Source organism: Oncorhynchus mykiss, chromosome 26 (genome assembly GCF_057628025.1).
Source record: "Oncorhynchus mykiss isolate SJ-2025 chromosome 26, ASM5762802v1, whole genome shotgun sequence".
NCBI lineage: Eukaryota > Metazoa > Chordata > Actinopteri > Salmoniformes > Salmonidae > Oncorhynchus > Oncorhynchus mykiss.
Window position 1 is genome coordinate 34,242,347 of NC_143047.1, and position 54,829 is coordinate 34,297,175.

General features: G+C 44.2%; 1 protein-coding gene and 1 pseudogene across 3 annotated transcripts; one reads left to right on the forward strand and one right to left on the reverse strand.

The window, feature by feature from the left end:
• The first annotated feature begins 3,129 nt into the window (after positions 1–3,129).
• On the forward strand, positions 3,130–45,930 carry LOC110515300 (endophilin-A3). Of its 2 annotated transcripts, XM_090222834.1 has the most exons (11): positions 3,130–3,384; positions 27,037–27,105; positions 31,174–31,246; positions 32,266–32,409; positions 33,598–33,731; positions 34,033–34,191; positions 38,063–38,166; positions 39,458–39,579; positions 39,748–39,786; positions 40,894–40,953; positions 42,511–45,930. In XM_090222834.1, exons 1-11 carry the CDS (start codon positions 3,340–3,342, stop codon positions 42,711–42,713), a joined length of 1,152 nt encoding a protein of 383 aa, XP_090078960.1. In that variant the 5' UTR covers positions 3,130–3,339; the 3' UTR covers positions 42,714–45,930. The 2 variants fall into 2 exon arrangements, with proteins under 2 accessions (XP_090078960.1, XP_090078961.1); XM_090222835.1 differs by lacking the exons at positions 39,748–39,786; positions 40,894–40,953.
• Positions 45,931–45,972: 42 nt separating this feature from the next.
• LOC118944425 (gap junction delta-2 protein pseudogene) lies at positions 45,973–49,151 on the reverse strand (annotated as a pseudogene). The gene has a single exon (XR_016492330.1). The product of XR_016492330.1 is annotated as a gap junction delta-2 protein pseudogene (transcript).
• Positions 49,152–54,829: the final 5,678 nt, after the last annotated feature.

Here is a 54,829-nt window from a genome sequence, read left to right on the forward strand (position 1 = left end):
GTGTCTCCAAACTTTTGACTGGTACTGTAGTTCGCAACCAGCATTACTTCTACGTTTGCAGGTATACTGTAACCTTAAACATCAGGGGAGCTCGGCTTTAGAGAGACAGAGAAGTCTTCGTGTGTGCGAAAATCCTTTTCTCAGCCTCATCTATCGACCACCTCTGCTCTTCTGGGTATACCTGCAGACCAATTTCTATTCCAATTCCTAATCCAAAACATGATGAACAACTTAATGTGTATGCTCGCTTCATGTGAAATGAATGGGAGTGTAAAAACTGCTCTTAGTCTGTCCCCCTTGTGGTGAATAGGAGCTGTGTCTGTGAGGTTTGAGATCTCTTGTTCTAAGACTATGGCGCCTCCTTGTGGTACACATTGTGTACAATGAACACAGTTTATAACAGTTTATAATTTAGAACTCAACAGAAGCAAATCAATCAATCACAATTGAATTATACCAAGTATCAGGTTTGTTTTTCTAGAGACAACTGTTGCCCTAGAGGACCAATGTTGGAGGAAACAACATCAAACACTTGTAAAAGTGACTTCCTAATCACATATTTTATATTGTATATTTTATATAAGTATAATTAAAGCTTGATTCCTTAGTTGCTACATACATTTTGTAGCATAAATTTTGTACATAAATTTTGTACATACATTTTGTACATAAATTTTGACTTGTAAATGAATTATATAAATCCATTGATTCTTGAAGAATATAATTTCTAAATGCCTCATGAGCTTAGTTCATCTGTTGTGCCACATCAGGACCCAAAATATAAGTTATACGTTTTATTCCAATGTTTGTAAACAATATAAATGTAAACAAACACTGTACAGCCTCAAAACATGGTACAAATATAATTTTGATATACTGGATGGTCAGTCCTTGTATACACAGCTCAGTCTATGAAATTGAGAGTGGTTACATTTCTCCAGGCCCATGCCTCAGCTTTTTACCAAAACAGAGGTGGGACAGCACTAAGTTATTGTTTCAACTGCGGATTCTAGCTGTAGCACTTTCCTGCATTCAAATGACCTAGTGGTCTCATGGGTGGAATGGCATCAATATTTCTCATAATGTCATCATTAACAAATTTTTTTTTTTTTAAACACAGAAAATCTGGTGTTTCTATGTCAAACGGTTTTGTTATATTTCAGTATTCTGTGATTTATTTAAAGTGTAATATTGGGATGCAAACTCCAAATTCAATAAATTTCAAATCTATATCTGACATGGTACAGGTGTCTTCTTTTTTTGATCCCATAACCATGTGTGTGAGGTGTATACTTTTGTTTCAAAGTAGATTTAGATTTTTTAAGACTACCAATAAACACTCTCTGTGACCCTGATTTAGCCCACTGCAGTAAAAGGTTAAGTAATTATGCCAGAGAGGCTATAGAACAAATCTGGGCATAACACATACATTGAGATTTTTCCCCAGTATAGTATATTATAGTATAGTAGTATAATAAACTATTGTATAGACAGTATAGTATAGTAGAATAGTAAAGTACAGTATAGACTGTATAGTTTAGTAGTATAGTCAAGTATAGCATAGACTGTATATTATAGTACTATAGTTTAATTTAGTATAGTATAGTATAGACCCCTCAAACTCAACTCTGCACCTGGAAGCCAGTCCCACTGCGGTTTTATTTCATTGTTCCCCTCTAATCAGGGACTGATTTAGACCTGGGACACCAGGTGGGTGATTCCCCTCTAATCAGGGACTGATTTAGACCTGGGACACCAGGTGGGTGATTCCCCTCTAATCAGGGACTGATTTAGAGGTGCAATTAATTATCAGGTAGAACAGAACCAGCAGGCTCTAGACCTCGTAGGGTCAGAGTTGAGTACCTCTGGTATGGACGGTATAGTATAGTATAGACAGTATAGTTTAGTATAAGTATAGACTGTATAGTATAGTAGTATAGTATAGTAGTATAATATAGACAATATAGTATAGTATAGTATAGTAGTAAAGTATAGGCAGTATAGTAGTATATTATAGTAGTGTAGTAGTATAGTAAAGTGTAGTACAATCATTAGGGTTGTTGTACTGGCAGTTATGTTGCTAGCCACACATTCTGGCTTGAGTTTTTTTCTGAAAGTTAATATTAAGTACAGTGTAGATCCACTGTCATCCCCATTCAAATACATTATTTGTACTTTCTGCATGCTCTGGTTTGGTGAACACACTCTTGACAGTCCTTGGATGTATGTGTCAGGACCCATGTGAATCAGCAAACAGCATGTAGACATTAGGCACCAAACAGAAGAAAACAGACTAAAACAGGGAGGGACTACCTAAACTTGTCCAATAACAAACACTTGTTTTTGTTTACTGTTGCAAAATGTTTTGCTATGGTACACCCTAATGAATACAGCCCAGGGTATGCCGCTAGGAGAGCTAATAGAAGACAATGCATTTTTTAATGAGTGTAAATACTCTGAGGGCTTCCAGGAAGCACTGCTGGGTAACTCATAACCTAACTGCCTACAATCTGCTATGTCATTATTCTGTACAGATATAGGCCTTGTAGAAGGTTCCTGAGTAAAGTGTTGCCAATGTAGCATAGTTAGAATGAATGTAGAACATGTATAATGAAAGGCTTTATACCCTGAAGCAGAACCATGTATTTATCTAAATTCACGGCTCTGGCCTGATGTAGCTATAGAATGGACACAACAAACCAGCTGACCAGTGACCGTAACTTGCTGCACATTCTGTTCCATTACAGCAGGGGGCAGCAAAGTCTTTCAGAACATATTTCATAATTAGGCCTAGACATTGTAATGGGGCCCGAATAAAACAACATAAATAACAAACATAAGTATGGCCAAAATACAATGTTTTTGTTGCACCTGCAGTTTGAGTTGGTGATATAGGCCTTTCCCTTCTGTAGCCCTACCAATAGCATGGAATTCCTTGGCAGAAAGTATGTAATAAATCATGAAACTATACAATACCAGATAAATGATTTGTCAATCAATACTTATGAAAATCAACGACATCACGACTCACAAATAGGGTACTCTCGCTTTCTCTTTCCGTCGTATGTTGTTTTTAAGCGTGGGCTTCCACCGCTCGATCAAATTTACATAAACTTAGCGCTTTCCACCAATCAGGATTGAGAACGCACGACATGTCTGCGATACAGAAACCCGCTCCTCCAACGCAAGCAGCGGCAACATTGTAGCGGAGAAACGCCAGCGGACGGGAAGCAACGAAGGGAGCGCCACGGAATAGACCCCGTTACATTGTTGTGATTGCCCCATCTAGATCGTATTCTGTCAGATCTCTCTGAAAAGTGAATCGGTACACCATTGAGGATGTCGGTGGCAGGGCTGAAGAAGCAATTTCACAAAGCCAGTCAGGTGAGCAGGAGACGCCCCGTTATATCACAATAAGTGGTAATGTTTCATCATAACGTTATGATTTTAATTAACCTATCTAAACATTACATTGATCTATCTGTTATACAAACAACGACAATATAATAAAGCAATATTTCTGGCTTGACGTCATGGTCTATTAGTTCCAATCCACTCTCGCTTTCATAATCAAGCTTACAAGTAGCGAGTCGACATCATTGTTGTGTTGTGTATTTTCTGGCCCCGTGCCTCCAGTGTTGTCAGGAATGTGCACGTATGGTCGGGAGCGAGCGATCTACTTGAGCCTAGAGAGAGAAAAACATGTAGGCGACCTGCAACTAGTAGCAAGTGCAGCAGGTCCTTTTTCCAAATTTGGGATTGTTTTGCTTGCCAGCGCGATTTTATCATTCATTTGCCAGATGGTGCTTTTCTCTGAATAGGGTTCCTGACTGATATGCATTTGCTCGCAGGCTTAACAAAGACTCCAACATACAATGGAGAACATAGCAGTACCACAAGCTGTCCACCTGCTTTTGGTCAAGTTCTCAACGGTCTCCCAGCTAGCTTGTCAGCCACCTGCTTTGCTGTCCTTTAGCCTAGTTTCAGGCAATGATCTTTCATGGTAGCACCCAATGTGCATGTAGCCTCAGTTGTGAGTTGATGAAGATATCTTGCTATCTTGTTTCAGAAGTGTTGCTCCCTTCCCTATTTATATTATACAATTGGTCTGTCCATTGGTCTGTCCGCCTGTAAAGTCTGTCTGCCTGCCTGTAAAGTGTGTCTGCCTGCCTGTAAAGTACAGTTGAAGTCAGAAGTTTACATACACTTAGGTTGGAGTCATTAAATCTCGTTTTTCAACCACTCCATAAATTTCTTGTTAACAAACTATAGTTTTAGCAAGTCGTTTAGGACATCTACTTTGTGCATGACACAAGTAATTTTTACAACAATTGTTTACAGACAGATTATTTCACTTACAATTCACTGTATCACAATTCCAGTGGGTCAGAAATTTACATACACTAAGTTGACTGTGCCTTTAAACAGCTTGGAAAATACCACAAAATTATGTCATGGCTTTAGAAGCTTCTGATAGGCTAACTGACATAATTTGAGTCAATTGGAGGTGTACCTGTGGATGTATTTCAAGGCCTACCTTCAAACTCAGTGCATCTTTGCTTGACATCTTCGGAAAATCAAAAGAAATCAGCCAAGACCTCAGAAAAAACATTGTAGACCTTCACAAGTCTGGTTCATCCTTGGGAGCAATTTCCAAATGCCTGAAGGTACCACGTTCATCTGTACAAACAATAGCACGCAAGTATAAACACCATGGGACCAGGCAGCCGCCATACCGCTCAGGAAGGAGACGCGTTCTGTCTCCTAGAGATGAACGTACTTTGTTGCGAGAAGTGCAACTCAATCCCAGAACAACAGCAAAGGACCTTGTGAAGATGCTGGAGGGAACAGGTACAAAAGTATCTATATCCACAGCAAAATGAGTCCTATATCGACATAACCTGAAAGGCCGCTCAGGAAGGAAGGAGCCACTGCTCCAAAACCGCAATAAGAAATCCAGACTATGGTTTGCAACTGCACATGGGGACGAAGATCGTACTTTTTGGAGAAATGTCCTCTGGTCTGATGAAACAAAAATAGAACTGTTTGGCCATGATGACCATTGTTATGTTTGGTGGAAAAAGGGGGACGCTTGCAAGCCGAAGAACATCATCCCAACCGTAAAGCACGGGGGTGGCAGCATCATGTTGTTGGGGTGCTTTGCTGCAGGAGGGACTGGTGCACTTCACAAACTAGATGGCATCTTGAGGAAGGAAAGTTATGTGGATATATTGAAGCAACATCTCAAGATATCAGTCAGGAAGTTAAAGCTTGGGTCATCCAACTGGACAATGACCCCAAGCATACTTTCAAAGTTGTGGCAAAATGGCTTAAGGACAACAAGGTATTGGCCATCACAAAGCCCTGACCTCAATCCTATAGAACATTTGTGAGCAGAACTGAAAAAGTGTGTGTGAGCAAGGAGGCCTACAAACCTGACTCAGTTACACCAGCTCTGTCAGGAGGAATGAGCTAAAATTCACCCAACTTATTGTGGGAAGCTTGTGGAAGGTTACCCGAAACGTTTTAACTATTTAAAGGCAATGCTACCAAATACTAATTGAGTGTATGTAAACTTCTGACCCACTGGAAATGTGATGAAAGAAATAAAAGCTGAAATAAATAATTCTCTACTATTATTCTGACATTTCACATTCTTAAAATAAAGTGGTGATCCTAACTGACCTAAAACAGGGCATTTTTACTCTGATTAAATGTCAGGAATTGTGAAAAACTGAGTTTAAATGTATTTGGCTAAGGCCTATGTAAACTTCCGGCTTCAACTGTATGTCTGCCTGTCTGTCTGTCAGAATCTTTTCCCACTTGTTTTCAGGAAACCCCTTGTTGTGTTCGAAGTCACATTCTGATGCCATGCTGTGTAGGCTAAAATATATATTTTCACATGTGGAGATAGTTAACTTGTTACCAGACAACCTAGATAACGTGCACACTGAATAGACAGCACACATCGCAAAGAAAATGGGTCAGTCTCTAGGCACACAACCTATTTATTCCCATATAGTAGACCAACTAGTGTAGTTTTGGTCCAAGCAAGTACAAACATGTCACACTGGTTGTATAATCAGTCTATTAACATTCTCATTAAGAATTCAATTACCTTTTCTAATACGTACATTGTTGCCCGTCTTCCACCACAATTACTCAGCACGAAAAGACAGCATGACGCTGGAATGTGACATATCAGAACAATGGCTCATGAATAGACCGTGTGTGTGTGTACGTGTGTGTGGATTCACATTACCATGCTCTGAGAATGGATCGTGTTCATCACGGAAGAACATTGTCATTCAGTTGTTGCTTGGGACCATGAAGTTGAATATATGCATTATTATCTGATTATGCAGCTGGGTAAAAGTTATTAATAATGATTCATTCAGTGGTAAATGTCAACATATTTCCAATAATCTGAACATTGTAACTGTATTTTCTGTCTGTCTGTCCGTCCGTCTGTCTGGTTGTCTGGTTTTACTGCCTCAGCAGATCATGTTCTTATCTGGTTCCTGTCTGGTAATGTACCACCAAAGATATTAAACTAATTCCTGTTATTCGGTTCAATCGGCGTGATTTTCCACTGTTATTCACCTAAAGGGAAGCGGAATGGAATATTGGCCTTAGATGAACAAACAGGCGTGTGTGTGTGTGTGTGTGTGTTCACAGTCACACCCAGTAGTGTTTATGAAGCTACCTCTACTTGATCACATCAAAGTGTGATCCATTCTGACACTGTGACAACAGTGTGGCTGTGTCCCAAGTGGCACCATATTCCCTATATAGTGCAATACTTTTGACAAGGGCCCATAGGGGTCAATATCAGTATACTATATAGGGAGTAGGGTGCCTTTTGGGATGCAACCTGTGACTGACAGCAAACACAATACTGTAGCTTTCTCTCCCCTTCCCTCCCTATATCTCCCCAGTGATAATTGGATCTGTTATGTGCGGTCGTGGTCACTTAACCTTCCACTACTCTGTTTACGGTGTGAAGTCCTCTCATTACCCTGGTTACACTCCTTCAGAGTGAAAGATGAAGCCATTGTCTGAGAGAAGGTTTATGGGTATCTGTCGCCCCGTTCTTTATCTTGTACATTTTTTATGTATCTGGGTGGAGTAAACTCACTGACCTGAGTCAGGCTCTAACAGGCTGTAAAATAAGGTAGTCAATACTTAGGGACACGTCATTTAAAAATCAATACATTTATTCTTATCCCAAACAATTAGAGTTAAGTACATTGCTCAAGGGCAAAGCTCAGGATTTGAACCAGCAACCTTTCAGTTACTGGGCCAACCCTCTTAACCGCTAGGCTACCTTCCACCCAACATCACACACCAACCATTATATATAGTATGTAACACAGTAGCGTGTCCCCTCCAATGGTGGATGCCAAGGCCTCTTGGCCAGGTCAGTTTACCTAGGTAGGAAGAAACCTTGAGAGGAACCAGAGTCATAAGTAGAAGGCCTTCCTCCTCTAGTTAGACACAATGGTCTGCATGGGTAGAAGTTCAAAGTACATATGCAGTATTAAACCATCAACGCCAGACGGTTCTCTTTCAAGGTGAAAGACAATACCTGTTCCACTCTGTACATACAGTAGTCCCTGTCAGTCAGAAATACTGTGTGTTATCAGGGGACCGTGTTTAGCCTGTCTGCGTGTGTGTTTATCAATGGAGGTCAAGGTGCATGCTGCTTCATCTTGGTGTGTGTGTGAGTGCAGTTGTGTGTGGTGTATACAAGGTGTGTGTGTGTGTGAGTGCGATGTTATCACTGGGTTTAAATGTGTTTTTTTAATGGTGTGTTTCAGCACGTTAGCTGGTGAACATGAAATCCATTACAGTAGCTAAAGGAAGCTATTGTGTAATGACGGTATTGGATTCGGCTAACACCCCCGTAAAAAACATATGAATCATTCATGTTAAAAAGGACTCAGCCAAACTGTGTGGCAGGTTTTCAGCTCATTAACATGTTGGCAGTTTATCAGCTGTCTATTGTGAGTTCCATTGGGAAATCCAGCAGCCATTATTTTTGTGTAAATAGGGCTCTGGGGTTAAGTTTCCTCTAGGTACAGATCTAGGATCAGTTTACCCTCCCCAATCCTAACCTTAACCATTAGTGGGGAAAATGATAAACTGACCCACGATCGTCACTACGTGTGGCTGTTATAACTGTTATAAGGAGCCATGAGCTGAATTTAGCAAGTCATGTAATCCACTGTGGTGTGACAGGTGACATTCTAAAGTCTAAGGTCACAATGTTTCATATCCTGTGTTGTGTAGCTGAAATTGGCTTGTGTGTGTGTGTGCGTGTGTGTGTGTGTGTGTGTGTGTGTGTAAGGGTCTTTTGGAAACCAGACTGCTTCCTTCTTCCATTGAGTGTCTCTATCAAACAATGTTCCATTTCCACTGTTTTTGACAACATTATCTAGCCCAACATTCTACACACAATAGTGTCATTGTGTGTCATCCTGCCTGTACACCAAATTCCCTTATGGGACAATAAAGATTGACTGAAGAAATATGAACACACAAAAAAAAATCATTTTTGTTGTTGTATTCTGTATTCTGAGTTCCGACACACAGGCCGTAAAAGCTTCTGTTCAATGCCAAGCCCAGCACAGTGACAGGGCTGTCCTGTCTTCTGTCAGAAATCTCATTAAGGCCTAAGGAATGGAATTCATTTCCCCACTGACATGTAGGAGTGCTTGTGTAATCTAGCTGTCCCAGGAGATGTCTCTGAATGTCCTAACGAAGCTCCTACCACTCTCTCTCTCCAGTCTCCACTATCACTTATTATGCTGCGCTCCCTCTTCACGGTCATCGTCAGAGACAGACAGGCAGGCAGGACAGATTGAAAGAGAGACAGACAGACAGGCAGGCAGGACAGATTGAAAGAGAGACAGACAGACAGGCAGGACATATTGAAAGAGAGACAGATAGACAGGCAGGCAGGACAGATTGAGAGACAGACAGACAGGCAGAAGCAGGACAGATTGAAAGAGAGACAGACAGACAGGCAGAAGCAGGATGTCCATTGAGCTTTGACCAGCCATCTCCAGTGGACCCTGACCAGATGTTCCGTCACTTTATCTTGTTGTGTTGTGAGGCCTTGTACAGAGGAGCCAGCAAAGTGCACAGCACACACACACTTCCTGCAAACCAGTGGATTGGATTTAGGAATTGATTAAATATCTGCCTAAGAACATTTGCTAATCAGCTGTAGCTTAATAAAATAATAATAATACAAGTAATAATGTTTGGTCTCCACACCTTGTTCCTGGATTTTCAACCTGCAGAATCCATTTTATTTGAGTAAACTAAACACGTCGATCCAGAGCATCACAAACCTGCTCAGTGGGTGACATGTCTGGTGTGTATGCAGGCCATGGAAGAACTGGGAAAAAGGGAAGGGGTCTGAATACTTTCCGAATGCACTATATACAGTGCCTTAGGAAAATATTCAGACCCCTTGACGTTTTCCTCATTTTGTTACGTTACAGCCTTATTCTGAAATAGATTAAATAAAACAAATGTCCTCAGCAATCTTCACACAATATCCCAAAATGACAAAACAAAAACACGTTTTTAGAAATGTTTGCATCTCTGCAGCACTCCACCAATCAGGCATTTATGGTAGAGTGGCAAGACAGAAGGCTGTAACGGCTGTTGGAAGGAGTGGAGGATCAAGGTGCAGCGTGGTACGTGTTCATCTTTATTATTGGAACTGAACACTGATTAACAAAAAAAACAACGAAGAGAACGAACGAAACCGAAACAGTTCTGTCTGGTGCAGAAAGACACAAAACAGAAAACAACTACCCACAAAACACAGGTAGGAAAAGGCTACCTAAGTATGGTTCTCAATCAGAGACAACAATAGACAGCTGCCTCTGATTGAGAACCACACCCGGCCAAACACACAGAAATAGAAAACATAGAACACAAAACATAGAATGCCCACCCCAACTCACTCCCTGACCAAACCATAATAGAGACCTAAAAAGGATCTCTAAGGTCAGGGCGTAACAAAGGCACATGACAGCCCGCTTGAAGTTTGCCAAAAGGCACCTAAAGGACTCTCAGACCATGAGAAACAAGATTCTCTGGCCTGATGAAACCAAGATTGAACACTTTGGTCTGAATGCCAAGTGTCACGTCTGGAGGAAACCTGGCACCATCCCTAAGGTGAATCATGGTGGTGGCATCATCATGCTGTGGGGATGTTTTTCAGCGGCAGGGACTGGGAGACTAGTCAGGATCGAGGGAAAGATTAATGGAGCAAAGTGCAGAGAGATCCTTGATGAAAATCTGCTCCAGAGCGCTCAGGACCTCAAACTGGGACGAAGGTTCACCTTCCAACAGGGCAATGACCCTAAGCACATTCTGACAAGTCTCTGAATGTCCTTGAGTGGCTCAGCAAGAGCCCGGACATGAACTTGATCGAACATCTTTGGAGAGACCTGAAAATAGCTGTGCAGCTACGCACCCCCTCCAACATGACAGAGCTTGAGAGGATCTGCTGAGGAGAACGGGAGAAAATTCAGTTGTGCAAAGCTTGTAGCTTCGTAACCAAGAAGTCTCTGATGTAATCGCTGCCTAAGGTGCTTCAACAAAGTACTGAGTGAAGGGTCTGAATACTTATGTAAATGTGATATTTCAGTTTTGAATTAGTTTTTATAAATTAGCAAACATATCTAAACTTGTTTTTGCTCTGTCGTTATGGGGTATTGTGTGTAATCAATTTCAGAATAAGGCTGTAACGTAACAAAATGTGGAAAACGTCAAGGGGTCTGAATACTTTCTGAAGGCACTGTATATAATATATATTATGATTCTAATTCTATTTTTAATTCACACCTGCACTGTTGGAGCTCAGAACTGAAGTGTTTTACAGTAACTACATCTGAGACCCTGTGCATGTGACTAGATAAACATCTGATCTGATGAATGTGTGTCAGTGTGTCAGCTACATAATGTACTCAGACCTACTGGGTCTGCAATGTAATTCATGATTATTGATAAGCTTGGTGTTGGTGCTTATCATCGGTCAAGAGGGGCTTTAGATTTTCAACCAGGTCATCAGTAAGGGTGTGTGTGTGTGTGTGTGTGTGTGTGTGTGTGTGTGTGTGTGTGTGTGTGTGTGTGCGTGTGCGTGTGCGTGTGTGTGTGTGTGCGTGCGTGCGTGCGTGTGTGTTCCCAGGGCAGTGGTTGACCTTTTCAGGACCTTGTGGCACGACACCAATTCTATTTTTTAAGATAGAATTGTAAGATTTTTCCATATATGCTGCGTTTTCCTTCCTGATTTTGTAACCCTGAATCTGATTCACTCGTAGTTTAAACCCATCACACTTCACCCTGGTCCTAGTCAACTCACTTTCAAAGCACTAACAAGTTGGTTACAGCCAGCTGCTGTAGTATTCATTTTTCAATGTTCGTATTCATACCTTATTTCTCTCTCTCTCCCCCTACAGAACGGTAGCTCTCTCTCTCTCTCTCTACAGAACGGTAGCTCTCTCTCTCTCTCTCCCCCTACAGAACGGTAGCTCTCTCTCTCTCCCTCCAACAATAATATTAGCTATTTCTGTCAAAATAACATTCTCTCTCTCTCTCTCTCTCTCTCTCTACAGAACGGTAGCGCTCTCTCTCTCTCTCTCTCTCTCTCTCTCTCTCTCTAGAACGGTAGCTCTCTCTCCCTCCAACAATAATATTAGCTATTTCTGTCAAAATAACATTCTCTCTCTCTCTCTCTCTCTCTACAGAACGGTAGCTCTCTCTCTCTCTCTCTCTCTAGAACGGTAGCTCTCTCTCTCTCCCTCCAACAATAATATTAGCTATTTCTCTCAAAAGAACATTCTCTCTCTGCAAAATAATTCTCTCTGTTAAATAAGCACCATCATTCCTCTTGACAGGCCCTTAAAATATTCATGCCTGAGATGTTTTGTTTATAATGGGTTCTGACCTTTCGCTGGTGTGGAGTGTGTCTATGGTGATCTATGATGTTCACCATGTCCTGGCCTTAGTGATACAGTGGCAAATGAAAGTCTATACACTCCTTACACAATCTTCACATTTTCCTGCCTTAAAATGAAATAAAACATGTATTACATTTGATTTATTTCCTACAGATGTACACAACTTACTCCACATATTCAGAGATAAGGCTTGAATATTGCAGTCCAGCGATGGTTTCCCCAAAAATGTACTGAGCTTGTGTAATTTTGACAAAAACAATGGATAACTGTTGCCCTAAGAGTTGTGCAAAGTTGATAGAATCTTATTTAAAATGATGACAGGCTGTAATAGCTGCCAAAGTTGATAGAATCTTATTTAAAATGATCAAAGGCTGTAATGGCTGCCAAAGTTGCTTCCATCAAGTATTAACTCTGGGGTGTGAAGACATCTTAGTTTATTTTATTCATTTGGAACATTTTCCATAATTTGTCTTTCACTATGACAATGTGGAGGAGGATGTGTAGATAGGTAGGGGAAAAAAATCCCTGAAATGTATTCCCTTCTCATTTTAAGGCAGCAAAATGTGAAGACTGTGCAAGGGGTGTGTAAACTTTCAATAGCAGCCGTATATCATAGTGTTCTGGCCAGTTGTTGCTGTTCCATCTCTCCCCTTCCAAAGTCCTGCTGAATTCCCACTATAATCTCTCCTGGGGGAGATTCAGGAAACAGGGGAAATACTGAAAGCAGCTGTTTTTTTCAAAGGAAATGTAGTAGCTTATCAGTGTTCAGTTGTCTCAGTAAGTATCAGTAGCAGTATCAATGGGAAATGACAGGGTGAACTCTCGGAACTGATGAGTGTGATTGTTTTGAAAACAGTGCTGTAGGCCTATACTGTTACTGCACTGTACTGTTGGGTATCAATTCTTACATTGGTATCGATGTAGACTTAGTACTAGATGCCCTACTGTATCTAATGTGAGCGGACCAAGTAATTGGGCGTCACTCTAAAGCGGGAAGGTGGAATAAATGAGTCAGGAGTAGGTTTTCTTGATTGAACACAGTTCTCTATTGAGGGCATTGGGTCAACACAAACACTCCAACATAATCAATGAACATCTTCCAAGGAAAAACATACATCTTCTCCAGATGAAACAGGAACACAATAGGATTATCTTTAAACTATAACAAAAGTCACGGGATTGTCACCGTCTTAGTGGTTCTTCCTGGATAGCTCCTCTCTCTCGGTGGCCATCTTCCAGAGATAGGTTTCCCCTTCCCCCTCTGCTGGTTCCATTCTCTCTCTTATAGGGGAAGGAGAGTATGTCATTAGTACCGTCAGCTGTGCTTAAATGCCTCTGGTTACCTTGTCTCCCATGCCTTGTTGGGCTACTATCCGTGAGCCCAGCCTGCCCTCTGGTGGTCCTTCCACACTAACTAATCCAATAACAACATGTTAGAAACTTTAGCAAGGCTTATTTCGGCCTGTATTCCTCATGCTATTGAAGATTGTTACCTACAATAAGCTACGGACGGAATTCGATCCAACACAGATTAAAGGCCTGCGCACAACGATACGCAAAGGGCCTTTCCCTGACGTCTGAGGAGATCACATTCGCTGTAAAGGCCACGATTGCTGACTCAGGGAGAAATGGCCTTTATAAAGGGAACAGCATAGCACAGGTTGTTAATGTGTGATTGTTTGAATCCCGACCTAAATATCTCTCTTTAGTTTCTCAACTGTTGTCATGATAGCAGGGAGCAGTTTCAGTATGGTTTCCTGCACACTTGTTTAACTGTTGTTGATTCATTGTCGGTTAGTTGTTTGTTTACACAAATCAATGTAAAGGTGTGTTGGCTGTGTGTTATCACAGCCCAGGGAATTGTCCTGTTATATCCCTGTGGAAGGGATATTGTTGCCACAGCATTCTTTTCAAAGAACAGGAAACTGCAGAGTAACACTCGCAGAGTAACACTCGGTCTCCTATTGTCAAGATATTAAAGAAAAGCACAATAGGAAAAAAGACGTTATTGGCCGTACCTTCTAAAACATTTGACAAACGTTTTTCCTCTGTTTCCCTTCACGAGCAATATTGGGTCCATATTCATGATTCTTCTCAGAGTAAGAGTGCTGATCTAGGATCAGGTCCCCCCTGTCCATATACATCTTATTCATTATGATTTAAAAGGCACATCAGTTCCTAGACCAGCACTCTTTCTTGAGAAGCTGCATTAATACGTGCCCAGAACTTTCCCAAATGCTCAAAGAAGAGCCAACTGTGTCTAACTGAATTCACTTTTGAGTAGAATGGAATAGAACAAAATAGAAGTGGTTGCACCGTCCAAAACCTTTGAAGAACTTTGTCATCAGTTTCACTTCACGCAGTTCAGAATGTTCCCAAATGTTCAACGTAGAGCCCAACAGCAACTAACTAACTTCACTCCCGAAGTCTCCGAAGTCACTCTTCCTTGATTAGATTTGGAAGTCCAAGGCTCTGGCCCCCAGTGGTAATTTTAGCTAATTGCTGGGGGATAATTACACCTCCAATGTACATCAGGTTACGTCAATCTGGATTAAGAGCTGCCATGGTTTTGACCTGTAATCTGGTGCGGTCACTCAATGGTGAATTAGGAGCAGCTGTGGCCAGCTGGAGACAATCATTGTCACGCCACAGCTGCTCTTTATCTCAACATTTTTCTCTCTCTCTCTGTCTCTCTCTCTCTTTCTCTCTCTCTCTCTTTCTCTCTCTGTCTCTCTCTCAATTCAATTCAATTCAAGGGCTTTATTGGCATGGGAAACGTGTTAACATTGCCAAAGCAAGTGAGGTAGATAATATATAAAGTGAATATATAAAGTGAAATAAACAATAAAAATTAACAGTAAACATTACACATACAGAAGTTTCAAAACAATAAAGACATTACAAATGTCATATTATATATATACAGTGTTTTAACAATGTACAAATGGTAAAGGACACAAGATAAAATAAATAAGCATAAATATGGGTTGTATTTACAATGGTGTGTGTTCTTCACTGGTTGCCCTTTTCTCGTGGCAACAGGTCACAAATCTTGCTGCTGTGATGGCACACTGTGGAATTTCACCCAGTAGATATGGGAGTTTATCAAAATTGGATTTGTTTTCGAATTCTTTGTGGGTCTGTGTAATCTGAGGGAAATATGTCTCTCTAATATGGTCATACATTGGGCAGGAGGTTAGGAAGTGCAGCTCAGTTTCCACCTCATTTTGTGGGTTCTCTCTCTCTCTCTCTCTCTCTCTGTCTCGCTCTCTCTCTCTCTGTCTCCCCCCCCCCCACACACACACAAAGCTAATCTCTTTATCTCAGCATTTTTTTTCTCTTTCCCTCTTATAGCAGCAGGCCAATGGCCCCCAACACTGCACATTGGCTATGCTAAGATATCTTAATTTAGTTTGATTCTATGTTGTTTCAAAAGGTCCATCCAATTGGGAATGGACATCAATTCAACATCTATTCCATGTTGGTTTAAAGTAATTTTGTTGAAATGACGTGGGAACAATGTTGAATCAACCAGTGTGTGCCCAGTGGGATATCAATATTCATGCAGGTGAAACTCTAGTCATTGAAGTGGTTGCAATTTCCTATTTGACACATTGCTCTGTGGCCTAGCTGTGTTACATTTCTCCACAGTACATTTCATTCACATCTCTCTGTGATTCACCTCCTCCGTTGTCCTAGAAATGTTTGGCAACCGTATTGGGCTAATATCCTCCGTCAGAGATGGCTAATTTTACCCGGTGGCCTAGATGGGGTGTTGAGCGTTCAGTGGCAGACTGGTTGTAGTAGAGGCACAGTGTTGAAGGGAAAGAAAAGGGACAGATTTGAGACAGCCAGCCCAGGGGACAGACCAACTAATGGGGGAAAGCCATGTGGGCTCCCCCCTGGAGTGATATGACTGGCTGGTATTAGGTAAGTAGGTGGGTAGGTGGTGTGCTGGTGTAATGGAAATGGTTTGGAACCATGCTTGCATGATATGTATCCTTGTCTGAGACCTGTAGATTTGCGTTGGACCGAATGTCCAATTTTGTGGAGTGTTTCATTCCTCTGCACCTGTGATGCTTTGTCAGGTGTGTCGATGGCTGTCCTACTCTCATTTGACTATCACTATTTATTTATTTGTATTTATTTTTTATTTAACCTTTATTTAACTAGGCAAGTCAGTTAAGAACAAATTCTTATTTACAATGACGGCCTACCAAAAGGCAAAAGGCCTCCTGCGGGGACAGGGGCTGGGAATAAAAATATAAATATAGAACAAAACACACATCACGACAAGAGAAACACCACAACACTCATAAAGAGACCTAAGACAACAACATAGCATGGCAGTAACACCTGACAACACAGCATGGCAGCAACACCACATGACAACAACATAGTAGCAGCACAACAGGCAGCAGCACAGCATGGTAGCAGCACAAAACATGGTACAGACATTGGGCACAGACAACAGCACAAAGGCAAGAAGGTAGAGACAATAATACATCACACGAAGCAGCCACAACTGTCGGTAAGTGTCCATGATGGAGTCTTTGAATGAAGAGATGGAGATAACTGTCCGGTTTGAGTGTTTTTTGCAGATCGTTCCAGTCACTGGCTGCAGCGAACTGAAAAGAGGAGCGACAAAGGGATGTGTGTGCTTTGGGGACCTTGAACAGAATGTGACGGGGGAGAATAGGTGTTGTATGTGGAGGATGAGGGCTGCAGTAGTTATCTCAGATAAGGGGGAGTCAGGCGTAAGGTTTTTTTTATAAATAAGCATCAACCAGTGGGTCTTGCAACGGGTACATAGAGATGACCAGTTTACAGAGGAGTATAGAGTGCAGTGATGTGTCCTATAAGGAGCATTGATGTCAAATCTGATTGCCGAATGGTAAAGAACATCTAGCCGCTCGAGAGCACCCTTACCTGCCGATCTCCGTAGTCTAGCATGGGTAGGATGGTCATCTGAATCAGGGTTAGTTTGGCATCTGGGGAGAAAGAGGAGTGATTACGATAGAGGAAACCAAGTCTAGATTTAACTTTAGCCTGCAGCTTTGAAATGTGCTGACAGAAAGACAATGTGCCGTCTAGCCATACTCCCAAGTACTTGTATGAGGTGACTACCTCAAGCTCTAAACCCTCAGAGGTAGTAATCACACCTGTGGGGAGAGGGGCATTCTTCTTAACAAATCACATGACCTTTGTTTTGGAGGTGTTCAGAACAAGGTTAAGGGCAGAGAAAGCTTGTTGGATACTAAGAAAGCTTTGTTGTAGAGCGTTTAACACAAAATCCAGGGAGGGGCCAGCTGAGTAAAAGACTGTATAATCTACATATAAATGGATGAGAGCTTCCTACTACCTGAGCTATATTGTTGATGTAAACTGAGAAGACTGTGGGACCTAGGATCGAGCCTTGGTGTACTCCCTTGGTGACAGGCAGTGGCTGAGACAGCAGATGTTCTGACTTTATACACTGCGCTCTTTGAGAGAGGTAGTTAGTAAACCAGGCCAAAGACCCCTCAGAGACACCAATACCCCTTAGCTGGTCCACAAGAATGGAATGATCTACCGTATCAAAGCTTTGGACAAGTCAATAAAAATAGCAGCACAACATTACTTAGTGTCACGATCGTCGTATGGAGTAGACCAAAGCGCAGCGTGGTTAGAATACATTCTTCTTTATTGCAGGAAGAACACTTAAACAAAACGATAAGACGAACGTGACTGCTAACGTGCAACATAACATAGACAATAACCCATGAAATACCCAAAGAAGATGGCTGCCTAAATATGGTTCCCAATCAGAGACAACGATAAACACCTGCCTCTAATTGAGAACCAATCTAGGCAACCATAGACCTACATAAACACCTAGATGGTAAACAACCCCATAAATCTACAAAACCCCTAGACAGTACAAAAAAAACCTAGATGAGACAAAAACACACATACCACCCTCGTCACACCCTGACCTAACCAAAATATATAAAGAAAACAAAGAATAGTCAGGTCAGGGCGTGACACTTAGAATAATTTAACACCTTTAAGGTTGCAGTGACACATCCATAATCTGAGCAGAAACCAGATTGCATACCAGAGAGAATACTATAGACATCAAGAAAGCCAGTCAGTTGATTATTGACACGTTTTTCCAACACTTTTTATAAACAGGATAAAATAGAAATTGGCCTATAACAGTTAGGATCAGCTTGATCTCCCCCTTTAAATAAAGGACGCACCGTGGCTGCCCTCCAAGCAATGGGAACCTCCCCCGAGAGGAGAGACAGGTTAAAAGGTCAGAGATAGGCTTGGCGAAGATAGGGGCTGCAACCTTAAAGAAGAAAGGATCTAAACCATCTGACCCAGATGTTTTTTTGGGGTCAAGTTTAAGGAGCTCCTTTAGCACCTCAGACTCAGCGACCGACTGCAGGGAGAAACTTTGTAGTGCGGGAACGAGCTTCTAAACTAATAATGGATCACAGTCATAGAGCTTTTATTTACACATTGTACTATATGTCAAAGGATGTGAGATACTCTATGGCAAGGTAACATTCTGTACCCTGTCCACCACCAATACTGTAGCGGGCCTAACTGAAAGCATGTTTGAAAAGTAGGCTAGCTAACCCTACTTCGACAGCACTGTTGATCTAGCAGTTTTGCTGACTGCAGCGCTGTGTGTTTTGTGTCCCAAATATCTACACAGTGCACTATATAGGGAATAGGGTGCCATTTGGTTCGAACTATGGTGTCTCCACTAAGCACACAGAGTCACTTCTGTTTCCTGTCTACCCCCCTGCTACTGTACATTGTTGTGTTGATTTGCTGGCCCATTGGTTTCATAAGGTTAGTGGGTGGTACTGTGTGAATACTGGCCCATTGGTTGCATAAGGTTAGTGGGTGGTACTGTGTGAATACAGACTACGGCACTGTCATTGACGGTGTTGTCATAATGGTTAGTGATGACAAATACACACTGCCAGTGTATTGTGACTAATATGTGTGGAAATTGGAACAGTATTCAAAATGTCAGGGTTGATGTGAAGTCCATTCGTTTGATGACGGGAATCTTCCTCCTCAAAATGTCAGGGTTGATGTGAAGTCCATTCGTTTGATGACGGGAATCTTCCTCCTCAAAATGTCAGGGTTGATGTGAAGTCCATTCGTTTGATGACGGGAATCTTCCTCCTCAAAATGTCAGGGTTGATGTGAAGTCCATTCGTTTGATGACGGGAATCTTCCTCCTCAAAATGTCAGGGTTGATGTGAAGTCCATTCGTTTGATGACGGGAATCTTCCTCCTCAAAATGTCAGGGTTGATGTGAAGTCCATTCGTTTGATGACGGGAATCTTCCTCCTCAAAATGTCAGGGTTGATGTGAAGTCCATTCGTTTGATGACGGGAATCTTCCTCCTCAAAATGTCAGGGTTGATGTGAAGTCCATTCGTTTGATGACGGGAATCTTCCTCCTCAAAATGTCAGGGTTGATGTGAAGTCCATTCGTTTGATGACGGGAATCTTCCTCCTCAAATTGAATCATCAGTAGAGAACTAACTTTAATAGCCAGCTAGTAAATGCGATTGTTCTGCACTACATCACTAGATGTGTTCAGTGAGATTTAAGAGGAATGATATCAGTGATGATTGACCTCTGTATAACCTGCTTCCACAGAGACCTGATCCAGGATGACTGGAACTAACAAACCAACAAAGGCACACACAACTTGGGTCAGCATGATAACCTAACATGGTGGTGATATAATGAAAGTTTCTTGGTGTTACAGACTAATTGTGGAGGGATTCTCTGTCTGAAAGGAGTCTAGAACTGAATCTCCAGATTCCTAAAGAAGAAGCCTATCTCAGATTTCTAACATTGTATAGGTGAGGAGCTCTGTTGACCGATGCCTAAAAGAGTTTGGCTTCTATCAGTTTCAGTGGATAGTTTTTGTGCCAAAGGGCTTGGATGTTGCTTTGGGGGCCTATTCACCCTGTTCTATGCTGCTGCTGTGGTTGGCCCTACTGTACAGTAGCTTCTGCTATTCTGGGAGCTTAGCAGCAGCTGGTGTGTCTATGGCCATGCTTCCTCTGTCTCCGTCTCCGCTGATGTTACGCTGTCATCAACCCCCAGTGCTCGAGGGTGAAGTTTCCCCTAGCTACTGATCTAGGATCAGCTTCCCCTCCCCCAATCCTCACATTAACCATTAGTGGGGGAAATGCAAAACTGACCCAAGCTCAGCGTCTAGGGGTAACTTCTCCCTACACCCATCGACCCCCAGCTGACACAGCTATGACACAGTATTCATTTTGCCTAGGGGATAACACACTACCCAAGCCTGAGCGTGAACTGTGAGACAAATAGATTTTTTGCAGTTGATTGCTGAGTGGGCTGATTGCACAATGTTTCGGTTGGTTTCACTTAACAAGGAAACTGTGACTAAGTTTGCACTACAGCCATGATAGGCGTACGGTGTTTCATCATCAACCAATCTGGGTGAGTTTCCTGAAAACCTTGTTTGGTGGGCAATGTATATGTGTGAACGAACAAAATGTGTGAAATGAAGCACTTTGTTGTTCTACAGAAGATGTGGGTAGTCTGGCTCGTCAAAGTAAATTGAGAACCATATTAGCTACAAGGCTTTCAGGAAACTGTCAACTGAATGATAAACACACAGCTGTCTGTTGACCTTTAGGCCAAGACTCCACTTTGACAACTTTGACTTAGCTTGTGAGCTGTTCTTGAAAGAAAAGCCTTTCTCCCACAGATTTCTTCTGCAGTGTGGTAGATAAACTCATTCAGATGACTCGGTCAAGGCTTGCATGCAAACAAACACTTGTACACACACGAACACTTGTACACACTTGTACACACAAACACATATACACACACATTCGCTTTCAAGAACTGAACCAGTCAGTGGTTGTTATTGTTCCTGTAATGAATGGCCGTAGTCATTTCAGCTGACAACCCCCAGGCTTGTAGAACACAGAGTGTTTCCTGAGTGGAAACCTGGTAAAATCACAGTTCAGCCCTGTACTGCATAAATACTACAGCCACAGTGTCACAGTTCAGCCCTGTACTGCATAAATACTACAGCCACAGTGTCACAGTTTAGCCCTGTACTGTATAAATACTACAGCCACAGTGTCACAGTCCAGCCCTGTACTGCATAAATACTACAGCCACAGTATCACAGTTCAGCCCTGTACTGCATAAATACTACAGCCAGTATCACAGTCCAGCCCTGTACTGCATAAATACTACAGCCACAGTGTCACAGTTCAGCCCTGTACTGCATAAATACTACAGCCACAGTGTCACAGTTCAGCCCTGTACTGCATAAATACTACAGCCACAGTGTCACAGTTTAGCCATGTACTGCATAAATACTACAGCCACAGTGTCACAGTTCAGCCCTGTACTGCATAAATACTACAGCCACAGTGTCACAGGTCAGCCCTGTACTGCATAAATACTACAGCCACAGTGTCACAGTTCAGCCCTGTACTGCATAAATACTACAGCCACAGTGTCACAGTTCAGCCCTGTACTGCATAAATACTACAGCCACAGTGTCACAGTTCAGCCCTGTACTGCATAAATACTACAGCCACAGTGTCACAGTTCAGCCCTGTACTGCATAAATACTACAGCCACAGTGTCACAGTTCAGCCCTGTACTGCATAAATACTACAGCCACAGTGTCACAGTTTAGCCCTGTACTGCATAAATACTACAGCCACAGTGTCACAGGTCAGCCCTGTACTGCATAAATACTACAGCCACAGTGTCACAGGTCAGCCCTGTACTGCATAAATACTACAGCCAGTATCACAGTCCAGCCCTGTACTGCATAAATACTACAGCCAGTATCACAGTTCAGCCCTGTACTGCATAAATACTACAGCCACAGTGTCACAGTTCAGCCCTGTACTGCATAAATACTACAGCCACAGTGTCACAGTTCAGCCCTGTACTGTATAAATACTACAGCCACAGTGTCACAGTTCAGCACTGAATACTGACTCACAGCCACCAACTTCTGCACCCAAGAAAAGGACACAAGCTGGTGTGAATCAGTGGTTACCTTCCAAATGTCACCCTATTCCCTATTTAGTGCTCTACATTTGACCAGGGCCCAATAGGGTCTGGTTAAAAGCAGTGCGTCCTATATAGGGAATAGGTTGCCATTCGGGATACACACAGTCTCTGATGTCCAGAGCCTGACAAATTCAACTGGGATATTGTCAGGTGTTATCGATGGCAGATAGTTTTGTGAACTCTGAGGATCAGTTCAGTAACTCTGGCCATGAAGAGCTACGATTGTGCTGGCTTTTGTTCCAGCCATGCATTAACACACCTGATTCAACAAATCAAGACATTGATTTGGAGGCCAGTTCTGCCATATGTCTCTGTTTAGTGTCAAATCACTGAATCAGGAGGAGCCTGTCTGTCTGTCTGTCCATCTGTCTTATCTGTTATTAGCCAGTGCTGTGGCGTCGTGCCTGTGCCTTGTAGGACACATTAGCACCATTATATTTAGCCACCTGATAACAGAGTGGCATGCTGCTTTTTGTCCTCGCTAATTTGTGTGACATCACTCGTCATTCGCAGTGTTAGTGTGAAACCAGTCTACTTTTAGGAAAAAGAAACACCAAGTTCAAGGTTTATTTCCCTGTATTTGTTTCAGATAATGTTAGTGCTCTGAAGTGAAACTCAAAAAATGGTATGTGAGGATGAGGAGAGTGCACTTCTCTGGTAAAAGAGCATTTCACTGCTGGTTGATGTTCACACTTTTAGCTAGCGTACAGTCCTACACTGTAGCAGTTAGCTAGTGGAGGTTATTCTGTAGCACTTGTTATAGTGAGACCTGGGTTCAAATAATATTTGAAATCATTCCAAATACTTTAGCTGTTCTTTATTGAGCTTGCCTGGTGCGATGGAACCAATTGAAAAGTCCCAAAAGTGCAAACCTCTCCCACCTGGCTTCACTAAAAGTTTTACTATTTCAAATAGCATTTGAACCCAGGTCTGCAGTAGACTACTCCTTCCATAAATAGGATGTCTGAGAAGCAAGGCTACACGCCAGACAGTACCTCTTAGCACCTTTTTTTCTATCTAGAATATTATAGGGTTCTTCGGCTGTTCTATAGGAGAACCCATTGAAGAACCCTTTTTGTTCCAGGTAGAACCCTTTTGGGTTCCATGTAGAACCCATTCTACAGAGGGAACCAAAAAGGGAGAAAGACATAAAGAGAATAGTAGGGGTTCTCCTATGGGGACAGCCGAAGAACCCTTTTTTCTAAGAGTGTGACGATGTAGTAATTTCCTTCCCATTGTGTGGTGAGGAGTAAAGGCTATCACAATTTCCTCAGTCATGTAGATGTACAGAGAAAGGCATCTTGTGGTCTGTGTCGTCCAGCAGCTAGAGCCTCTGATCCCGGTACACATACTGTATGTCAGAGTCGGCATGGGTTAGAATCTTAAGACAAAATACATTCTACACTTCTAGGTTCCCCAGCATCACCCCACATGTTATGACATGCTGGTTTTGGAATTGAAACAGGGTCCCCCATCAGTGTGGCGTACATAGTATTTGTTTATATTTTACTGTGTAAGGTACAGAGCAGTGGAGGCTGCTGAGTGGAGGACGGCTCAAAATAATGTCTGGGATGGAGTGAATGGAATGGTATCCAAAAAGTGTGTTTGATACCATTCCATTAACTCAATTCCAACCATTATTTTGAGCCGTCCTCCCCTCAGAAACCTCCACTTTTACTGAGTGCTTTATGTGTATGGTGTTATCTTCAGTACATAAATTTGTAGGCTGCTTAACTTACTCTGTCCCATGGCTTAATTTACCCTGTCCCATGCTTAACTTACCCTGTCCCATGGCTTAACTTACCCTGTCCCATGGCTTAACTTACCCTGCCCCATGGCTTAACTTACCCTGTCCCATGGCTTAACCTACCCTGTCCCGTGGCTTAACTTACCCTGTCCCATGGCTTAACTTACCCTTTCCCATGGCTTAACTTACCCTGTCCCATGGCTTAACCTACCCTGTCCCGTGGCTTAACTTACCCTGTCCCATGGCTTAACTTACCCTGTCCCATGGCTTAACTTACCCCATACCCGGGGTCATTTTTGTGAAGTGACCCGTTTTTTTGGACAAGCTATGTTTTCAAAACTAATGTTTACATGAATTCTGATTATATCCAGAAATACAGTATGTGTATATATCTTAGTTATATCTTAGTTATATATCTTGACGGAGTGATGCTGAATGTAATTTTTTTTTACTTACCCCACTCTCCCCTAAATGTCTGTGTCTTTTCCATAAAACCTCCATTACACAGTTCTTCTCCATAAAACCCATGTTACATCGAAGTTCCATTATCTGCTGTTCTAGGTGCTGTGTTCCACCTCCAGAGGTCAGGGGTCAGGTATATAGTGTCCTGGGTGGAAGTTGTCCTCAGGCTACAGTACTTACCCTCCTCACATCTATATCAGAGTCTGGTCTTCCCAAAAAGGAGAGATGTAGAGAGAGTGTGGGAAGGTTTTTCCAGCTCTGTTGCCTCTCAACCTAAAATAATTTGGCATGGTAGTACATTCACATGCTCCAACACATATCACCTCTATTGGATAGTGGCAAACGTAGAATTATTGGTTAGTGGCAAACGTAGAATTATTGGTTAGTGGCAAACGTAGAATTATTGGTTAGTGGCAAACGTAGAATTATTGGTTAGTGGCAAACATAGAATTATTGTTTAGTGATAAAAGTAGAATTATTGGTTAGTGGCAAACGTAGAATTATTGGTCAGTGATAAACGTAGAATTATTGGTTAGTGGCAAACGTAGAATTATTGGTTAGTGGCAAACGTAGAATTATTGTTTAGTGATAAAAGTAGAATTATTGGTTAGTGGCAAAAGTATAATTATTGGTTAGTGGCAAACGTAGACGTTGTCCTTTCCTCAGCCTACTAACCCTCCCTCCCTGCATGGCTAAGTTACAGTTACACCTAAGTGTTAGGATTCACCCCTTAGTGTCTTAGCAGAACAGAGTCAGGGGGATATTTCTGCAGGGATGCATACTGGTGTGTCTTGTCCTTTAGCAGCGCCTGGGTTTTTAGCTCTCTGACTGGTCTTCAAGGAGCTCAAAGTTCTGGACTTCTCTCTGACTGGTCTTCAAGGAGCTCAATGTTCTGGACTTCTCTTTGACCGGTCTTCAAGGAGCTCAAAGTTCTGGACTTCTCTCTGACTGGTCTTCAAGGAGCTCAAAGTTCTGGACTTCTCTTTGACCGGTCTTCAAGGAGCTCAAAGTTCTGGACTTCTCTCTGACTGGTCTTCAAGGAGCTCAAAGTTCTGGACTTCTCTCTGACTGGTCTTCAAGGAGCTCAAAGTTCTGGACTTCTCTCTGACTGGTCTTCAAGGAGCTCAAAGTTCTGGACTTCTCTCTGACTGGTCTTCAAGGAGCTCAAAGTTCTGGACTTCTCTCTGACTGGTCTTCAATGAGCTCAAAGTTCTGGACTTCTCTCTGACTGGTCTTCAAGGAGCTCAACGTTCTGGACTTCTCTCTGACTGGTCTTCAAGGAGCTCAATGTTCTGGACTTCTCTCTGACCGGTCTTCAAGGAGCTCAAAGTTCTGGACTTCTCTCTGACCTTCGTGGCTCAGCTGTTAGCCTACTTTTTAAGGAATTAGCCTACTGTACTGTACTAAATTTTAATATTCTTATCACTGCCAAAAGAATGGTCTCTCTCTGCTTCAGAACTTAACTCCTTAGATTGACACCCAAGCTAACACATTTTGATTCCCACAACGTTACAGGGAAGTTGTTTTTCAAATAACCAAAGGAGAACCTTTAGGCAATGCTATGGGAACGTTTAGTGTTAGCTGGGACAGTCTTTGAAAACAAATGAGCCTGCCTGGTAGTGTCCCTGTCTGTTTGTGCTTTATTCCTCTCAGTGTGTTGTCATTCCCTGATTGATGACGTTTAATATGGGACCTATTTAGTAGGTTGTCATGCCAAAGGTGTGCTGTATGACTGGACGATGATTAAAGAGTTGGCTAAATTATGTACAGTAGGAGACCACGCTAAAACCAAATGGTGAAACAGTTTCCTCTGGGGTTTGTAATCGGCTATCTCATTACAGTATTATTGTGTTGTTTGTGCTTCCATAGCATGTATCTGCTACCAACCAACACTGTTTATAGAGTCATATATGGCACCACTTGAGCATGTTTTATGTAAATGGTTTCAGTAAAACACAGCCCATTAAGAATGACCATCTCCCGATTCAATTTGTGAGCCATCAGACAAGGTAGATGTAGATAACAGGAGGTTGGTGGCACCTTAATTTGGGAGGACGGGACACACACACACACACACACACACACACACACACACACACACACACACACACACACACACACACACACACACACACACACACACACACACACACTGCCATTACTCCCCCAGCATCCCTGATCTGATTTCTTTCTCACACACTAATCAATCTAATGAGTGTTACTGCATGATAAATGTGTCTGTCTGTGTCAGTGAGAGCACATCAACAACAAGAAAAGTGATGACACTAATACTATCTCTCTGTCTTTCCTCTTGCTTCCCCTCCCTACCCCTCCATCCCCTCCCTACCCCTACCTCCATCCTCTCTCTCTCTCTCTCTCTCTCTCTCTCTCTCTTTCTATTCCCTCTCTCTCTTTATCCCCACCCCTCTCTCTCTCTCTCTCTCTCTCTCTTTCTCTCCCCACCTCTTTCTCTCCATCCCCTCTCCCTCTCTTTCCCTCTCTCTCTCTCCCCACCTATCTTTCTCTCTCTCATCCCCTTTCCCTCTTTTATCTCTCTTTCTCTCCCACTCTCTCTCTCTCCCTCCATCCTCCCCCCACTCTCTCTCTCTCCCTCCATCCTCTCTCTCTCTCTCTCTCTCTCCCCCCTCTCTCTCTCTCTTTCCCTACCACTCTCTCTCTCCCCCCCCCTCTCTCTCTCTCTCTGTCTTTCCCCACCACTCTCTCTCCCTCCCCTCCATCTCTATAGTTGCTGAGTGAGAAGATAAGTGGTGCTGAAGGGACAAAGCTGGATGAAGACTTCATGGAGATGGAGAGGGTAAGGATGACAGAGACGGCGCTATTAGGTCCTCAAGGTCCTAAATGATATCTTAACCGCCATCGATAAGAAACATTACTGTGCAGCCGTATTCATTGATCTGGCCAAGGCTTTTGACTCTGTCAATCACCACATCCTCATCGGCAGACTCGACAGCCTTGGTTTCTCAAATGATTGCCTCGCCTGGTTCACCAACTACTTCTCTGATAGAGTTCAGTGTGTCAAATCGGAGGGTCTGCTGTCCGGACCTCTGGCAGTCTCTATGGGGGTGCCACAGGGTTCAATTCTTGGACCGACTCTCTTCTCTGTATACATCAATGAGGTCGCTCTTGCTGCTGGTGAGTCTCTGATCCACCTCTACGCAGACGACACCATTCTGTATACTTCTGGCCCTTCTTTGGACACTGTGTTAACAACCCTCCAGGGAAGCTTCAATGCCATACAACTCTCCTTCCGTGGCCTCCAATTGCTCTTAAATACAAGTAAAACTAAATGCATGCTCTTCAACCGATCGCTACCTGTACCTACCCGCCTGTCCAACATTACTACTCTGGACGGCTCCGACTTAGAATACGTGGACAACTACAAATACTTAGGTGTCTGGTTAGACTGTAAACTCTCCTTCCAGACCCAAACATCTCCAATCCAAAGTTAAATCTAGAATTGGCTTCCTATTTCGCAACAAAGCATCCTTCACTCATGCTGCCAAACATACCCTTGTAAAACTGACCATCCTACCAATCCTCGACTTTGGCGATGTCATTTACAAAATAGCCTCCAATACCCTACTCAACAAATTGGATGCAGTCTATCACAGTGCAATCCATTTTGTCACCAAAGCCCCATATACTACCCACCATTGCGACCTGTACGCTCTCGTTGGCTGGCCCTCGCTTCATACTCGTCGCCAAACCCACTGGCTCCATGTCATCTACAAGACCCTGCTAGGTAAAGTCCCCCCTTATCTCAGCTCGCTGGTCACCATTGCATCTCCCACCTGTAGCACACGCTCCAGCAGGTATATCTCTCTAGTCACCCCCAAAACCAATTATTTCTTTGGCCGCCTCTCCTTCCAGTTCTCTGCTGCCAATGACTGGAACGAACTACAAAAATCTCTGAAACTGGAAACACTTATCTCCCTCACTAGCTTTAAGCACCAACTGTCAGAGCAGCTCACAGATTACTGCACCTGTACATAGCCCACCTATAATTTAGCCCAAACAACTACCTCTTTCCCTACTGTATTTAATTTATTTATTTATTTTGCTCCTTTGCACCCCCATTATTTTTATTTCTACTTTGCACATTCTCCCATTGCAAATCTACCATTCCAGTGTTTTACTTGCTATATTGTATCTACTTTGCCACCATGGCCTTTTTGCCTTTACCTCCCTTATCTCACCTCATTTGCTCACATTGTATATAGACTTGTTTATACTGTATTATTGACTGTATGTTTGTTTTACTCCATGTGTAACTCTGTGTCGTTGTATGTGTCGAACTGCTTTGCTTTATCTTGGCCAGGTCGCAATTGTAAATGAGAACTTGTTCTCAACTTGCCTACCTGGTTAAATAAAGGTGAAATAAAAAAAAATACAAAAAAATTAGCAACGCAAAACATCCTTGTAGTATACACAATGGCTGGCTCTGGGCTGTAGTGTCCCCTAGGTATCTAGGATCAGATTCCCCTCCACCTAATCCTGAACTTAACCATTAGTAGGGAAAATGCTAAACTGAACTAAGATCAGTGTCTAAGAGAAACTTCACTCTACTCCCAATGGTTGCGTCCCAAATAGCAACCTATTCCCTATGTAGTTCACTTTTGTTGACCTGAGCCCTATTGGCCTTTTTTCAAAGGTAATGCACTTTATAGGAAATAGGGTGCCATTTATGACAGAGACAATAACTCCCAGACCTCAGGATGAATGCACTACTGCTCTTTTACTGTCCACAATGGTGTTCTTCTGTGGTCCCGGGTATTCACAGGGGTTCAGGCTTTTGTTCAAGCCCAGCACTGGGGACAGACTTCAGTTCAACGTCTAGTGTTGATTTACATTTGGTTAAGTTGTCAGCTGACGTGAAATCAACATATATATTTTTTTATATATACAGTGGATGTCGGAAGTTTACATACACTTACGTTGGAGTCATTAAAACTCGTTTTTCAACCACTCCATAAATGTCTTGTTAACAAACTATAGTTTTGGCAAGTCAGTTAAGACATCTACTTTGTGCATGACAGAAGTCATTTTTCCAACAATTGTTTACAGACAGATTATTTCACTTATAATTCACTGTATCACAATTCCAGTGGGTCAGAAGTTTACATACACTAAGATGACTGTACCTTTAAACAGCTTTGAAAATTCCAGAAAATGATGTCATGGCTTTAGAAGCTTCTGATAGGCTAATTGACATCATTTGAGTCAATTGGAGGTGTACCTGTGGATGTATTTCAAGGCCTACCTTCAAACTCAGTGCATCTTTGCTTGACATCATGGGAAAATCAAAAGAAATCAGCCAAGACCTCAGAAAAAACATTGTAGACCTCCACAAGTCTGGTTCATCCTTGGGAGCAATTTCCAAATGCCTGAAGGTACCACGTTCATCTGTACAAACAATAGGACGTAAGTATAAACACCATGGGACCACTCAGCCGTCATACCGCTCAGGAAGGAGACGCGTTCTGTCTCCTAGAGATGAACGTACTTTGTTGTGAAAAGTGCAAATCAATCCCAGAACAACAGCAAAGGACCTTGTGAAGATGCTGGAGGGAATAGGTACAAAGTATCTATATCCACAGTAAAACAAGTCCTATATCGACATAACCTGAAAGGCCGCTCAGCAAGGAGACTGCTGAGCCACTGCTCCAAAACTGCCATAAAAAAAGCCAGACTACGTTTTGCAACTGCACTTGAGGCCAAAGATCGTACTTTTTGGAAAAATGTCCTCTGGTCTGATAAAACAACAATAGAACTGTTTGGCCAAAATGACCATCATTATGTTTGGAGGAAAAAGGGGGAGACTTGTAAGTTGAAGAACACCATCCCAACCGTGAAGCATGGTGGTGGCAGCATCATGTTGTTGGGGTGCTTTGCTGCAGGAGGGACTGGTGCACTTCACAAACTAGATGGCATCACGAGAAAGGAAAGTTATGTGGATATATTGAAGCAACATCTCAAGACATCAGTTAAAGTTAAAGTTTTGTCACAAATGGGTCTTCCAAATGGACAATGACCCCAAGCATACTTCCAAAGTTGTGGCAAAATGGCTTAAGGACAACAAAGTCATGGTATTGGAGTGGCCATCACAAAGCTCTGAGCTTAATCCTATAGAACATTTGTGGGCAGAACTGAAAAGGCGTGTGCAAGCAAGGAGGCCTACAAACCTGACACAGTTACTAATTGACTGTATGTAAACTTCTGACCCACTGGGAATGTGATGAAAGAAATTAAAGCTGAAATAAATCATTCTCTCTACTATTATTCTGACATTCCACATTCTTCAAATAAAGTGGGGATCCTAACTGACATAAAACAGGGAATTTCTACTAGGATTAAATGTCAGGAATTGTGAAAAACTGAGTTTAAATGTACTTGGCTAAGGTGTATGTACATTTCCGACTTCAACTGTACATTCACCATGTCATTGGATTTGGGATAAAAAAAAAAAAGGCGAAATGCCCTTACGTTGATGATTTGGGGTAAAATGACGTGGAAACAACGTTGATTCAACCAGTAATTGCCCAGTGGAAACACACCTGAATCAACCTATCATTGAGTGTTTAAGTGGTTGAGTCAGGTTCCTGCAGGGGGTGCAGGCTTTTGTTCCAGCTCAATACAAAAAAACCTGATTCAACTTCTCAACTCACCATCAAGTGTTTGAGTTGTTGGATCGGCTGTGTTGGTACTGGGCTGAAACACAGACCTACAAGGCTGGAAGGGTCTCCAGTAGAGGTCGACCTCTAGTCTCCAGGACCAAGGTGGAAGAACAGTTGTCTTCTTGTAACCAATACGTGCTGAAATAAAGACCCTCTCTATTGAGCTAACATGATCATCTTGTTTCTAGAAAATCGATGTCACCAACAAATCAGTGTTGGACCTCTTGACCAAAACAACAGAATACCTACAACCTAACCCAGGTGAGACAACACTTTACAGAATATTGACTAATGTTCAGAGTTGGTGAAGATGATATCTTTGAAGTTGGTGAAATAATGCAGAAGTTAAAGAACTTTACTATGTAGGTGAATGGTTAGGATGGATGGAAGGGGTGGATGGATGGATGGAAGTGATGAATGAATGGATGGATGGATGAAGGGGTGGATGGATGATGGTTCAGGTGGATGGATGGATGGAAGGATGGAAGGAAGGGGTGGATGGATGGATGGATGGAAGGGTTGGATGGATGGAAGGGGTGGATGGATGGATGGAAGGGGTGGATGGATGGATGGAGGGAGGGAAGGGGTGGTTGGATGGATGGAAGGGGTGGATGGATGGATGGATGGAAGGGGTGGCTGGATGGATGGATGGACGGATGGGGTGGACAGATGGATGAAGGGATGATGGATGGATGGATAGATGGATGGAAGAGGTGGATGGATGGATGGATGGAAGGGGTGGATGGATGGATGGAAGGGTTGGATGGATGGAAGGGGTGGATGGATGGAAGGGGTGGATGGATGGATGGATGGATGGATGGGTGGATGGATGGATGGATGGAAGAGGTGGTTGGATGGATGGAAGGGGTGTATGGATGGAAGGGGTGATGGATGGATGGATGGGTAGATGGATGGATGGATGGAAGGGGTGGATGGATGGATGGGTAGATGGATGGATGGATGGAAGGGGTGGATGGATGGATGGATGGATGGATGGATGGATGGATGGATGGGTGGATGGATGGATGGAAGAGGTGGTTGGATGGATGGAAGGGGTGTATGGATGGAAGGGGTGATGGATGGATGGATGGGTAGATGGATGGATGGATGGATGGGTAGATGGATGGGTGGATGGAAGGGGTGGATGGAAGGGGTGGATGGATGGATGGATGGATGGATGGATGAAAGCAAGTCAGCAGTGTGATGCAGGGTGGTATGTTGCTGGTGACAAATAAAACAAACACAAATAAAAAGTGATCCCTCCATGTGTTTTGCTGTAGCTTCCAGAGCCAAGTTGGGGATGTTAAACACAGTGTCGAAGATGAGAGGACAGGTGAAGACCACAGGATACCCACAGACCGAGGGCCTACTGGGGGACTGTATGATGCGCTATGGACATGATCTGGGAGACCAGTCCTCCTTCGGTATGAATCACACACACACACGTTCAGCACACATACATGCACACACACACACAGACACACACGCTGTGCTATGTGAGGGCTGTGAGGAGCACGAGAGGAAGCCTTTGAAAAGCTTTTCATCCTAACCTGACTGTGCACACGCCCACCAACCCACCCACGCTCGCTCGCTCGCCACACACACACACACACACACACACACACACACACACACACACACACACACACACATACACACACACACACACACACACACACACACACACACACACACAGACCCTGTGTGCAGCCAGCTAGTCTGTACTGTGTTTCCACCTGTGAAGACCTGTGGCTTTGTTGAGCTGCTTCCCGTCTCAACTCTGACACCTGGTGGCTACAAAACGTACTTACTCTGAACATGGGTTTTGATAATATCATTAGTATAGGCCCAGTTTCCCAGACACAAATGAAGGGTAGTTCTAGACTAAAGCCCATGTTCCCATCTTAGTGAAAGATGAAGGCCAGGACTCAATGGAAGGTGTGCTATAGAGCAGTACACTTGGCAGCAGACAATGCGCCTTTTAAAATACATTCGGTGATCACATTCATAATAAATGCTGCGAATGTTGGTTCAAGCATGAATAACCTTCAACAGTGTGCTGCTCTGTGAATGAATCCCAGCCTAGACTTCATCTGTGTCTTGAAAACCAGACCTTAATATTCAATATAGACTTCAAACAGGTGTTACATTATCCAGTTATCAACTATCTAGAAACCAAATCATTATTTCTCAGGGATCTCGATTTTAACTTTGCAATTCCATTGAATAATGCACACTGATATGGAATTCTATATAGAATTGCTATCTAGTTAATTAATTGATCCTGCATCCCCTTCTTGCTGTAAGTTGTTAGCGACACATGAATTCAGTGAAAGTGGCCCATGCGGGAATCAAACCCTCAACCCTGGTGTTTGCTAGCACCTTACTCTCAAACCCACTCACTGTCAGAACCACCATGTTTCTGTTTCACATGTTTCGCTCGTATCTGACAGCAGGGTCGTATTATGTTAAACCGTAGAAAAAGGTTTTGCAACAGAAAATGAAAACAAGTGTTTCTTATTGGACAAGTTCGGGTAGGTCCCTCCCAGTTTTGGCCTGTTTTCTTCTGTTTGGTACCTTGTGAATACGAGCCAGGTGTTTTTTGTCTGCAGGCGGTGCGTTGGTGGACATCGGTGAGGCCATGAGGCAGATGGCCGACGTGAAAGACTCTCTGGACATCAGTGTCAAACAAAACTTTATTGACCCACTCCAGAACTTACAGGACAAAGACCTCAAGGAGATCACGGTCAGTGGTATATTACATCTCAGTGTCTATTAGCTTTCAGAACTCCATGGTGCATCACAAATGGCACCCTATTCCCTTTATAGTGCACTACTTTTGACCAGGGCCCATATGGGATGCGCATAAAAGTTGTATACTTGCAATTTTGTAAAGTTGTATTTTGCAATGTTTAATTTGTATTAGTTATTTTAAATGTTTCATGAAGGTTTTGAGGAGGGCCGTCGTCAATTCCTCCTGGGAAGAGCCTCTGTACTGCCCCATATTGGCCCTTGTCAATCATCTCTCCTGATTGTTTTGTGTGCAGCATCACCTGAAGAAGCTGGAGGGGAGGCGGTTGGACTTTGACTATAAGAAGAAGCGTCAGGGGAAGGTGCCTGACGAGGAGATCCGTCAGGCAGTTGAGAAGTTTGAGGAGAGCAAAGAGCTGGCCGAGAGGAGCATGTTCAACTTCCTGGAGAACGATGTGAGTGAATAGTAGAGGCATACGCTACCTGTTGTAACGGTTCTCGCTCTCTCGTTCTCTCTCTCTGAAAAAGAGTGCCACCATGTGGTGGTCTGCAATAGAGGTGCCAGTTTCCATTATAGGTGAACTGTCCAAGCGCCCCGGTTAGAGGATGGAGATGACCAGTAGGAGGCAGGGATACAATTCACACATTTCCATACACCAAACAGACACACACACACACACACACACACACACACACACACACACACACACACACACACACACAGCAAAGAGGAAGAGGAATAGAATCGTTGAAAGGGGTTTTGTGGTCTATGATGCACAAACACACGATTGGGAAGTCCAGGCTTGTAGGAAGGGTCCAGGGTGAGTTGTATTGAGGTGGCAGGTAGCCTAGTGGTTTGAGCGTTGGGCCAGTAACCAAAAGGTTGCAGTATCGAATCCCTGAGCTGACAAGGTAAAAATCTGTTGTTCTGCCCCTGAACAAGGCTGTTAACCCATTGTTCCCTGGTAGGCCGTTCTTAACTGACTTGCCTAGTTAAATAAAGGTAAATATATATATATATATATATATATATATATATAAACATTAAGGTGGTGCAGAGTTCTTGTCCTTGTAGGAAGGGGTGAGTTGTGTTGAGGTGGTGCAGAGTTCTTGTCCTTGTAGGAAGGGCCCAGTGGTGAGTTGTGTTGAGGTGGTGTAGAGTTCTTGTCCTTGTAGGAAGGGCCCAGTGTTGAGTTGTGTTGAGGTGGTGCAGAGTTCTTGTCCTTGTAGGAAGGGGTGAGTTGAGGTGGTGCAGAGTTCTTGTCCTTGTAGGAAGGGCCCAGTGGTGAGGTGGTGCAGAGTTCTTGTCCTTGTAGGAAGGGGTGAGTTGTATTGAGGTGGTGCAGAGTTCTTGTCCTTGTAGGAAGGGCCCAGTGGTTAGTTGTGTTGAGGTGGTACAGAGTTCTTGTCCTTGTAGGAAGGGCCCAGTGGTCAGTTGTGTTGAGGTGGTACAGAGTTCTTGTCCTTGTAGGAAAGGGTGAGTTGTGTTGAGGTGGTGCAGAGTTCTTGTCCTTGTAGGAAGGGCCCAGTGGTCAGTTGTGTTGAGGTGGTACAGAGTTCTTGTCCTTGTAGGAAGGGGTGAGTTGTGTTGAGGTGGTGCAGAGTTCTTGTCCTTGTAGGAAGGGCCCAGTGGTCAGTTGTGTTGAGGTGGTACAGAGTTCTTGTCCTTGTAGGAAGGGGTGAGTTGTGTTGAGGTGGTGCAGAGTTCTTGTCCTTGTAGGAAGGGCCAAGTGGTGAGTTGTGTTGAGGTGGTGCAGAGTTCTTGTCCTTGTAGGAAGGGCCCAGTGGTCAGTTGTGTTGAGGTGGTACAGAGTTCTTGTCCTTGTAGGAAGGGGTGAGTTGTGTTGAGGTGGTGCAGAGTTCTTGTCCTTGTAGGAAGGGGTGAGTTGTGTTGAGGTGGTGCAGAGTTCTTGTCCTTTTAGGAAGGGCCCAGTGGTGAGTTGTGTTGAGGTGGTGCAGAGTTCTTGTCCTTGTAGGAAGGGCCCAGTGGTCAGTTGTGTTGAGGTGGTACAGAGTTCTTGTCCTTGTAGGAAGGGGTGAGTTGTGTTGAGGTGGTGCAGAGTTCTTGTCCTTTTAGGAAGGGCCCAGTGGTGAGTTGTGTTGAGGTGGTGCAGAGTTCTTGTCCTTGTAGGAAGGGGTGAGTTGTGTTGAGGTGGTGCAGAGTTCTTGTCCTTTTAGGAAGGGCCCAGTGGTGAGTTGTGTTGAGGTGGTGCAGAGTTCTTCTGACCTGTTGTCTCTCTGCACCCCCTGTGTCCAACTAAAGAACAGGCTTGAATAGGTCTGTTACCTCACCAGATAGGACCTGTGATTGGCTGACCAGGTCAGCTGACTGTGTTCCCTGGCAACCTGGTCCCTAACAGGCCTGAGGCTGAGATGGAGGATGGTAGCCTCTGCTGCAGCTGAAAAGTCACAGAGTTTATCTCTATGTCCTAACCAGAGAGAGGGTTCAGTGAGGGTTTCATGATTAAAGTTATAGGGTTTTGTAAACACGTTCTCTCTGTTTGTGACACTCGCTGGAGCTCTGAGGCCTAAACACCCTGCTAGAAGAATCAATCAAGCAGTGTGGTGCCAAGACAGCTTCTCCCTCAATGTCAGCAAGACAAAGGAGCTGGTCATGGACTACAGGAAACAGAGAGCCGAGCAAGCCCCCATTCACATCGACGGTGCTGTAGTGGAGCAGGTTGAGAGCTTCAAGTTCCTCGGTGTCCTCATCACTAAGTATCTATCATGGTCCAAACACACCTCCTCAGGAGGCTGAAAATATTAGGCGTGGGCCCTCAGATCCTCCAAACGTTTTACAGCTGCACCATTGAGAGTATCTTGACTGGCTGCATCACCACTTGGTATGGCAACAGCTTCGCATCCAACCGCAAGGTACCACAGAGGATAGTGCGGACGGCCCAGTACATCACTGGCGCCGTGCTCCCTGCCATCCAGGACCTCTATACCAGGCGGTGTCAGAGGAAGGCCCAACATTTTTTCAAAGACTCCAGCCACCCAAGTCATATGCTGTTCTCTCTGTTACTGCATGTCAAGTGGTACCGATGCACCAAGTCTGGAACCAACAGGACTCTGAACAGCTTCTACCCCCAAGCCGTAAGACTGATAAATAGTTAGTTAAATAGTTCACCAAATTGCGTTGACCCTTTTGGCACTAACTTTTTTGACTCATCACATACGCTGCTGCTACTGTTTATTATCTGTCCCTTTATCCTAGTTATATGTACCTATCTACCTCAATACCTATTACCCCTGCACATCAACTCAGTACTGGTACCTCTTGTATATAGCCAAGTTATTACCTCATACCCCTGCACATCAACTCAGCACTGGTACCTTTTGTATATAGCCAAGTTATTACCTCATACCCCTGCACATCAACTCAGCACTGGTACCTTTTGTATATAGCCAAGTTATTACCTCATACCCCTGCACATCAACTCAGTACTGGTACCTCTTGTATATAGCCAAGTTATTACCTCATACCCCTGCACATCAACTCAGCACTGGTACCTTTTGTATATAGCCAAGTTATTACCTCATACCCCTGCACATCAACTCAGTACTGGTACCTCTTGTATATAGCCAAGTTATTACCTCATACCCCTGCACATCAACTCAGTACTGGTACCTTTTGTATATAGCCAAGTTATTACCTCATACCCCTGCACATCAACTCAGCACTGGTACCTTTTGTATATAGCCAAGTTATTACCTCATACCCCTGCACATCAACTCAGTACTGGTACCTCTTGTATATAGCCAAGTTATTACCTCATACCCCTGCACATCAACCTAGTACTGGTACCCCTTGTATATAGCCAAGTTATTACCTCATACCCTTGTACATCAACCTAGTACTGGTACCTCTTGTAAGTTATCATCAACTCAGTACTGGTAGCTTTTGTACATAGCCAAGTTATTACCTCATACCCCTGCACATCAACTCAGTACTGGTACCTCTTGTAAGTTATCATCAACTCAGTACTGGTAGCTTTTGTATATAAGTTACTCATTATGTATCTATTATTACTTTTATTATTACGTGTTTTACTTTTCTATTATTTCTCTATTTTCTTTCCCATCAGAAAGCATTTCACTGTTAGTCCACACCTGTTGGTTACGAAGCATGAACAAATACAACAGGATTTGAATCAGTCAATCAGTTGTATATCCCGTATTGACAACAACAGTTGTCACAAAGTGCAGCACTTTACAGTACAATCGCAATGTCAATCTTACCAAGAAATAGTTCACTACATGTTCTTCATACAAGATAAAGTGCTTGATAAGATGGATAATATTCTTGTGTTGTGTGTTTGGTAGGTGGAGCAGGTGAGTCAGCTGTCAGCGTTGGTTGAAGCTGCGTTAGACTACCACCGTCAGTCCTTGGAGATCCTAGAAGACCTCAACACCCAACTACAAAACAGGCAACTAACTAACTACAGCTACCACACTCCACAGTCCCTAAACAGCCTGCCTCCTCGTCTCCTTCCCTTATTCTGCACTGATGTGAAAGAGCTGGACACGTGAAAGCAACTCCCTAGTGAGCATCCGCCATTTTGCTTTCACCTTTTCAGTTTTCAATTCAGTAATTCTGATTCAAGTTGAAATTCACTGCCTGAATTAAAAAAATCATCCTCAGTTCACATTCTAATTGCACTAAATTGAAAACCAAATTGAAGGAAAACCAACCAATTGAAGGAAAACCAACCAGTTGAAGGAAACAGGACAAGGACAGGAGGAAACCACTTTAGACTATGCAGCCAGTAATGTACATATGTTGTTGGGCCACAGTGGATAACATCATAATGCCTCTCACAGGGTATCCTCAGCCAGTAATGTACACATGTTGTTGGGCCACAGTGGATAACATCATAATGCCTCTCACAGGGTATCCTCAGCCAGTAATGTACACATGTTGTTGGGCCACAGTGGATAACATCATAATGCCTCTCACAGGGTATCCTCAGCCAGTAATGTACACATGTTGTTGGGCCACAGTGGATAACATCATAATGTCTCTCACAGGGTATCCTCAGCCAGTAATGTACACATGTTGTTGGGCCACAGTGGATAACATCATAATGCCTCTCACAGGGTATCCTCAGCCAGTAATGTACACATGTTGTTGGGCCACAGTGGATAACATCATAATGCCTCTCACAGGGTATCCTCAGCCAGTAAGGTACACATGTTGTTGGGCCACAGTGGATAACATCATAATGCCTCTCACAGGGTATCCTCAGCCAGTAATGTACACATGTTGTTGGGCCACAGTGGATAACATCATAATGCCTCTCAAAGGGTATCCTCAGCCAGTAATGTACACATGTTGTTGGGCCACAGTGGATAACATCATAATGCCTCTCACAGGGTATCCTCAGCCAGTAATGTACACATGTTGTTGGGCCACAGTGGATAACATCATAATGCCTCTCAAAGGGTATCCTCAGCCAGTAATGTACACATGTTGTTGGGCCACAGTGGATAACATCATAATGCCTCTCACAGGGTATCCTCAGCCAGTAATGTACACATGTTGTTGGGCCACAGTGGATAACATCATAATGCCTCTCACAGGGTATCCTCAGCCAGTAATGTACACATGTTGTTGGGCCACAGTGGATAACATCACAATGCCTCCCACAGGATATCCTCAGCCAGTAATGTACACATGTTGTTGGGCCACAGTGGATAACATCATAATGCCTCCCACAGGATATCCTCAGCCAGCAGTCGACCGAAGAGAGAATTTAAACCAAAGTCCATCATGAGCAGCATTGAGACCATAGACAACACTCAACACAATGGATCATATAGCTCCTCACTCAAGTCCTCAGGTACTGTACTGTACTGTGTGTGTGTGTGTGTGTGTGTGTGTGTGTGTGTGTATCAATTCTGCTCATATTTGTTTTGATCAGCCCCATCAGTTTGTCCATGTTATCCTTTCACCCATTGTTATTTTTCCCAAGTCATAAGTCATGTTATGTGTCTGTGGTTCTTTGCAGACATCCAGATCAACCACACAGTAAATGGAAATGGGAAAAGTAGGTATACTTGGAATGATCACATCAAACAGGTGTCGCACCCATACATAGTCTTAAAAATGACTTATTCTGCCTCTCTGGAGATAATCTGAGACAAATCAAAACTCCTGTGAAGTCATGATCATTTTTAGCCAAATAATAACTTGCAAGTTCTCTGGCTCCATCAATGTGACTTTAAAAAAGCAGTTTTCTGCCCTCATGTGGTTAGAGGGTGTAACAACCTCCATGAAAATTACTCCGGGTTAAACCATTAGTGGGAGAAATGCAAAACTGCCTCAGGATCAGCGTCTAAGGTCAACTTCACCCTACACCGCTAAGAGCAGTAGGTTTAGGTAGGTTTAACATATTAAGATAAAAGCTGTTATCCCCTCAGATTAAAGTTTGGCAGTCAGTTTATTTTTGTGATGTCCAATTGGTAGTTACAGTCTTGTCTTATCGCTGCAACTCCTGTACGGACTCGGGAGAGGTGAAGGTCGAGAGCCATGCGTCCTCCGAAACACGACCCCGCCAAGCCTCACTGCTTCTTGACACACTGCTCGCTTAACCCGGAAGCCAGCCGCACCAACGTGTCGGAGGAAACACTGTACAGCTGGCGACCGAAGTCAGCGTGCATACACCTGGCCCGCCACGAGCCGCTAGAGCGCGATGGGACAATTACATCCCGTCCGGCCAAACCCTCCCCTGACCCGGACGACGCTGGGCCAATTGTGCGCCGCCTCATGGGTCTCCCGGTCATGGCCAGCTGCAACACAGCCTAGGATCAAACCCGGGTCTGTAGTGACGCCTCTAGCACTGAGATGCAGTGCGCCACTCGGGAGGCATCAGTCAATTTATTATTCATTCATCAGATATTGGTTGCTGTTTCAACCATGGCAGGAGTCATCATGTCATGAGTAGGGTAGGGTCGCAAAAGTCACGTATATTTCAACAACAAAAACATTGTGCTGGAAGATTCCTGGAATCAGGATTGAAAAAGCAGTACAACCGGGGGTCATCCTTTGAGGATTTCTGGAAAACCTGGGAATTTTAGGAAAGTTACAGGCATTGTGTTTGTTGGTGCTTGTCTCATCTTCCATCTCCATGTTTCTCCATCCATCTCTCACCCAGCTGATCCCTTCACCACCTTTCCTCTGTCCTGGCCAGAGAGTCCCACTTTCAACGGCCACCGTGAGTAACACACACACGCACGCACGCACGCACGCACGCACGCACACACGCACACACACACACACACACACACACACACACACACACACACACACACACACACACACACACACACACACACACACACACACACACACACACACACACACACACACACACACACACACTGCCATTACTCCCCCAGCATCCCTGATCTGATTTCTTTCTCACACACTAATTTCTCACACAGGTCCAACAACAACCCAGTCTACTGAAACTGTCCTCTACTCCTCCATACTGTCATGCAAATACTCCATACACATGGTTAGCAGATGTTAATGCGAGTGTAGCGAAATGCTTGTGCTTCTAGTTCCGACAATGCAGTAATAACCAACAAGTAATCTAACTAACAATTCCAAAACTACTGTCTTATACACAGTGTAAGGGGATAAAGAATATGTACATAAAGATATATGGATGAGTGATGGTACAGAGCAGCATAGGCAAGATACAGTAGATGGTATCGAGTACAGTATATACATATGAGATGAGTATGTAAACAAAGTGGCATAGTTAAAGTGGCTAGTGATACATGTATTACATAAGGATGCAGTAGATGATATAGAGTACAGTATATACGTATACATATGAGATGAATAATGTAGGGTATGTAAACATTATATTAGGTAGCATTGTTTAAAGTGGCTAGTGATATATTTTACATAATTTCCCATCAATTCCCATTATTAAAGTGGCTGGAGTTGAGTCAGTGTGTTGGCAGCAGCCACTCAATGTTAGTGGTGGCTGTTTAACAGTCTGATGGCCTTGAGATAGAAGCTGTTTTTCAGTCTCTCGGTCCCAGCTTTGATGCACCTGTACTGACCTCGCCTTCTGGATGATAGCGGGGTGAACAGGCAGTGGCTCGGGTGGTTGTTGTCCTTGATGATCTTTATGGCCTTCCTGTAACATCGGGTGGTGTAGGTGTCCTGGAGGGCAGGTAGTTTGCCCCCGGTGATGCGTTGTGCAGACCTCACTACCCTCTGGAGAGCCTTACGGTTGTGGGTGGAGCAGTTGCCGTACCAGGCGGTGATACAGCCCGCCAGGATGCTCTCGATTGTGCATCTGTAGAAGTTTGTGAGTGCTTTTGGTGACAAGCCAAATTTCTTCAGCCTCCTGAGGTTGAAGAGGCGCTGCTGCGCCTTCTTCACGATGCTGTCTGTGTGAGTGGACCAATTCAGTTCGTCTGTGATGTGTATGCCGAGGAACTTAAAACTTACTACCCTCTCCACTACTGTTCCATCGATGTGGATAGGGGGGTGTTCCACTATCACACCACTGTCTGTTTGTCTTAATGTGTTGGATTTGTTTTGCTGCACCAACCCACATCAGATCCTTATCAGAGGAAGTGGGAACAGGGAACAGAAGACGATACATGCTGATGTTTGACAGTTCTCTATTTTTACCCCCTCTCCTCTTACCCCATCCCCCTCTCATTCCCTCTCCCCCTTCACCTCTTCTCCTCCCTCCCTCACCCCTTATCCTCCCTCTCCCCCCACCCCTTCTCCTCCCTCCCTCCAGAATCGGAGGTGCTGGACCAGCCGTGTGCCAGGTCCCTGTATGACTTTGAGCCAGAGAACGATGGTGAGCTGGGCTTTAAGGAGGGTGACATCATCATCCTCACCAACCAGATAGATGACAACTGGTACGAAGGCATGATAAACGGAGACTCTGGCTTTTTCCCAATCAACTATGTGGAGGTTATCGTACCCCTGCCCCAGTGAGACAGGAACGGACAGGACACCACCCAATCAGGGACTAATCTCCAGAGCCCAACCTCCTCACAGCCTCCCCTGGTCCCTACACCCTATGCACCTGTGGAGATCTGAGAGGATGTTGTTATTTTGATCTGAGAGGTATTTCCATATAGATTGCACCGGTTGAATCCACTCAGATCTCCACAGGGGCATAGGGCTCAGGGTCTTGGTGTCGATTTGGGATTATACACAGTGTCCATTTCATCAGACTTCAATCCCCACCCTCAAGCCTCCTGTCATCAACCCCCAGCCTCCAGTCCCTACCCTTACATCCTCAGCCTTAGAAACACAGTACTCAATCCCAAATCGACCCTATACCCTAGACACTTTTGTAGATCTGAAAAGATTGGACAGGTATAAGGAAGGAAGTGGACATTCTAAGCAGTCTATCAGAAGGCAGAGTGAAGCTAATCTGATCTTGTTAATACCAATCCTTTAAGATCAATAGGAGTGTGTAGGGGTTAGAGGGGATATGGGTTTATTTGGGATTTCAGCACAACTCTCAGCACAACAACTCCTAGCACAACAACTCCTAGCACAAACCTATGTCTAATTTATTGTCAAAACTACATGTAATCCCTAGTCTCAGACAACAACACTCCAATACCCCAGCACCCACACAGCCCCTAACCCAAACCACAAACTCCATGAAATCGTCATATGAAATTGATCACAACACACTTCATCAAAGTCCTCCTCAGATGACCACGCCTTGCTTTTCGCCACAGACATTCAATAAGTGTACTACTTTTCTCTTTGTCTTTTACAATATTTATTTTCTACATTGTTCTTTTCATGGTTTGTGGAATGTGAAAATCAGGGTTCCTCCCCCAAACTGTGTTCCATTTGGAGCAGCTACAGTTGATGCCATCAGACAAGACAACTAAAATAATCACCTGAAAATCGCTGTGTAACAGGTGTGGACTAACTGAAGAAAAGTCATTCCAGGTTATCAAAGATGATGCTTTTCTCATGATCTGCCACCATGAGAAAACTAAATGGAGTCTCCTGGAAAAATCCACATTGCTACTGTGCATCTCCGTTTGGTTAGGGTTTTCAAGTGTTGATGTTGAGTTAGGAGTGGTCTTTTTGTTCCTTTTCTCTGCTGTTATCTGTAGGACCAGGAGTTATGCCTGACCATGTTACCCGACCAAGACAAACTCTAGTCCCTAGTTCTAGGTTATTATAGGCTTTAACATGTGCCCAGAGTTGTTCCTGTTGTCCGTCTGCCTGCCTGTCTGCCTGTTGTGCTCTTAAGTGTTATCCCAAACACATATTTTTAAACTGTAAGGAACTGATTTTACAACTCTGAATGTCCCTCTCTCTCTCTGTGTTTACATGGTCTGGTCTTACTGTGACGTAAAGACTCCTCTAAGGACTGTACCACTGTTCTGTGTCAGACGGGGGTGAATGCCTTGACCCACTTGGACCGTTTAAGTGCTTTTTAAAATGTTGTCTGTATTGCACTGAAGCTTTAGACCCGAACGTGCACCTCCGGACATGCACATACTGTATGTTTTCTAGTTTCTCCTCAAGCACTGCACTTTCTATGTCCTTCACCATGAGAGTACAGTACCGTCTGATGGTGAATAAATAGATTGATATGGACCACGATATGTACTGTATGTGATGAAACAGTTTGTCTGCCATGTAACGTCAGACCACCATTGTAGATTGAATGAAGTCTCAAAATGATACACATTAAAGGCATACTTTGTCACTTTTCTTTCCCCTGTGGTAGTGCCACAAAGTACTTACACACTCGAAACCAAACACACAAACAAAACTAACACTGTTTGATTCACATCAGTCAGGCTCTTCTTTGTCTTTGTACTCTCAAGCCTTCAAAACAAACAGGTGTTATCTAAGGCCTCACAGGTGACCAGAAATAGAAGCAATGAAGTGTGCCTTTAATGAGATATGCCTGTCTAGTGTCATGTCTGAAGTCCGATAACCCTGGGCTTATTTAGGAAGTGCAGCATTGCTCTGACCTGACCTTCTAATTGACACGTCTCTTTAGCCTGATAGTTTCTTTTTAACTGCCAATAGCCTCTCTCTCTCTGCTGAGAATGGAATTTACCAGAGCCCTATAATAAGTATTATGTACTGTGTATATATAGCTCTGGATGTTATAGGTTCACCATTCAACAGAATGGATAACTCCAGAATGATTGAACAACAATGCCATAACTGAATCATCACCATGGATGGTCATCTGTTTTCCTTTTTCATTTAGAAAAACACTATTTAAAAAGCCAGTGTAGTGTGTGGACATTCCCTTTACCCAAAAGTCTGGATGGGGTTTTTCTACCAAAATACACTTAAACATTCTTAAGCATCTTCTTTCTCTAAGTAGAACCATGTTCTGGACCAACTACACGAACTAGACAACAGGGGAAATGTAGAACCATGTTCTGGACCAACTACATGAACTAAACAACAGGGGAAATGTAGAACCATGTTCTGGACCAACTACACAAACTAGACAACAGGGGAAATGTAGGACCATGTTCTGGACCAACTCCACGAACTAGACAACAGGGGAAATGTAGGACCATGTTCTGGACCAACTACACGAACTAGACAACAGGGGAAATGTAGGACCATGTCCAAAGGTGTCTAAAGGTAATACACACTGTTTTCATATTGCTAGTGAATATGGAAAAGCCCTGTTTGCATGATTTAAAAAGAAAGACTGTAGCCACGGATTTGATTGTGAGAGAGAAAACAGATTGTTGTAGGAGGCAGCATAAGAAATGGAAAAACCTTCACTGTGGAAGAAGATAGTTCTGAAGCCCAACCCTTCTGTTCTGTAATGGCCTGCTGCTTTCTCAAGGTGTCTGTCTGATGGTTGACAGTGTGTGTCCGTCCCATTTGGGACGAAGCCACTGTGTGATGACTGAGATGACACTTCCCCAACACTACAGCTGGACTATATGTCCATGTCCACTGTTACTGTTCTCTTTGCTCTACTTAAGCAGCTCTGAAACCACTCTGTTCAGTGTCCCTTCACCCCAAACTTAGTCGATGGAAACTGGCTGTACATACTTCATCACCTCCTTTTTGGATTTGATTTATTTTCTGGAACATAATCTATATAAAATGTGTTTTATTGATGTTGTAAATGAATATATTCATACGTACTGTATATTGCGTAAATAAATGAAAAGCAATTACTGAGCCATCTTTGTTGTTGTTTTAAAATAGTTGAATAACTTTTAACACGTTTGCCTTTTCAGTATTTATTTGTTCCTACCATACACAGCACAGGTCCAGTATGTATGAGTCTCTACACACTCCCCTTAGCAGGTTGGGCTCAGTTCCATTCCAACGACCAACCCAGTGAATGAAAAACATTTAAAAATCCTCATAAGCATTGAAAGTGATGGACAATGAATTCCTTTCCTGAATAGACTTGAGTGGAAATGGAATTGACTTCAGCCCTTCCATAGCTTCAATTGAAATATACAATAGAATAAATAGCCCTCATAATTGAGGGCTCAGAGCCCTGCTACGAAGTAACATTTTCCACATATAGGACAATTGACACGCATATAACTGACCTTGGTACAGTACAAGGTGGAAAATGTACATTTTCATCCTTTTAGTGGATTTCAGGTTTTAAGACTCACCAAGTATATCATGTCTATAGACCAGGGATTCCCAAATGTCAGGTGAGGGCTGAAATCTTTTGGGTTGTGGCTGGAACAACTTGTTTTATTCTAGCTTTAGTCAAAAATGTTGAGTCAGTCAAAATGTGTCTCTATTCCTAAAGGTTTTTGTGCGTCATAAATGCTTGAGAACCACAGTTGTAAACAGCATAGTGCTGAGGGAAGCTTGGTCAAATGTTCGCTCATATCCACACCTCAGACACTCAGGTACTCTGGTGTATTTTCTCTATTTTCTTGGGAAACAACATTACCAGTGATGAGTACCACAGTACATCTGTATGGACTTGCAAATACAGTGTACTGTAACATAAGTCATTCCCTAGTAGATGTCATGGAATAATGCCAGAGAACTATACAGCGTTTCAATTCTTTCCTTCATATCCAGACCTCCGTACTGCGCAGCTTGGATTTCCAGCCCTTCCCTTTGCTCTTCAGAAGCTGTGTCTCTCCTCTCTGGAGATCCTGGTTGTTGGGAAGCTGCAGCTCTGTCTCTATACCAGCATCAGGCTCCTTATTAAATGGGGAACAGTTCCCAGCACAGGTCCAGTCAGGCCGGTGGTCGACTACCAGATCCAAGTTCGGTAGCAACGTCGTACTGGCGACACCCCTAAGGCCCAGAGACGACATCAGCGAGGGGCTGTCGGGAGAGAAAGTCTCAAAGGTTTCCTGCCCCCCTTTCTCTACCCCATAATTCCCCCATGATCCTCCCTCCCTGAGCCTCACTGAGTGTCTGATCTTCTTCCATGCTAGATGATGAAGCTCCAGAAGGTTGAGGAGGATGCAGAAGAGCCCCACGCAGAACATGAAGAGGAGGAAGATGGTTTTCTCTGTGGGCCGTGACACGTAGCAGTCCACGGGCTGCGTGCAGGGTGGGGCCTTGCACAAAAAGTGGACGGGCACTCGGAAGCCGAAGAGGAACCACTGGGCCATGACAAAGCCCACCTCCAGCAGCGCCCGGAAACACACATGGAACACATAGTACTTGGAGAGGACGCCTCCAGTTCCTCCTCCACCTCCAGGACCCCCCGGTGCATTGTAGTGGCTATTTCTGTAGACGCGAGCCCTGGCCTGGGTTAGAGACGTGGCGGTGGTGGCTGTAGTGGTGGCAGCTCCCTTTAGGAGGCTCTGACTCTGGGCAGTGATTCCCTCCAAGACATTGGCCAAGCTGTGACCTAAGTGCCGGTGTGAACGGATGGAGCAGCTATCCGAGTCACAGCTCCGGTTGAATGCCTCTCGACCTCCATCCTTCCCCCCGTCTCGAGGCAAGTCCCTTGGGTTAACCCCCTGGCCCTGCCCGCTGTGTCCCTGCGGCAGCTTCGACAGATTATGCCATGTATATATGATAAAACAGAGAGACGGAGTCGAGACGCTGATGATGTGGAAGACCCAGAAGCGCGGCTGTGAGATGGGCGCGAAGGCATCATAGCAGACTGTGGCGCAGCCCGGCTGCAGGGTGTTGCACATAAACATCTCCTGCTCATCGGCATACACGTCCTCAGTCGCCACGGCAATGATGAGGAGGCGAAAGATCACCATGACGGTTAGCCAGAGGCGTCCAATCATGGTGGAGTGCTGGTGGACGGCGTCCAGGAGACGTTTGAGGAGTGTCCACTCCGTCATAATGGCCGCCTTCCTCTCAGAAAGTCAAGAGGATTCTAATACAGTGGAACAGTGGAACCCTAGCGGTCTAGGAACACAGCGGTCTAGGAACACAGCGGTCTAGGAGCACAGAGGTCTAGGAACACAGCGGTCTAGGAACACAGCGGTCTAGGAACACAGCGGTCTAGGAACACAGCGGTCTAGGAGCACAGAGGTCTAGGAACACAGCGGTCTAGGAACACAGAGGTCTAGGAACCAGCGGTCTAGGAGCACAGAGGTCTAGGAACACAGCGGTCTAGGAACACAGCGGTCTAGGAACACAGCGGTCTAGGAACACAGCGGTCTAGGAGCATAGAGGTCTAGGAACACAGCGGTCTAGGAACACAGCGGTCTAGGAACACAGCGGTCTAGGAGCACAGAGGTCTAGGAACACAGCGGTCTAGGAACACAGCGGTCTAGAAGCACAGAGGTCTAGGAACACAGCGGTCTAGGAACACAGCGGTCTAGGAACACAGCGGTCTCATCCACACCTCTATGCTCTTCCTTGGTTTTAGATCAGATATAGCACTGGATCCACTCTTCTTCTGGATGTACTGACATACAGCACGCTGACCGCTGGCGTCTCGGGGAAGAAGGAGAGCTGCCTGGTGTAGCCTACAGCGGCATGTAAAGCGCTTTGCACACTGAAAAGCGTTATGTAAATCCAATCAATTATAGTGTAGGCAGATCCAGTTCTCCTCTCCGCCAGTCCTGGATGTACAGGAAACAGGTGCTGTAGATCCACTGTAGCCCTGGATAGCTTGCCTGGAACACACAGTGGTCAAAGAAGGGCAACACCTCCCTTCATCCACCCTCCTGTGTTGTAGATGTAATAAAGCCCTGGATGGTTTCCCCCTGTCTGTTCTGAAATACACAGCTCCAACACTCCTCTGGGTCCACTCCAACCCTGGCTGTCTTAGGAGGAAATACCTGAGGACCGTCACTCTGAGCCCTGGTCCCACTCCAGTCTTGGACCCATTCTAACCTTGATTGTACTAGCATACAGACTTTATCCCCCTGCCCTAAAATATACAGCAATACACTGATCTCCTCTAGCACTGGATGCCCTGCAGTAGAGCCCTCCCCTCACGCCAGCCGTCCTGTAGTACAAGACTCTTAGGATATCCACTGGTTGTAGATGCACTGGAGTCCCGGCTCCTCTGTAAATAGACAGGCAGCCACTCTCCTGTCTCCTGTCTCTGAACCAGAGAAGTGGAGTCATCTCGGCAAGTGAGCCATCCCATCCTGGCACTTCTTCAAAGATAAGGAATGATTCTAAACACACACACACATACACAAATGAATGGACACACACACAAAAACAGTCTCACACACACATTCATAGACGGACACAAAGGCACACATGTATTTTCACACACACACACACACACACACACACACACACACACACACACACACACACACACACACACACACACACACACACACACACACACACACACACACACACACACACACACACACACACACTCACACACACACACACACACACACACACACACACGCACACACACACACACACACACACACACACACACACACACACACACACTAGCCAGCAGGACAAACGGCCATTTGACACCACTCCCATGGCATGCCCTCTCCCTCTCTCTCTTGTCTTCAGGGTTCCGTTTTAAACCCTCTTCTAAGAGACTCTCCCTACTACTTTAGAGAGCTGACTGATAATGCTGGCTGATGTACATTCTTTATAGATTACTCTGCGGCCTGAAGACATGGCAATGAGCAATGAGCTTGTCCATGAATGAACATCAATGTATAAATGTTACCCTGATACAGAATCCAAACAGAGGTATTTTTCGTTATCAAAGATTGAAAAGTTTAAAAGTATTTTTACACTTTTGACTTGAAGAAGGTGCTAACTCGATTTCTTGGAGCCTTGAGTACTGTTGGTTTATTTAGTTGAATACGCAAATTGTTTATTATATTTGTGTATTCATGTTTGAGATATCAACTTTATTTAAATAGATTATGAATGACTATAAAATGTTTTTCTGTCTCTTAGCAAATGTAACTATTTTAACCCTTAGCTTACAAGATGGAAGCTTGTACAGAAACACACTTCCAATGGGAAATGAATGTTGCTTTAGGATTCCAAAGTGAATTATATTTTATCTTCTGTCTTGTTGTTGTGGCTGCTCCTCTCTGATCACTAGCCAATCCTGTTATCAGTGCTTTAAAAAAGACCCTTGAAACGTCTGCCACCATCAAATGACAGAGACCCCACAGATAAAACAGTCCCTGAACCGTTGGTTTACTTCAAACAGCCCTGTCTAGCCATGTCTGTCTGTCTGTCTGTCTGTCTGTCTGTCTGTCTGTCTGTCTGTCTGTCTGTCTGTCTGTCTGTCTGTCTGTCTGTCTGTCTGTCTGTCTGTCTGTCTGTCTGTCTGTCTGTCTGTCTGTCTGTCTGTCTGTCTGTCTGTCTGTCTGTCTGTCTGTCTGTCTGTCTTGTCTTGTCTTGTCTTGTCTTGTCTTGTCTGTCTGTCTGTCTGTCTGTCTGTCTGTCTGTCTGTCTGTCTGTCTGTCTGTCTGTCTGTCTGTCTGTCTGTCTGTCTGTCTGTCTGTCTGTCTGGGTCTCAGCTCTCTCTGTCTGTTAGTCTGCCTGTCTGGGTCTCAGCTCTCTCTGTCTGTTAGTCTGTCTGTCTGGGTCTCAGCTCTCTCTGTCTGTTAGTCTGTCTGTCTTGGTCTCAGCTCTCGCTGTTTGTTAGTCTGTCTGTCTGGGTCTCAGCTCTCTCTGTCTGTTAGTCTGTCTGTCTGGGTCTCAGCTCTCTCTGTCTGTTAGTCTGTCTGTCTGGGTCTCAGCTCTCTCTGTCTGTTAGTCTGCCTGTCTGGGTCTCAGCTCTCTCTGTCTGTTAGTCTGTCTGTCTGGGTCTCAGCTCTCTCTGTCTGTTAGTCTGTCTGTCTTGGTTTCAGCTCTCGCTGTTTGTTAGTCTGTCTGTCTGGGTCTCAGCTCTCTCAGTCTGTTAGTCTGTCTGTCTTGGTCTCAGCTCTCGCTGTTTGTTAGTCTGTCTGTCTGGGTCTCAGCTCTCTCAGTCTGTTAGTCTGTCTGTCTGGGTCTCAGCTCTCTCTGTCTGTTAGTCTGTCTGTCTTGGTCTCAGCTCTCGCTGTTTGTTAGTCTGTCTGTCTGGGTCTCAGCTCTCTCTGTCTGTTAGTCTGTCTGTCTGGGTCTCAGCTCTCTCTGTCTGTCTGTCTGTCTGTCTGTCTGTCTGTCTGTCTGTCTGTCTGTCTGTCTGTCTGTCTGTCTGTCTGTCTGTCTGTCTGTCTGGGTCTCAGCTCTCTCTGTCTGTTAGTCTGTCTGTCTGGGTCTCAGCTCTCTCTGTCTGTTAGTCTGCCTGTCTGGGTCTCAGCTCTCTCTGTCTGTTAGTCTGTCTGTCTGGGTCTCAGCTCTCTCTGTCTGTTAGTCTGTCTGTCTTGGTCTCAGCTCTCGCTGTTTGTTAGTCTGTCTGTCTGGGTCTCAGCTCTCTCTGTCTGTTAGTCTGTCTGTCTGGGTCTCAGCTCTCGCTGTTTGTTAGTCTGTCTGTCTGGGTCTCAGCTCTCTCAGTCTGTTAGTCTGTCTGTCTTGGTCTCAGCTCTCGCTGTTTGTTAGTCTGTCTGTCTGGGTCTCAGCTCTCTCAGTCTGTTAGTCTGTCTGTCTGGGTCTCAGCTCTCTCTGTCTGTTAGTCTGTCTGTCTTGGTCTCAGCTCTCGCTGTCTGTTAGTCTGTCTGTCTGGGTCTCAGCTCTCTCTGTCTGTTAGTCTGTCTGTCTTGGTCTCAGCTCTCGCTGTTTGTTAGTCTGTCTGTCTGGGTCTCAGCTCTCTCAGTCTGTTAGTCTGTCTGTCTTGGTCTCAGCTCTCGCTGTTTGTTAGTCTCTCTGTCTGGGTCTCAGCTCTCTCAGTCTGTTAGTCTGTCTGTCTGGGTCTCAGCTCTCTCTGTCTGTTAGTCTGTCTGTCTGGGTCTCAGCTCTCTCTGTCTGTTAGTCTGCCTGTCTGGGTCTCAGCTCTCTCTGTCTGTTAGTCTGTCTGTCTGGGTCTCAGCTCTCTCTGTCTGTTAGTCTGTCTGTCTTGGTCTCAGCTCTCGCTGTTTGTTAGTCTGTCTGTCTGGGTCTCAGCTCTCTCTGTCTTTTAATCTGTCTGTCTGGGTCTCAGCTCTCTCTGTCTGTTAGTCTGCCTGTCTGGGTCTCAGCTCTCTCTGTCTGTTAGTCTGTCTGTCTGGGTCTCAGCTCTCTCTATCTGTTAGTCTGCCTGTCTGGGTCTCAGCTCTCTCTGTCTGTTAGTCTGTCTGTCTGGGTCTCAGCTCTCTCTGTCTGTTAGTCTGCCTGTCTGGGTCTCAGCTCTCTCTGTCTGTTAGTCTGTCTGTCTGGGTCTCAGCTCTCTCTGTCTGTTAGTCTGTCTGTCTGGGTCTCAGCTCTCTCTGTCTGTTAGTCTGTCTGTCTGGGTCTCAGCTCTCTCTATCTGTTAGTCTGCCTGTCTGGGTCTCAGCTCTCTCTGTCTGTTAGTCTGTCTGTCTGGGTCTCAGCTCTCTCTGTCTGTTAGTCTGCCTGTCTGGGTCTCAGCTCTCTCTGTCTGTTAGTCTGTCTGTCTGGGTCTCAGCTCTCGCTGTTTGTTAGTCTGTCTGTCTGGGTCTCAGCTCTCTCAGTCTGTTAGTCTGTCTGTCTGGGTCTCAGCTCTCTCTGTCTGTTAGTCTGTCTGTCTGGGTCTCAGCTCTCTCTGTCTGTTAGTCTGCCTGTCTGGGTCTCAGCTCTCTCTGTCTGTTAGTCTGTCTGTCTGGGTCTCAGCTCTCTCTATCTGTTAGTCTGCCTGTCTGGGTCTCAGCTCTCTCTGTCTGTTAGTCTGTCTGTCTGGGTCTCAGCTCTCTCTATCTGTTAGTCTGCCTGTCTGGGTCTCAGCTCTCTCTGTCTGTTAGTCTGCCTGTCTGCCTGTCGATCGATCAATGGGTCTGTCTGTCCTGGTGCCAGCACTCTGTCACACAATTTCAGTCTAACAGAATAAAAATGACCTGAATAGAGTGGGTCGCACACAATCAACAGAACACACTCCTGCTTGTGTGCAAAATGACAAATATTAAAAAAACATTTAAAAAACAACATTTAAACCATTTTCATTTCTAATGTGTCAATGTCTCTCATGTTTGGTACTGCTTATTCACGAGAGGAGGGATCCATTGGATTTAACCCTCTGTGTGTACTCTGTGGAGTGACTGTGGAGTAGCCCCTCAAGTCGTCCGCTTGGGGGATTACAGGGGCTCCATCCCTAGACAAAGGAAGTGAACCCAGGGGCCAGGCAGAGAGAGAGAGAGAGACAGAAAAACAGACAGACAGAGGTAGTCGGAGAGAGAGAAGGCAAGAAGGGCCTTCTATGCCATCAAAAGGAACATAGAATTCGACATACCAATAAGGATCTGGCAAAAAATACTTGAATCAGATATAAAACCCATTGCCCTTTATGGTTGTGAGGTCTGGGGTCCAATCACCAATCAAGAATTCACAAAATGGGACAAACACCAAATTGCTAAAATATCCTCAGTGTACAACGTAAAACACCAAATGATGTATGCAGAGCAGAATTAGGCTGATACCTGCTAATTATAAAAATCCAGAAAAGAGACGTTCAATTCTAAAACCACCTAAAAGGAAGCGATTCCCAAAACTTCCATAACAAAGCCATCACCTACAGGGAGATGAACATGGAGAAGAGTCCCCTAAGCAAGCTGGTCCTGGGGCTCTGTTCACAAACACAAACATAATCCCACAGAGCCCCAGATCAGCAATACAATTAGACCCAACTAAATCATGAGAAATAAACAGATAATTACTTGACACATTGGAAAGAACTAACAAAAAAACAGAGCAAACTAGAATGCTATTTGTCCCTAAACAGAGAGTACACAGTGGCATAATACACTGTGACTGACCCAAACTTAAGGAAAGCTTTGACTATGTAGAGACTGAGTGAACATAGCCTTGCTATTGAGAAAGGCCGCCATAGGCAGACCTGACTCTCAAGGGAAAACAGGCTATGTGCACACTGCCCACAGGTGGAAACCGAGTTGTACTTCCTAGCCTCCTGCCCAATGTATGACCATATTAGAGACACATATTTCCCTCAGATTACACAGATACACAAAGAATTTGAAAACAAGCCCAATTTTGATAAACTCCCATATCTACTGGGTGAAATACCACAGTGTGCCATGCGGAATTGTTTTCGTTTGAACTGTCAGTGAATTTGGGTTTCGTTTTATTAGCTCATGTTTTACAGGTGTTTTTTCCCTGAACTGTGTCTGAGTGGGGTTTTCGTGGCTATTACTGTAGTCCGGTGTCCTGTTGTTTTTTGAGCTAGTTACATAAAACACCCTTTTCTTTGGAACTGGTTTCTCCTGCGCCTGACTCCACACCCACATCTTCTTGGGGAGATCTCACACTTTGACTATGTACAGACTAAGTGAGCATAGCCTTGCTATTGAGAAAGGCCGCCATAGGCAGACCTGACTCTCAAGGGAAGACAGGCTATGTGCTCACTGCCCACAAAATGAGGTGGAAACTGAATTGCACTTCCTAACCTCCTGCCCAATGTATGACCATATTAGAGACACATATTTCCCTCAAATTACAGAAACCCACAAAGAATTTGAAAACAAGCCCAATTTTGACAAACTCCCATATAATTTGGGTGAAATACCAGTGTGCCATCACAGCAGCAATATTTGTGACCTGTTGCCACAAGAAAAGGTCAACCAGTGAAGAACAAACCCATATTT

Coding starts and splice junctions, on each gene's coding strand:
- LOC110515300 (XM_090222834.1), top strand. CDS start 3,340: ATGTCGGTGGCAGGGCTGAAGAAGCAATTTCACAAAGCCAGTCAG. Junction 33,732..34,032: donor AAGACCTCAAGGAGATCACG/GTCAGTGGTATA, acceptor TTTTGTGTGCAG/CATCACCTGAAGAAGCTGGA. Junction 40,954..42,510: donor TCCCACTTTCAACGGCCACC/GTGAGTAACACA, acceptor CCCTCCCTCCAG/AATCGGAGGTGCTGGACCAG.